Source organism: Symsagittifera roscoffensis, chromosome 10 (genome assembly GCF_963678635.1).
Source record: "Symsagittifera roscoffensis chromosome 10, txSymRosc1.1, whole genome shotgun sequence".
NCBI lineage: Eukaryota > Metazoa > Xenacoelomorpha > Acoela > Convolutidae > Symsagittifera > Symsagittifera roscoffensis.
Window position 1 is genome coordinate 30,107,457 of NC_087071.1, and position 72,089 is coordinate 30,179,545.

At 39.5% G+C, this 72,089-nt stretch overlaps 2 protein-coding genes across 2 annotated transcripts; both read right to left on the reverse strand.

Moving 5' to 3' along the window:
- Positions 1-4,088: 4,088 nt before the first annotated feature.
- LOC134855614 (6-phosphogluconate dehydrogenase, decarboxylating-like) lies at positions 4,089-47,282 on the reverse strand. The gene is made up of 13 exons (XM_063872157.1): positions 47,266-47,282; positions 27,595-27,830; positions 26,801-26,972; positions 25,694-25,824; positions 23,262-23,391; positions 16,080-16,224; positions 15,669-15,790; positions 11,533-11,753; positions 10,925-11,049; positions 9,441-9,522; positions 8,270-8,325; positions 7,803-7,923; positions 4,089-4,635 (listed from the first exon to the last, which is right to left on the reverse strand). Exons 2-12 carry the CDS (start codon positions 27,758-27,760, stop codon positions 7,804-7,806), a joined length of 1,470 nt encoding a protein of 489 aa, XP_063728227.1. The 5' UTR covers positions 27,761-27,830; positions 47,266-47,282; the 3' UTR covers positions 4,089-4,635; position 7,803.
- Positions 42,152-49,299, reverse strand: LOC134855615 (D-arabitol-phosphate dehydrogenase-like). The gene is made up of 3 exons (XM_063872158.1): positions 48,855-49,299; positions 48,127-48,375; positions 42,152-43,541 (listed from the first exon to the last, which is right to left on the reverse strand). The coding sequence occupies exons 1-3, from the start codon at positions 49,269-49,271 to the stop codon at positions 43,149-43,151; spliced, it is 1,059 nt and encodes a 352-aa protein (XP_063728228.1). The 5' UTR covers positions 49,272-49,299; the 3' UTR covers positions 42,152-43,148.
- Positions 49,300-72,089: the final 22,790 nt, after the last annotated feature.

Genomic DNA, 72,089 nt, shown 5'->3' on the forward strand with positions numbered 1-72,089 from the left:
AAAATCGATCTATGGGGGATATCACCATACCAGCAACTGTTGCCTCCTTTCAGTACAATTTCCGGACGGGTTTCGAAACGCCGCCTCTCGGCTGAGAGTCGAGCGCCATGCGTTTTCCTCTACTCGGACCCCAAGAATTTTTGTTCTACTTCAATTTTATAGTAACAAGTTAGGTACAAGTCTTAGAAATGGTTGCAGCAAAATTAATGGGCACTTTTGGCTTTCATCAGTGTTCTCGTTTTTCAAGATCTTTAGCCACTTCAACTTATTAGCTCTTTCAATCTTTCTATAAAATCAAATTTTTGTCATAGATTTTAGACATCTTTCTATAAAATCAAAGTTTTTGTCATAGATTTTAGACGTTTATTTTTCAGTCTCCTGTAGACACGGAAAATGGAAATGTCAAAATTTCCAAGCCAATTTCGTCATTTTGAAGTTTTCAATGTTCCATAATTTTTCTTTGTTTTTACCTTCAGTTGGCTGAACGAAATTTTTCATTCTTATTTTGGTCAAATTTATTATTAATTTTTGCCTAAATAGAGGTGGCGGCCGCCGCACTTGACGAATTTTCCTTTCTTCGAGATTCAGCAATAAAACATGCGTTTTTGAAGGAAATCGTTCACCGCAGGCAACAGTTAAGCTACGCTGCCAAAATCTTGTGCTTTCCTATATACCATATAGTTTGGTCGCATATAATAGGTATATAACGTCATTTTACATGTAAAGAAACCAATACCCCCAAACTTTAGAAGGGAAAACATGCACCGACTAAAACTTAATTCCATTCCCGTTTCCACAACGTTCAGTGGGAATACTCAATAATATACCGAAGTTTTACATGAGGACTATTAGGTATAAAATTATACATGGTGACAATTAGGAATATTACATAGTGAACATTAGGTATAAAATTATACATGGTGACAATTAGGATTATTACATGGTGACCATTGCTGATCATTTAATACATGGTGACCATTATGATTTATACCTAATGGTCTTCCATGTATGACAACCCCCCCCCCCCCCCCGACCCTAACGCACTATATGCATACTACTGACTCATCAGGTTTTTGTTACATCATCTGGTATCTCAATAAATAGTGATTGTTTTAAACAGACATGAACTTCGAAGTTGCTCAACGTTGAAAAATACGTTTATAAATCTATGCTTGAGCTGTACTTCATACGATACGTACAACTCAACAAGGTCTTGTTAAATAGTGATTTTTTGATAAGACATGAACTTGGAAGTTGCTCAACGTTGAAAAATACGTTTATAAAACTATGCTTGTTCGAAATTGAACGTATCGTATGAAGTACAACTCAACAAAGTCTTGTTAAATAGTGATTTTTTGATAAGACATGAACTTGGAAGTTGCTCAACGTTGAAAAATACGTTAATAAAACTATGCTTGTTCGAAATTGTACGTATGGTATGAAGTACAACTCATCAAGGTCTTGTTATATTATCGAAGTTATTTTATTGAACTTGGAACATGCTCAACATTAAAAAATCCGTTTAGAAAACTATGCTTGTTCGAAATTGTACGTATCGCATGAAGTACAACTCAACAAGGACTTGTTAAATAGTGACTTTTTGATAAGACCTGAACTTGGAAGTTGCTCAACGTTGAAAAATACGTTTATAAAACCAGGCATGTTCGAAATTGTTCGTATTGTATGAAGTACAACTCATCATTATCTTGTTATATTAACTTCTGTACCATTATCGAAGGATATTTGCTCAAAAACATGAATTAATTGAAGTATGACTTATCAACATCACATTACATCATCTGCTATCTCAATAGATTTCTGACCATAAAAATAAGCATTGTTCAGTTTCGCTTAATCCAGAGCGACGAACTTGAACGATGAGTGCAGCCACCCAGTCATGTTGTTATCTTTCAAGTAAGCGAAAGCTATGTATGCTCTGTTCGGCGGATAGCTTACAAATCCTAAGACGTTTACGAACCTTAAAAAACCAAGAATACATAGTCTGTCTTATGAGTACCATATTTCAACATTTGCACCCGAGTGGCTCTGTCAATATTCTAGTAACCACCAAAAAAATTATGAAATGTCAAAAAACACTATCGAAATAGTTTTAATTCTAATTTCCTATTGTATCAATGCATGCATGAGAAAAGATTGGGCTGCGCTGTTTTTCTGTACAATGTTTTCTCAAATCAGAGCGGAAGTTAGCTTTTAATGGGACAATACATAACCACTATTTCACCGTTGGAGGCCCAACAGATTAAATGAGAAGCGGGTTCAACTGAGAAGCGGGGTTGGGGGTGGGGGACTTTGTTTGAAAATCAAAATCGTGTTCAAATTTTCTTCATAATTTTTAATATGACTCATGAAGGCCATCTTATTACATCATCAGATATCTCAAAAACTGTAATTTTTTGGCCATAAAATGAACATGAAAACTGTTTAACATCGAAAAGTTTGAATACAACTGGGCGTTGTTCGCTTTTTAGCTCTATGGTATGACTCATCAAATTTTTGTTACATCATCTAGTATCTCACTAAATAGTGATTTTTTGAACATACATGAACTTGAAAGTTGCTCAACGTTAAAAAAGACGTTTAAAAAGCTATGCTTGTTCGAAATTGTTCGTATCGTATGAAGTACAACTCATCAAGGTCTTGTTATATCATCTACTTTCTCAATATTGAGTGATTTTTGCTCAAAAACATAAAATTTGATCAGCATCGAAAGTAGCTTTTCAAAAACTATTTTTTTTAAAAATCATGTGGAGTATGACTTATCAAGATCAAACTACATCATCTGCTATCTCAATAGATTTCTGACCATAAAAATAAGCAGTGTTCAGTTTCGCTTAATCCAGAGCGGTGAACGATTGAACGATGAGTGCAGCGGCCCAGTCATGTTGTTATCTTGCAAGTAAGCGAAAGCTATGTATGCTCTGCTCGGCGGATAGCTTACAAATCCTAAGACGTTTGCGACCCTTAAAAAACCAAGAATGACAGGCTAGGTTGAAAAACTTATAGAATTGAGTATCTGACGTCAGCCAGTCATCAGTTGAGACTCGTTTAGCGTTCTGTCACTTAGTGATTTCCGAGCAAATGATACATAGATGTTTTAATTGCGCTTTTGTGTGGGTCACTTAAAAGTATCTTACTAATCGGGAAAAAATGACATTAAGACAGAGACATTAAGAATATGACCGATAGCTCAACTGGGAAAAACTGAATGAGTTAAAACTTTGAGTCAATATAATTTTTTATGTGACCCACGCCAATTATGAGTCTATATAATTGCTAAGTGTTGCAAGCCAATTATGACGCAATAGCAGTACCAGTCAATTTGAAAAAAGAAATTTACCAACTGGCATGTCTCAATTTATAGAGCGGACGCATTTTAACTAGTCTACGAAAAAGTTCATTAAAAAAATTCGACCTTGCGCAGGTTCGAAGCCTCTAATTTTTTTGCGGGTCGCCGTTCCTACCTCTACGCTAGAGATCAAAGATACCTTGAAGCTAACGTGCTAATTCTAATATAATAGTCTATGTTAATATCCTCAGCATTAACTGTACTTAGTAGCTGGTTTTTGATCTTATGCACATACTGCAATAAAAGAACACTTTCAAACACTAATATTTTCGACTTTGAACTATCTTTTCTGCAACCTAAGTCGAAAATATTAGTGTTTGAAAGTGTTATTTTATTGCAGTATGTGCATACTTGTGTAAACAAAAAATTTCTGTACGAGATCTTGCCTACAAGACTATTCTGCCAGTTGTTGTTTTCTTAAAGCATATTTTTGGCGTAAGAGAAAATGTTTTCAGTTCGCATGTTATAAATTTGAGCTAGCTTTTTCGAAAAACCGCTTTTAACCATCAATGAAAACAGCGGCAAAATCTTTATTTCAATCAGTTGACGCCTATGTTTTCGTAAAAAAATCAGGAGTTTTGGCTCTCACAAAAGCTCGGTTGTGACTGCACGCTCATCAGAAATTATGCGCTTGTTGGTTACAAGAACTTTCCATGAAAAAAAAATCATACGAGCAAACAAATTTAAACTTCATTTTGATCCTTTACACTTAATCAAAACATCAGCTGAAAATTATTTTATTGTTATGGGAAAACAAATATATTCTGGAAATATAAACTGTCTATATAGCAAACTTAATTATCGTTGGAAATCAGCAAAACATTTGCCTCTCAGTACAGTAGCAAACAATTCACATCCAATTATTAAACAATTCATCAACGATTACTCGGTCAATGCTGATACAAAAAGGCAGCAAAAGTTTGTTTATTGTGAACCAAAAACTTATATGAAATCAAGATTTTCTTCTGAGAAAAACGAAAAGAAACAAAACCGATCGTTAGGACGAGTTTGTGAATTTTCCATTGAAATATTTTAAGTCTTTAACCAACTTTTATAGTTTGGGTCATTTTTTGTTTTTAGAAGCCCATTACTCTTTGAGAAAGATCAGAACAAAAAAGTTCAGAAACCTGATAGAACTTTCGTTGCCTGTCATATTACAATTTTCTATGTTTATTCCGTAATAAGATTAGTCGTGACAAGTCAAAACTTCATTCATCGTTCAAATGATCCCTCAATCTTCATCACGTGATTTCTGTTCCACCGCTCTCCTAAAACAATTACAAAATTGAGACTCGTTCAAACAAGCAAAGAACTGATTAGGTCTGATTATTGAAAGCATAGCCAACATTCGAACTTCACTAGTAGAAATACTTGGCGTTAAAACTCTTTGAATTTCAAAAACAATATATGACTGACACATTTTTTTTGAAAAAAACCGATTTGAAAAAATTGAATCAATAGATAAATTCGCTGTTATTCCGCTGGGAAATGTTAGAAAACAAAATCCACTTTTTTAAACTACAATCGTTCAGATTAATGGCGCCATTTCCGCCTTTTTAATTGGAGAGCAAATATACTTGAATTGAACTGCAAAATGAAATCAAAAATATCAAATTTGGCGTGCAGAAAATCATCAGGCCATAAATTAAGTTTGCCATAAGCGTCATCACTACGTCCAGGACAATTAAGTTGAATTAAGTTAAGATAAAAGTTAAGTTTAAAACGGTGATGGATTTGTGCCTACAAGAAAAAGGGACCTTATGGCCTGGTTGGTCTGCCATGCCATCCAATGACGTTTTATCTTTTTTCTGACACCGAAAGTTGAAGGAAATAACAAAACCCCGTCTTTTGCAACTCAGGTGAGTGATATAAGAGATAAAAATTTGGAAAAAAAATCAAAGAAAAGTCTCGTATAATTTTCAGTTTGAGGAAAAGAAGACGAACAACTTATTGAAAACACGATCAGCACACACTCGCTGTGTTAAATAAGCATTCAGGAAAATTAATTGAGAAGCAACTAAGGCGATAATACTTGAGTAAACGCGCGTTGAGCAGAAAAATTAACTGCCGTTATGAAATTAACTGCTGAAATTCTAAAAATTTTACCGCTCCGAAAACGTGACAGCGACAACTCGCAACAAAAGACAAAAAATAAAGAACGCGACAATTCTGTTGGCAAGCTCGCATCACGTTGAGTACTTCTCGGGTTGTCTTTTAAGGCGAGCTGTCTTTCAACGCGAATAGTCCATCAATTCGAGTATTTTATTGCCAGATGTTGCATTACTTCCGGAAACACAACAAAAGGATTAAATTCGATTTTCAACTTCATACGACGCAAAATTAGGTCAATTAGCCGATAAAACATAAACCAGAACCATTTAGGCCCAAAATAGCTTTTAGGCGAAACAAAACAAAGAAGGAATTATATCAAATCAGAGTCAGTCAACTGACAAAAAAAACATAGCCAACTGACAGTTGGAAAAGAGTAATGAACGCAAAGAAACAAAACATATTGACTCTTGTTTTTTTGAAAAAAATGTCAACATTCGAAATTCGAAGAAAATAGATGACCTTAAACCTCTCTCAATTTATAAAACAATTTATCATTGAAAACTTTTAGATATATATAATCCAATGTGAGAAAACTTTATCAAAAAAAGAAATTTCTATTCCGCTGGAAAATCTGAAAATTAAATTCCAATTTCGAATCTAGAAGTCGATCAAGTTTTTCGTGAATTTCCACTTTAGCTGTTCGATAGTGGAATTTGCCTTCCTTTTACACAAAGGCAAAGCTGCGCTTCGCAAACACTTGCAAGAACACGACCACCAAGCACCTCTATCAAGTTAACTAGGAAGTAGAACATAGCCTCGAATTAGCAAAAACTCGGCTACCTGTAGGATTCGAATCTGCGACCTACAGCAATCATGAGATTTTGAGTATCACGCACTAGCCCCTCAAGCTTAACAACCGACAAACACTAGTCACGATTAAAGCAGCTAAATATGCTAACAAATTGTCAATGCGATTCAGCACCCAATACAAATAGACTCACTTTTGCAATTAATTTTGAATGAAAACAAACTGAAGGCATCCACACTAACTTTGCATGTATCAAATCGCAAAGCATAAAGCCACATTATGTATAAATTATACATTTCAATATATTGAGTTGAAAAAATTTCTGAATCAAGTTTTTATTATTGTGGTGCTGTTTGAAACGAAAAGCTTTTTTCGGTTCATTTGATGAATCAAAAATGCATCAACTATGTTAATTTATTAGTATTCGAATGTCTAAGCACATTCTATCAAAAAGCTGTAAAGGTGCCCCACCATTATTGGGGTAGCCACACCATAGAAGTGCCGCACCAATATTTGCGACTTAGGTTCGAAAAAAAGAAGGTTCGTACTAATACACTAGCTTCGCAAATATAAACAATGGAAATGCGCTGAGCTTTTTCCTGAAAAAAAAACTAACAAAAAACCCAAGACCTATATAACAGTCTTCACTACGTTCATTACTCTTCATCAAAAACGCTTTCAATGACATCGGAAACTGCTTCTAGCGAAATACAATTCAATGAGCAAGTAAGCCAAGAAAATAATCAGAACATCCAGAGGTCGAATTTTTTTTGAAACTGAATAGTTTCAGATTCGAAAACAAAACAGATTGCAGTGTCGGAGAAGTTAAGAAATTTGAAGTTATTGTTAAACAAGCTATCAAATTATACATTGGATTAAATAGCACTTTTATAGCACTTTTTTTGCGACTCGTGTTGGAAAACAAGTTGCATCGCACTAAATTCTACGCTCCGCTTGCGCTAAAAACATAGCCAACCGACAGTTGGAAGTGTCAAAGTTAGCAAAAAACAGAAAAAACGGACTTTTCTTCCAAAAAATTGTTAAAATTTCGAGCTTTTTAGTAAAAGGATATGCCTTTCAAGCGCTTCAAAACTCAAGAAAAATTTATGATTGACACTTTTTTATGACATTAACCTAATTTCAGAAACCTGGTTCATTAGATAATTATTTATTCTGCTTGGAAATCTATAAAATTAAAATTCACTTTCAAGACCTTCACTGCTCGATAGTGGAAAGTACCCTCTTTTTAACAATAGAACTGAACGTTTCACCACCATCAATGACACTTAATTAGGTACAAGATGTGAGAAATAATTAACTAACATCCTTATTTTCGAGCTGTGCTGGTAACTCTAGAGTTTTTGCACGCATATACTTTTACGGAAACAAAAAAAAGAAAAATAATAGCTAGCTAGCTTGCTTGCTCGCTCGCTCTCTCTCTCTCTCTACGGGGTTCGTATGATTAATGTCGCGTGAATTTATAAACTGCTTACAACTTGATTTGATTGTACATGAACTATTAATTAATTGAAAAGACATACAGAACCAACAACAAATGTAAAAATTTAATTTTGCCTTAAACATTGTAGGTAGACGCAGATGTAGTTCCCCCATGTCCCGTCCAGTTAGTGTGATGAAATTGTCCTCTGGAGTCTAGAAGTTCGTAAGTGTGCGCACCAAAGTAGTCCCGCTGAGCCTACAGCAATAAGATTTTTTTTTAAAAAACGAATTAAATATTTTGTTTCATATTCAGCCATCTAGTTTTAGAATGTGATCTATAGTATAATCATTTGTAATTGCATATTCAGTCCAATTTTCTTGAAAAAAATTTCTAATTGAAAAACTCAAATTCAATAAAAACCATGTACTCTGCTCTGCCAATAGCACTAAAATTTATCATTTGTTTATTCAAAATGAAGGAACAGTACTTTTTTGTCACATTTCTTACATCAATTTCTAATAATCTGAAACTTTCTTGTGTACTAGCCCCAACAGATTATGTACCATAGTTATTCGGATACCTGAATACAATTATGACAGACCTGTAGGAGATTGGCGGGTAGTTTGTCACACCTGTATCCGTCGTAGAAAGCCAAAGCTAAAAAAATTAAATACTGAGCCGGAAAATGTTAAATGTAAGGGTTTTTCAGAGCATGCTTCTTCATGGTGAATAGTTTTACGCATCTCCTTGGCGATAAGATTCTTATAAAAAGCAAAACTTCTTCGTTTCTTGGCCATATATTTTTTCTTTGATTTTATATCATCGCAATCTATTCAATTTCAAAACAAACATCAGATACCAGCTCAACTCAGCGGCGCGGTCAGTGAAGAGAAGATAACGCAATAACCTGCATTTATGGGATATCTTATTTTTAAAAGGATTTTGAATCTCACGCACTAACCACTCAGCCAGGGACACTTAATAATCGCAAACACTAGCCACCAATAAAGCAGAGAACAGATGCTATAAAAATTCCCAAGCTTCAAATCGTGATTATAGCAAAAGTGCCACCAAACGAGCACTTTTGTTTACGAGTTAGGTTCATTAAAAAAAGAAGGTTCGTAATAATACACTACGGTCGCTAGTGCAAAAAATGTGAACAAATAAAGGATTGGCGATCTATCAGAATCAAAAACAAATTTGAGAAGGAATCGGAACTAGGGATTTGCCTATACCAGTAAGTAAAATTTACTCACTAATAAATTAGTAGTAAGTCACCACTTTACTAACTAGATGTTTAGTTGAAAAAAAATACAAGTATCAAAATATCTTTGAAACAGGAAAATTTTAATTCAATTCAAAGATCATCAAGGTCAATGTCAGTGTAGTCAATGTGGTCCTGGAGGTCCATAAGTGCAGCGATACGCTGAGTTATGACTCGAAAGCTAGACTCCAATCGGGCAAAAAGACTTATAGTTAGACAACAAGCAGCAACTCCGATAATTGCGCGAAAAAAATACTAGTTACTCAAATTTTACTTACTAGTAACCTACTAGTAAACTAACAAGTAAGTAAGATAACTACTAAGTGGTGATTGCCACCCTAATCAGAACTCTACGGAACAGAGGGAACAAAAAGCAGAAAATAACCCACACCACCAAATTAAGCAAGAGAGCCTCGGAAATCAACCGGACCCCCGCTTGGAAAAGCTCAGAGTTTCGACTATCTATTTGAAGTAGTAACACATCCAAGATTAAAGACAAAGTCAATACCTGATGAGAATGCAGGCATGGGTACTCCATTCATAATTCCGGTGCAGCACACCTCCCTCCAACTCAATTGACTCCTGGCAACCTAAACAGAAATATTATTTAGGCTATTTGACATCTTATCGGCTGCGACAGATTTAGTCCCATGACAGATCTGGTCCTATTTTAATTTCAACAGATTTCGTACCATTTCAAAGCGTACACAGATTTTGTCCTACAAATTTGGATATGGGATGATAGGATTTTGGATATGGGACGAAATCTGTTAATTAAATAAATAGGACAAAATCTGCCTATCATCTTATCATTTTAGTTGAATATTTGATTGTGGTTTCTGTGATTCGCATAGGATCTATGAAATGCTGCACTGCCTGTCTAAGCATAGTCCGAAATATTTTACTATACATGGCAACTGTGTATGAATACAACAACGCCATATCTCGCGATTCGGTGAAACACTAGTTACAAAACTAACAGAGGCCAAGCTGCGCTTCGCAATCACTAACGAGAAAACGTGACATGACGACTGTCTGTGGCCCAACAAAAAGCGGAAAACTTGATACCTATAAGAAAACTTGTAGCGGAAAACATATAAATCGTAATTTGTAAAAAAAAATTTGATTGAAAAATCTTTCACAATTTTCAAAGAAAAACTTGAATTTCAAGAAAAGTTGAAGTTCAAGAAACTTTTTATATTTCAAGAAATGCTCATGATTGACTTCTGTCTTCGAGTGATCCCACTAAGAAAAAACTGGATCATTCCGCCAAAAATTCAGAAAATTAAAGACCATTTTTGAATCCAGAATTTTATTTTTGCCGCTCGATAGTGAAGTTTGCCTGAAATAAAAATCATCAAAACCTCGCTATAGCTCGCTATTTGGTGAGTAAGACTGGCTGGAGAAGATTCTACTTCTCTTGTTCTCCACACCCTTGTCAAAATAAAGTCTGAGGTGTCTTAAAAATGCGAGAGGCGAAACTACACTAGGCAAACCTTTCGGAAAAAGATGAATTTAAAATTGCAAAAAACGGAAACAAGGCTTCGCATTAAAAAAAGACTGGGCCTAGAGTTCGAATCAATCAACCGCTGGCATCTAAAATTTGAATTAATCGGCTCCCTCTATCACACTCTATCTTCCCAACACATCACAGATAAAGAAGTTATAGTTACAGCAGATGAAATTGAAAACACAAACAATTAGACACTTTCTTGGACACTTTTTGCATTTCGGACTGTTTTTGCCGGGACATAAATCTCTGAGACACAAATGTCCTGACACGGAGAATATTGAACTCAAGTAATAATAACAGCGTTTGCTTTAGTAACAACGGTAACACATTCGAAAGAGAATATTTCCAAACTGACTCAGTTTAGCACAACTTTTTGCAGCATATTTCAATTTATATAGAATTAACGAAATCCTGTATCAGATATAATTAAAGATGTTAATTTGAAAAAGCTTGTTGCAACATGTGGCTACTGATCTCACCTCCTGGTTGAAGAAGTCGTCGAGGAGTAGATTGTCTAGCGTGGGGTTGGTGGTGAATGCCTTTTTGATCCTACCCAGAAACACACTGCGGATGATGCAGCCTCCTCGCCACATCAGAGAGATACCTGTGATGTAATGAGCAGACTACAGCATAATTGCATTTGTTATTACATAATTCAGTGAGTTTAACTGGCTGGAGAAACTAATTCGGTATCTAGTTATAAATATAGAAGCAGTGAAACTCGCATAAATGACATATGCTGGTTTGGAAACACCCGGAATTTTACTAATTTAACATAAGGAGATATTATGATAAGATTTGTAGGCATAAGCTTTGCAATAAATATAAAATTTAGAGACATTGACCAAAAACATTCCGGCTGCTCAGTTCGCTTGAAAGATCTACCGTTCCATCTTAAACTAAAAACACAATTTCGATTACCGTTACCATACAAGGTTAAAAAAATTTATTTTAAATTTCTTTATTCAAACAATGACTTTTTCTTTCGATTGTTTGAATAACTGGCTTGATTTCTTTGGTTTACAAGAATTATACAGATAACCAACGCGCTAAATGAAAGCAAAAAGAAAGTCAAAGAACAGCAAACCTCCCATGTTTAGCGTCCATCCATACTCCTGACTAGTAGCTCGCATCAACATGAATCCCTGAGCATACGAAATGATCTTGGAAGCATACAGTGCCAACTTAATCGAATCTATCAGTTTCTTGTGATGTTCCAAGGGGTTGGCTACATTCTCTGATTTCGGTTTTGGTCCTTGGAGTAGCAAACTGGCTTTGACTCTTTCGTCTTTAAACGAACTTAGACACCTGAAAGATGCATTGCAACTATTTGTCAGGTGAAGCGGCACTTCACAATAAAAATGCCAACAAGCAGTAATAAAAACGTCAGAACATAGCCAACTGACATTAGGAAAAAAGTAATAAACACAAGGAAACGAAAAAAAAACTGACTTGTTTTTTAGAAAAAAAATCAAGTTTCGAATTTTACAGAAAAACATGTATGCCCTCTACGCTCTTTGAATTTTGAAAACGATTTATAATTGGTGCCGTTTGATAAAAACTAATCCAATTTGAGAAAACTGGATCAAAACGTAAACTTTTTGAATCCTCTGGAAAATCTGATAGTTAAATTCCACTTTCGAAACTAGAAGTCGATAACGTTTTTTCTTGACCTTTATATTTCGCTGTTCGATCGCTGTATTTGCTTTCCTTTTAACAGAGGAAATGAACTGAATTTAAAAAGAAATCAAAAGTCAAACCGCGAAAAAAATCAAACTGAGCTTCAACAAATTTTTTAAATTTTCCTGGAAAGAAAAGCAAAAAATCACCATAACCTATAAAAGAGTACTCACTACGTTCATTACTCTTAAACCGAAAAACAAATAATGAAAAATAATACTAATGAGTAATGAAAAAAATGCCATCTATGAGAGGCGAACCTCAAGTCTTCAGACATAGTACTCAAATCGACTTTCCTACACAACTGTGCCCTTGAATTTTACAGAATTATACCACTAGCCACTGATAAATTGGAGAATACGTGCTATCAAACTGTAAAGACTATGCCAAAACATGACCAATTTTATTATATCTTGCAAAAAACTTAAGCTTCATAATATCACACAATGCTCGCATGTGTAAAAAGGTAGAATGTTTAATATAACACAGCTGGCAAGCTCGAGTGCATCAAATTTTTAATACTAACTTGAATTACAAAAAAAAAATCTAAAGAGATTCTAACAAAATTATAAGCACCGGCGAAGCTGCGATTCGCAAACACTAGCGAGAAAAAGAACAAAAAAGCTGCTCTATTAAGTGAAAGAATAAGAAAAATAAGCCTAAAATTAGTGAAACTTTTTATACACGACGGATTCGAGCAAGCAACCTCGAGATTAAGAGTCTCACGTCCTTCCCATTTGACCACAGACGATTAACAAACGTCAAACACTAGCCACAAACAAAGCAGAGAACAGGTGCTAAGTGTAATAGTTACAGATTGTGATTACAGATAAAGTGCTACAAAATGAGCTCTTAGTTGAGAGTTAGATTGAAAAACAGTAGGTCCATCCTAATACACCATGCTAGCTAGAGTATAAAAGCCAACAGAGAGTTGGAAAAGAATCAATGAACAAAGTAAACAGAAAAAGATATATTAAATTGTTTTTTGAAAAGCCTTTCTTTCAAATTTCCACGGAACAAAAAAAACAGATTTAAAGCTCTTTGAATTGGATAATTTAAAAAAAAAACGCCTTAGAAAAGTTTATGATTATTACAAATTGGAAAATATAGCGATTTTCACAACTAGAAGTAGATCACGCTTTTTTGACCTTCACACTTTCGCTGTTCGATAGTTGAGTTTGCTTTCCTTTTAACAGAGGAAATGAACTGAATTTGCACAGAATCAAAAGTCAAACCGTGAAAACTCAAATTGAACCTGAAGAAGACTTTTCCTGGCAAAAAAAAAACGAAAAAAAAAAACTCGCCATCTATAGAAGAGTCTGAACTAAGTTCACCGACTCTTAAAAACGTTGTTTCAAACACAACTGTCAACCGATCACCTTTTTAGGCACACCGCTGGTCTCCACGTACCAAGTTTAAAGTTTTGCTTAAAAAACTTGCTGAAAAAATTAGCCTGGTCAAATTTTAACATTTTTTCTCAAAAAAAATACAAAAACACCATCACTTATACAGAGTCTTCATTGCGTTCATTGAACCTTAAAAATAAGCATTTTTTGTAACAACTCACTCTCAAATCAGAGGTTTGCCGATTCAGGCCATCCATGATCTTTACCTACTGCATTACAAAAAGAAAAAATAATAGAAGTCCAAAAATTGCATGCGCTAAATCAGCAAGTTTTCGTCTAGGTCGTTTCCCTTGTTAATAGTCTAGAAATAAAAAACCCAATATGAGCAAATAAGAGATTAGCTGGTATACTACATCAAACCAAAAATAAAAAGACAGTTGAAATCACAGAATGAACTCGAAAAGCAGAAAAAAACTAACAAAATGCTAAAGCATAGACACCAGACAGTTGGAAACGAGTCAACACAAAACAAAAAAAAATCACTCGTTTTTTTGAAAAGAAATTTAAATGTTCGAATTTCAAACGAAAAATATATGGCCTGAAAGATCTTTGAATTTGAAGACAAACTATATTTGGCAATTTTACCACTTTTTTGATAAAATTAACTCAATTGGAGAAAACCAATTACTAGGAAAATTTTTTAATCCGCAGGGAAATCTCATAATTAAATTCCATTTCGAAACTAGAAATCGATCACGGTGTTTCGCGCCATTTCAGCTTCCATAATTGAAGACTGCATTTTGCCTGCCATCTAGCAAATGAACTTTAATTGAACTCCAAAAGTGCATATATACCTAAGGGCTTTCATATTTGCATTTATCATTATGAACTCTATTTTTTATTTGAGAACTTGAGTATTTGAGAACTTTTCCGAAAAACCGAAAAAAATCATCACGATCTCTGTAAGAGTATGATCAAAATCCAAGAAAAATGTATCACATTAAACAAAGCTTTTTACTGAAAATATACTTTTTTTTTCAGTCACACTTTTGACAAATAGGCGAAGCTGCGACTTCTCAAACACGAGCGAGAAAGCGGTAAAGATTCAGGAGCTTTAAAATGCACAAAACTCAAATTTTGCATGTAAGAATTTAGAATGAAAAATTCTAAAGGCAACCACACTAACTTAACTAGTAATAAATTAGAATGCATTGAGCCAATTTGTGTATAAATTATGCATTTCAAAAATCATGCGAAGGATATCGATTTGGAAAATTGGCGAAATGGGATTTCAATTATTCTACTGTGGTATGAAGCAAATAGCTCTTTTCGCTTCAATTGATAGATTGAAAAAGCATCAACTGTCTAGCATAAATAAAATATCAACTGTCTAGCAAAAAAGCATAAATAAAATGTCAAAGCACTTGGCATTATGTTGTTAATGCAGCCTACGGATTCAAAAATTGCCAACAAAGAAGCACTTTTATTTTCGAATTAGGTTGGAAAAAAATACATCTCGTGTAAAAAAAGCTACGCTCGTGCAATGAAACAAACCAAAATTTAGAAAACTGGATCAACAGTTTTTATATTATTCCACTGGTAAATCTGTTAACTTAAATGACAGAAATCATTTGTCTCGACATTGACACTTTTGTTATTGGATATCGTAATTTGCATTATTTGGTTTAAAAAATCTTCAAGTGATCAAAACACAAACCGGCAAAACTGAGCGTGAAAAACAGTTGAATTCAAGCGACCTAAATAAGAAAAAATTCACCCCGTTCTCACTTTATAAACTGCTCATAACCTTAGCTAAATTAACACGAAGTCGAAGATGCACTTCACAAACACGAGCATAAAACGGCACTGGGATCCTTTTACACTCCCAGAAAATACAAAAATAGGCTTCAAAAAGAGAAGAAGCAAACTACGAGATTCGAAACTCGGATTTCCGGATTAAAAGTATGCAAAATGTTGTTGACGAAACCAAATGTCCTAGCTGCCTCATATAACTGACATGTCATCTTCTGAACATTCCAGTCGTTCCAACACAGCTGATAAATCACATACAAAAACGCATGCTTCATTGAGCACAACATAAAGCACTTATTCGTGCGAGTTATGCCGGAAAAAACTTAAGGTGTATCAGAACATACGCATTTGCTTGTTGACATCGAAAAAAGTACGTCCTGGGTACCTTGCAAAAACTGCTTCTACGATTAATGTGATCGGGATTCCCATATCTAGTCCAGTTTTTCCGGTCCACTTTCCAGTTCCTTTTTGACTGGCTGAATCCAGAATTTTATCTACTAAATGAACCTAAACATAATACAAGTAGGTTTATGAACGGTCATGAAAATTGCATGCAGATTGGTTTCAATGGCTTCTCTAACTTTCACTTCTGACTATAATCATAAAATGTCTAAGAGCAATTTCCATTACTGCTTTTTAAAAATATTTCCGGCAATAAAACTTTGGCAACTCTACGAAATAATCACAAAGCTTTTGAGGCTCAATTCTAAACTTAGATTAAACTAATATACAGCTCGATCGTTTTCTGATAATACCCTTAAATCAATTTGTAAAAATCAGTGCTATGACATCTTACATTGTCTGTGTCTCTAAACTTCATAATATCTCGACTGATTTCGATGAGAAATGACTCCAGTTCACTCTTGTTCCACTCATCAAAAACTGCACTGATTTCATCATTAGACAGTCCACACACTGACTTCAACAGGTGATAAGCCTCGCTGAAGAAGACGTTAAATGAACCAACACACCAAGTGATTCAGTTAAACTATTAAAGCCTGTTAAACTATTTGTTAACCCGATTTGATATATTCCGATTTCAAAACGATTGCTAATCGCAAGCGTAAAAACTACCTTAAACGCAACAGGGCAAAGCCGAATTATCCATCGCAACTAAATATTATTAGTAGCTTTCTAAACACGATTCGATCACTTACTATCTAACAACTTCGGTGCATATACAATACAGTCCCATACAAAACACTCCGACACAAAACAGTCCAAAAATCCTGAGACGAACAAAAAACACTGACAACAAAATAACAAAAAACAGTCCAGTTTAAGGTAGCCGGTAGCAATGACCGGCTCTAAATTTCTAATTTTCGTATAGAGTCCTTCCCTCTGTTGGCAACCTTGCAACACGTTGGCTCGACTGCGGCGGTCACTAATCTAGTGTTTATGTTGTTTGAACAAAAGAAAACATGTTGAGACAAACCCGGGGCCACCAAGATGGCCATGTGGACTCTGTAAGAAATCGGTGACCCGGAGAGGCTATTCAATGCAATGTGTGGACTGCAGGCAATGGTTCCACAGAGAATGCCTCGACATGAGCGTCAAAGAAATAAACGCACACAACAACTTCAGGTGGCACTGTGGCTGTGAACAGGAGCAAAGGCCTGCTTCAAGGAGGAGGGAGCGTGCCCCAACCCGGAGAGAACAAAGAAGACCGGAGGAAGAACAGGCACAGAACAACCACCGAAGAAACACGGGAATAGTCATCTGTCAAGTTAACGTGGATGGCTGGAGAGGTCGAGCAACTGTACTGCATAAATATTTGGAAGACCAGAAAGTGGACGTGGCGCTGTTACAGGAAACGAAGATGCTTGAGACGACACCGAGTGTAAAGATGGAGGGATCACAGACAAGAGAGAACCGTCCACAGGGTGGGTAACCAGCAACCCCAAGGAGGCGTGGCTATCCTCACCCGGGAAAGTCTCGATGTCCAAAGACTAGACAAGCTGAGCCTCCCCAACCATGCAGCTCTGGAGTCGATCGGCGTTGAAGTCAAGACGAAGAAAGGAAGAGTGAAGATCTGGAACATGTATCGGCCCCCGGCTCGTGGAGGAAACTCCGACAGCAGGGAATCAGAGCTTTACCTTTCCGGGTGGCCGAGCGGAAAAGATGTCATCATAGGAGGAGATGTAAACGCACATGGTGTCTGGGACCACAGTGGAGAGACAGACCAAAGGGGCGAAGAAATCAACGACTGGATGGCATCTAAAAACATGGTAGCTCTCAACGATGGAGCACCTACCAGGAACAGAGGCTTGCAGGCGACGGCTCCGGATATGACGATAGCGCATGCTAGCCGTCTACACCTGATAAAATGGGAGATCGGAGATAATCTCGGATCGGACCACCTCCCGTTGCTGGTGAAGTTTGCGACTGCAGAGCCGGTTAAGAAGAAAGCGGAACGCAGAAACTTTAACTAAAAACGGGCGGACTGTGAAGGTTTTGCCGAAAAAGTGGACGACCTGGTGGAAGAAACATGGAAAGAAGAAGGATCTCTCGAAAAGTGGTACAAAGACTTCGTCGACATTGTCATGAAAGCGGCGAAAGCAAAAATTCGTATGACCTCTAGCAGAAAACGACAAATACCGTGGTGGAACGAAGAGTGCAATATGGCGAAAGAAAGAATGAAGGAGAGCTTCGACGAGTGGAAAAGAACTAAAGAAGAAAGGACCTGGACAGCCTATGAGACAGCGAAAAGGAACTTGAGTCGGGCAGTTGCAGAAGGAAAGCGTGACTCGTGGAGATCATTCGCGTCGACACTGGACGCCCACACCTCAGGTACAAAGATCTGGAATACCATCAAAGGCATCGACGGAAGGAGCAAACAACCGCTTCCAGTCAACCAGATCTTATCGGGAAACTGCACTGCACGCTCCAACAAGGAGAAAGCAGATCTCGCAATGAAGACGTATGCCCAAGTCAGCAGAGTACAAGTGGACAGAGTCAAGTCCAAAGCAGCGTACACAGAGGTTCGAGAACACCTTAAGAAAGAACCCGAGAAATGCGACGACACCGGCATCGAGTTTTCGCCGAGCGAGCTGTACAAAGTGCTTAGCAAGACCAAGAATAGTGCAGCAGGAGAGGACAGAGTCACGCCTCAGATGCTGAAACACCTCTCGTACTCCGGCCAGGAACTCCTGCTGAAGATTTTGAACAGGAGCTGGGTGGAAAGCCGTGTCCCAGCCAAGTGGAAACAGGCAGTGATCGTGCCCATCAGGAAACCGAAAAAGCCAGCGGATGCGATAAAGAGCTATAGGCCGGTTTCCCTCCTCAGCTGCGTTTCCAAGGCGCTTGAAGCTTAGGTGACAAACAGGCTAAAGAAGTGGGTGAGAACAAACAACATCATTCCGGTGGAACAATCAGGTTTCCAACAGCGCAGGACCACTCAAGACGTACTGGCGAACATCACCCAGTCGGCGATGGATAACCTGCAGGCCAAGAAGAGGACTATCGTAGCGGCGGTGGACTTCAGAGCGGCTTTTGATAGAGTCTGGCGGGGAGGTCTCCTCAGAGACATGGCGCGCCTAAACCTTCACCCGGTTGCTGTGAAGTGGCTTCAGTCCTTTCTGAGGGACAGACGGGCGGTTGTGCGATGGGAAGATAAAACCAGCAGATGCCGTAGCCTGAAAGAAGGAGTACCCCAGGGCAGTCCCCTGTCGCCTTTGCTTTTCTGCATAGCAACGGCAGGTCTACCCGGCGCTATCAAGGCAATGGCTCCTAGCGCTGAGGTAGACCAGTTCGCCGACGACCTCACTGTTTGCACAGAAGACACGACAGTAGAGGGAGCGGCCAAAAAATGCAGCCAGCTCTCAATGCGATCGAGATATGGGCCAAGGAGAACGAAGTGGAGATTGCAACAGACAAAACGGAGGGGGAGGTGATTAGCTTGGACCCCAGAGAAACAGCGGGGAAGGCAGTCCCTGAGCTGATGATGGACAACACAAGAATCAGATCGGAGAAACAAGCGACAATTCTTGGAGTTTCCATAGACTCCCAGCTGACCTTCACGAGTCACTGCCAGAACATGGCGAAGAAAATCTCGAAGAGGACACAAGTACTTTCCGCGTTGGCGGGGAAGAACTGGGGAATCGTGGCGAACAATCTCCGCAGTGTGTACTGCAGTTATGTCCGACCGGGAGGACTCTACGCTTCGGAAATTTGGGGCCCGTTTCTAGCCAGGACCAACATCAACAGGCTAGAAGTTGTCAACAACAGGGCAGCGGCAATAATAACGGGTACCCCACGCGGATCCCCAGCAAGCGCGATCAAGTGCGAAGCCATGATTCAGAACATTGACCTGATCATTGCGGACGGAGCAGCCATGCAGATGGTAAAGTACCTTGAGCTACCAGAAGACCATCATCTGCGTAAACTGGCAGAGAGAGAAGTCACCCCGAGACTGAAGGCCAAAGCGGAGAACTCCTTCAGACCCGACTGGCGCAGGGTAACAAGAAACAGGGTAAACGAGCTGCCACAGGGTATGGATCCAAGAGAAGCGATCCTGAGAGGAAAAGATGCAAAGAACGAAGAAAGGTACCAGACGGAAACACCACCAAACTCAACCCACCGACAAGCTTGCAACGGAGAACATCTACCACGCTCAGTAAACAGAACGCGCGCAGAAGAGATGTTTCTGTACAGACTGAGAGTAAACAGAGAAACATCACTCAAGGACACCAAGTACAGATTCCGGCTATCACAGAATCCTATATGCGTGCACTGCGATGAGGAAGAACCAGAAACAACGGAACACTACCTACTGAAGTGCACAAATTGGGACCGCGCCAGAAAACAGCACCTGGGAAGAAACCCAACCTTGACGCTTTTGCAGACCAACCACATTAACATCATCTTATTCGCAACAAGCACTGGACATTTCAAGTCCCCCGATTATCAAGAGGGCTCCTAAACTCACACACACACACACACACACACACACACACAAAATAACAAAAAACAGTCCAGTTTAAGGTAGCCGGTAGCAATAACCTGCTCTAAATTTCTAATTTTCGTATAGAGTCCTTCCCTCTGTTGGCAACCTTGCAACACGTTGGCTCGACTGCGGCGGTCACTAATCTAGTGTTTATGTTGTTTGAACAAAAGAAAACATTCGTCCTACCGATTTTGAAAAAAGAATTATCACATGGGACTGTTTTGTATCGGACTGTTTTTCGTTAATTTCCATACTTTCCCGGACTGTTTTGGATCGGACTGTTTTTTTAAATAATTTCCATACTTTTCCGGACTATTATATACAGAAACCAAAATTTCGAGCAGCAAATTCAACATCTTTCCATTTTCAATAACTTCCCTTTTACAACAAGTTCTCTTGTGGATGCGAAAATGGTTGCTAGTTGCTGTTCTAAACTTTGATAAAATTAACTTAACTTATTATACGCTTGTCTCGCATATCAAAGATACTAGCGTGTAACGCACCTTCGGTGCTTCAAACAGATTGACAAACGTATATATATAATTTATGAAAAAACAACGAAATGAATGCAGAAGGGCTTTCTAACAGCGCTTTTTATTTCAAAAATTGAACAATAGCTCTTTTAAAAGTTAAATGTTGAAATCTCCAGAACTACTGGGTTTCAGATCTTCGTATTTTCAACTCAGAAACCAAACCCTAAAACGGCCGTTAGCAAGCAACTGCACCACATTTAACGATTTCATTGGCGAAATCTTAGAACTCATAAATGAGACTCTTGTTCAACTAGTTCATTAAAACGTCTTAACTAGGAGAGTGAAATGCGTTCATCAATCACAATTTGAGCCTGCAAAAATTTCCAGTGAAGACCTTGGCAACACCCTAACATAGTGTTAAGAATTTCAAACTTAAAATTTTAAGATTAATTTTTGAGAAAGTTTTAAAAATATTGAAGAAACGTCGTCTCGGAAAGTTAACGCAATTGAGCGGCCGCAACTGAAGGGAAGAGTCGAATTACTACCCCTGAGAGTACCCCCGACAAATCCCAAAGACCAGGTTGGGAATTTCAACTTCTGTGAAATTTTGTAAATCTAAGTTTTGTGAAAACTTCAATTCTTAAAATTAAAAATCTTTAAAGAACGCCACATATCTGAAACTACAAGCATTTGAACATTCATATTTGGTGACAAGACTTGCAACGGCTGGGAATACCCTGACAGTGTCTCAGTATGGAGATTTGAATTTCAATTTTCTTGATTTTTTTCTACATCTTGTTTTTTTTTTTGAAAAATCGTAAAAAACGTCATATCTCGAAAACTACAAAGAATTAAGCAGTCATATTTAGAGGCAAAATCGTCAACCTCTGAGAGTATCCTCACAATACCCAACTACAGGATTGAGACTATCGTATTTTTTTGAAATTTTGAAATCTTTTGAAACATTTTGAAAAAATCATAAGACTACAGAAAACTACAAGGATTTGAGCAGTCATATTTAAAGGCAAGATTCGCAACTACTGAGAGTAATCTGACAGCACCCAACTAGGGTTGAGAATATCAAATTTTGTAAAACTTAAGTTTTCTTAAAATTTTCGAAAAATCCTAAAAATCGTCGTATCTCGTCAACTAAAATGTTTTGGTTTTCATAATTGGACGCCAAATTTGCAACAGCTTGAGAAACTTGACAACATCCAACTTTAGGCTAGCTAATTTCCAACTTGGTGAAATTAACACTAAACTCAAACTGGAAAATCGAAAAAAAAATCTTAACTATTGCAATATACGATATAGCTTAGACGTGAAAAATTCTTTCGTTAAACATGCAAAAATAATATGTTGAAAAAGCCTACACATGGCGAGGCAGTGAAGCACGCATTTAAATAAATAATAGATAGATTGCACTTTCTTTACTCGAGCTTAATTTTAAATAACATTCGAGTGCGTGTTGTTAGTTCGTCCGACGTCTCATGGTGTTATTGAAAACAGGGATTGCAAAGTGTTTTCAAGAATTTATTCACCTGGTTTCGATGGTAGAATTTAGCCAAGTGAAAAATTTTTTGCAAAATTATAATCAAAATACAATGAACTTAAATCACGCGACTGATCAATATTATTTTCAAGCAACAAATGAACGTTAAAATTTTCACAGATTATGCTGAATGTCAAGGTTCAGTATGGTACACCCTTTAAACGAACACCCTTCAAGCTTTAATTATTACACCTAACATCGTTTCTTAAAAGGAAAATTCAGTGCCTGACGGCATGAAATATGGAAAAATAAATCATTCTTCACTTTCTCTGCTTAATCAAGCCAGAAAAAAGCCTAAATCAGATTCATTGTTATATTAAAAGCTCCATTGGCCCACTCCGTGCAATCAGGGATGGATTAAGACCTTATCCCTTTATTAGATTTCCTGTCTTCCACCTCATGATTGTATGTGGTCTTTATTTTAGAGAATCTGCAGCTCGATTAAAACCAATATAAGATTTCCATGCAAGTTTACCTATTGACTTTCTGAGTTGAAGTAAGTTTAGAATACTACTCGCTTTTTACCGCAAACAAAACAAGAATTTCAATCCACCTTTAAAATTTCAAAGAATTCATAATGAACTTATCTTTGGACCACAGATTTTTTTGAAGCAACTAGAGCTGCTGGTTAAAAGGAACCTATCTCATACACTTTTTAGAAATGACAAATTTCACCTATATGATAACAAAGAATCATCAAAGTTATAATTAAAACAAGCGCAATTATAACCAAATCCGCAACTTTTTTTCGAAGCAAAACGTAACTGGTAACAGGCAAAATAACCTATCAAATTGGACTTTTTCGGAATTATGCACTTCTTTCATAAGTTAACCAAGAGTCATCACAATTAACACTAGTTAGCGGTTTTATCTTGATCTAGTGAGTTCGTGCGCTGCAGTTTACAAAGTGAGCTCTTGTACGATAGCCATAGCTTAGTTGACCTTAAATAACTTGCCTCCAGGGTAGGCTTTTTAACCAAATGCCAATATAATATAATTACCACTGACCTGATGAGCTGCATGTCTCCATATTCTATTCCGTTGTGTACCATTTTCACAAAGTGCCCCGCCCCCTCCGACCCCACCCAGTCGCAACAGGGCTCCCCCTCACTCTTGGCCGCAATAGACTGGAAGATGTCTGCAAAAGAAACGGAGAAAGTAGAATTAAACATAGCCACGATACAAAAACATAGCCGAGCAGATCGCACAGTGAACATGAACAAATCGAACAGCGCTCGAAAAAATCCAACTGACAGCTGCAAAAGCGTTACCTATTTCAAGGAAATATATAGAAAATTGACTCTTCCAATTTTTGAATTACAGGAAACAAACTAATTCACATTAAAATGCTTTGGATTTCAACAATACTTCATTATTTGACATTTTGTAAATAAAACTACCTAATTTGAAAAAAAAGGATAAACATAATGGATGGTCTGCTGGGAATTCTAAATGAAGAAAAACCAACTCAAGTTAAATCAAAGTGAAGTTCATTTTCAAGCCAATTCAATTTTTGCAATTGGAGAGCATAACTTCTATATGATAAATGAATTAGAATATGGACTCAAAACTGATCAAAATTAAAGAAACCGACAGTTCATCACAATTACAAGAAAAATACAGTCCATATACAGATAGCCAGGTTCAATCCGCTCTGCATCCATGCTCTAGTCCACAGTAAACTAGAGAACATATATAAGTTGATCTTGAACGGCCGGTTAAAGTTACCTCAAAAAGTCGAATCAACGCATTCTCTTCCAGTTGGAACGAGCAGAACTTAACCTTCCTCGACCAAGTGAGATTAAATGCCGCGAATAAGAAATTTATCATCCTCAAGGCCATGTTGGAAACAACAAACCAAGTGGAAGTTCCCAGCACGCTAGAGGGCATATAAATATAGAAAGATAGCAGCCAATATCAGAAGAATTGTGCCTTGCCCGTCATCACTCCTGCTAGCACACATTGGCCTGGCACTGGAGGCTCTATACTCCATTTATTCATTCAATCAAACCTATAGTATGTTTCGATATCAATAACACTTAGCGGTGAGTTGATCGTTTGAACATTTCATATAAAAGCACATGCATTAACCACTGAACTATAACAATTTTGCCATTTTTTTTCAATAAAAATGATTGACGCCTTTTTGATAAACCAAATTGCAGAGAACAGGATCAATAGGCAATTTGTTGGAAAAACTTTGTTGGAAAATCAAATTCCATTATCAAAACTAAAAGTCGATCACGTTTATCGTCAACTTTGCACTTTTGCTAATCAATAGTGGAGTTTGCTTTCTTTTAAACAAAGGAAATGAACGGAACTTAAGAGAAAAGTCAAATTTGAGCCTGAACAAACTTAAATACATTTCCTGAAAAAATTTAAAAACTCATCACAACCTAAATAAGAGTCTGAACTACGTTCTTCGAATTTTACTAATCGAATTTTACTAATCAAATTTTAAGAAAATCAACTCGTGCTCTGAACTCATTCCACTATTTTATCTGTTCTGGTGTACTAGCGCATGACTCGCACCTAAGGTGCTTCAAATAGATTGTTGAACGTCAAAAGAGCTTTCTCAAGTACATTAAAAAAACATTTAATGCAACCGTAATTTTAAACTGGGCCTATCCATTAGGACTTATTATCTCAATAGGGTTGACAATTTCAAGTTCTGTTAGTTTTAATCAAACAAAATTTTTCAAAAAAAAAACAAAAACATAGAAAACGCCATATCTCGATAATCGAAAACATTTAAGCATTCACATTTGGAGGGACAAATTGCAACCCCATAGTGTACCTGGAGAGTACCCCGCCGTGGGGTTAAGCATTTCACCCTCGGCTAGATTTTCTTCAAGTTAAAAACCATTAAAACGTCATATTTCGGAAACCAGATGGATTTGAGCAGTATTAGTTTTGAGAGTTTCAATTTTCTCAAACAAAATATCAATTTTCAATTTTCTCAAACAAAATATTTCAATAGAACATTTTCAATTTTCTCAAACAAAATATCAAATTAAAAACGAAAAGCTTTTAAAAGATTGCATTGCGAAAGAAGACAAAAAACTGTACAGCTAAAGCATTCACGCTTCAACAGACGTATAAATTAAAACAATAGATGATCTTGGAAACAAAAAAATGTACAATTGGCATTTTATTAACCAAGTTACTATAGGGACTTCATAAACATGTGTCAGGTGAAACGCCAATTAAATAACGGTCAGAAATGTGTAGAGTAGAATGGCATAGATTAGGTTGGAATGAAGTAAAATGTCAAAGAACCAATTTCAGACAAGCTATTTGGAACTATAAACATAGTTCTAGAAGCTAAACACATCGCTTTAGGAAGAGTTAACAGAAATTACTTAATTTTTTCAAAAAAAAATTGGCAGGCAGAAGACTAAAAAGCCGTTACAAAGTATTAATGACTGGTGTTTGCTTACCTTTGATGTGTGGCCATGCTTCTGGGTTTCCGCCCGGCATCAGACTGGGTCCATATCTGGCTCCATCCTCTCCGCCCGAAACACCAGTTCCAACGTATAGAAAGCCCTTGGCCGCTAACTCCTTACAGCGCCTAAAACAATACTTCAAGGTAGGGATGCATCTAAAATTTTATCGAGATGAGGCGGATGCTCAGGTGAATTTCATGAGGTGAAGTTCATGTATTTTCGCCTAGATTAGTTATAATGCGCAACCCCTCTCTTGTTAAATTCTCAGGAGTTGATCTTTTCACGCGAATTAAATTTATACTATCAATTCATTTATGAAGTAGTAGAGCAGTATTAACAAACAGAGGCTAAGCAGAGCTTCGCACCACTTGCGATACAAAACAAATATTATTAAAAAACATAGAAGCTAGTCATATACACTTTCATATGTCTCAATAGAAGTTCATTCCAGGCAAACATGCCAGACACTTGAATATTAAATCAGCAACAGCGGAACAAGTTTTACGAAAAAAAAACAAAGCCGACAATCTTTGAGCAGACACAAGTTAAGCCAAAAAAAATGTGATTTTGTAAAAAGTTCAGTCCCTCCTTAAACAATTAAGCCAACAAGCCAAGAAAATTGCTTATAACAAGGCAACTCATATCAATGGATAGTACCGCAATTGCAGCCAATCGGTCAGGTTGCGGAGTAAAGAAATCTCTAGACAAAATCACATGCGGAGAACCAATCTCAAGAGATACAGGGAAAGTAGGGATTTGCTACTCTGATCTACTGATTTCAGGTAGCGTTGTTAATCCAATCACAAATCCTCTCAGTTATTTTCTGTTATACGACGAAAAAATCTCAAATTGTTAATTGAGCGTCTGTTTTCATTGAATCTCCATTTTGATCAGTTTTTCTCTTTCCAACCAGAAAAAGATCAGTTTTTGGGCTGCAAAACAGAAGGCCCATTTCGAAGCCCGTCCCACTTTGAGGAGGCGGATGACACTGGGACCCCTGCAACCATTACCGAAGAGGGATTCGAACCCCCGATTTTCGTGTTAACGTAAGCCTGCCCACTCGGCCACGGCCGCTCTCTCAGAAAAAAACCATCCTCTCACCTGGTTGAGTCGTTGAAATCGGAGTTGCCTCCGTCTATGATGATGTCTCCTGGTTCCATCAGAGCTGTGAGGTTATTGATGAAATCATCCACGGCTGAGCCCGCCTTCACTAGCAACATCACTCGCCTCGGTCTCTTCAGCTTAGACACCATATCCGCAAGTGAAGTGGCGCCTGAAATATTTGATTACAACAATAAATTCGTTTTCAAGAAGGGAACATACTCAATTATTATTTACACAATTCTTAACAATAAAAAAATCCCATCTTGGAAGAACACCAAAAAGGCCGGTTAGCTGTCTATCGAGTGGTGTCTTCATGAGAAAACAACATTTTAATTCTGTAGGGCAAAACTTGATTTTCCCTCCACATCCTATCCACATATGAAATGACACCTGAAGCAGGGCATATTTGACAGTTGGATCCCAAAAGTCAAGTTATGTTTTTTAAAAACTGAGGAAATTGAACCATTCCGAAGCAGCAATCACGTCTGCTCACTATAAATTTTCAAAAGCAGTATGTTTTTATATATTTTTCATCCGTGAGGCGAGGATTCGTAACAGGTAACAATTCGTTAGAAGCGACAATTTGGAACATCGTAGCAGTGGCTTAACACTTATTCGCGGTCACTATACCTCTTGTGCCGAATGTAAGCGCAGCGGAGCAAGCTACCACAACTTACCAATGCCTTGTAACGACTGTCGCTTGTTACGACTTGTCGCTTGTTACGAATTGCCGTCCCGTCATTTTCATCAATCAAATTTCTCGATTTTTAAGATATAAACTAAACTCCTACCAATGATATTAGTTCCCTTCGCCTCATTCTGCAGAAACTCATCTACTTTCGAGACAGTCCTGTTGAATGCACAGACTGTGAAGCCATGATCGTTCATGTTCATGATCAGATTCTTGCCCATAACTGCCAACCCAATCAGGGCTATATCTGCTGTGGCTGTTGTCATAGTTTTGGAGGTATTAAGACACGAGGCAGGCTCAAAACAAATGCAAAACAGAGACACGCAAATAAACTCTGAAAAAAAAACAGAACACTTAAAAACGAGTATTAATAAATTCCAAAACGAATCAAGATATCAATACGGCTCTTAACATGCATTTACAAAAAAAAAACAAGAAACAAATCTTAGGAAGCCAACCAGCGAATCATAGTCAGCATGACGATTCGTTTCCGCAACTTGTTACCACATCACTATTTTTCTTGTTACATTATCAAGCAACTTGTTACATCATCAAGCAACTTGTTACCTCATCACTATTTTTTCGAAGAACAGATTTGGAAAAAAAAGGAAATTATCTGAATTTGAATTGATTCATGTGGGAGTTATGAATTCATACATTTTATCTATTTTCCAGATTTTATCACAGCTTTTTTTCATTGTAAAAAAGAGCCAGATCAGAGCTTCTTCACACTTGCGATACAACAAAAACATTACAATACAAGATAGTGACGAGAAAAAAGGAAGTCGTAACTTTTTTAAAATAAAAGGCTACTTAAATAAAAAAGTTAAGAAAATTGCTTTACAAAAGTCAAACATTCACACCATTGTCTCAGATAAAATTCAACAACAACCTAAAAACCTAAATACAGCATTGCAAACTAAAAAAGAATGAAAGGAAATCCAATACATCAAAAAACAGTCAACCGAAGATTGGAAAATCTAACGAAGCGAAGCTGTGCTTCGCGCCACTTGCGATACAAAACAAGAAAACCGGTACGTCGGAAAAAATCGATTAAAAAATTAAAATGTAAAAAATTAGATCTAGCAACATGATTCAGGCTAGTTTTGAAATCAAAAACATGCCAAGACAATAGAAGTTGAAATAAGCATCAGAAGAAAAATACCAAGCGGTAACAAAGCCGAAAATACCTTAGAAGAAACCCTATATACCTAGAAAAAAATCAACACGACAAGAAAACAGTTAACAAGCCCCCCTCGCCCTCAAAACAAGAAAAAACACATTAATTTTTTTGTTCATCCAATGAAACGATATGAGGCCACTAAACCGATATAAAACAGGCCGAAAGCTATTAAGCCGTAAAAAAATAAAAAAGCCTAAGCAAATCCGAAAAAATTATTATTTTCCCCTAAGCCTTAAAACACGCCCGCAAACATAATTTTTTCGCTCGTCGAAAGACGCATTATGAGGCCATTAGACCAATACAATATTGGTCGAAAGCAGTCAAGCCGAAAAAAGGAAGAAAAAAAACAAAACAAAAGACGAATAAAAGGTTGTCATGAAAATTTGAACAATAACTTCTATTAAGAATTATGCAATCGGTGCAATCCCGAGGTGAACCTAAGAAATACGTTTTACTAAACGACTCAAAATTAGGTCACTGAGTCGATAAAATATATAAGCCCAAATCATTTGGGTAGCAACAAGTTTAAAGCGAAAAAAAAACAAAGAAAACACGAATTCAAGAAACTACAAACAGCACAGTAAATCAAAACACTAAGAGCAACTATAAGGAAAAATGCGTATAGCAAGCAAAAAAAATCTACGATGCGGCAACTAAGCCGACAAAACATAAGCAGACGAATATTAAGCCCACTATTTTTTGTAACGGAATATTTCCAGTTTGAAAAAAAAACAGGTCCTGTCAGATTCGAATCTAGAACTTTTGCGGTCCCGGTCGTATTTGCAAACTCCACGCCAAGTGTCCCGGAGATGCAAAGAAAATTGAATTAATTATGAACATAACCTAAAACTACCAAAAAAAAGTCCAGCACTCGATTGCAATACCCTTGCTTATCGCAAGGGTAAAGAGCAAGGAAACCGAGAAGATTAATAGACAATTTAAGAACAATTTTCAATTTTCGCAGCAATAAATTAATCAAGTTAAATCGCTTTGAAATTCAAGAACTGCTAATACTTTGAATTTTTTCAAAACCCATCCCATTTTAAGAAAACAGGATGAAACCCGTTATTGCGTCGAACCCCGTTGAGCTAAAAATAAAACTTGTCATTACATCAAAAAAATTGATAGAACGCAAATATCCAAATTCGGAAGGAGTTGAAAATAATCTGAAATATTTTTAGGGAATCAGAAATTTTATGTTGTGAACTCCTTCAAGTATCTTGGGGTTGTGGTAAATAATAAGCTCTGTTTCAAGCAACACAGAACATGTTTGTAAAAAATTAGCTAAATTTAAGGGAACTCTTTGTAAAGCAAGAAATGTTTTTTCTAGGACATTTCTTCTTAGATTTTATCAAGTTTCTGCAAAACCTTCAATATCATACGGCATCTTAGTTTATGGATGTGCGTCCAGGACAAATTCAAACAAAATTATTTTAATGCAAAAGCGAATTCTTAGAACTATTTCTTTATGCGCAAATTTGATCACATTATGGAAAAGTTTTCAGAACATAATATTGATACCGTTTTTGACTTGTTTCTTGATACTGTTTTTAAAGAAGTTAATTATCAAATACTTGGTAAATCGTCAGTATAGTTTTTGGATTTTAACCAACTAAATAACTGTAGACAAACACGTGCCCGTAGCTTGAGAATGTTACGTTCAAAATATGTTAGATCAAACAGCTTATTACAATCGGTTATCGTTAAAGTGCTGATAGTCTTTCTCCAGAGAACTTGAAAGATATGTCAAAATCTCAATTGAACTCATATTTACAAAACACTAAACGTAATTTTGTCACAGATAGTTTTGAACTCCTTCACCTGATATTTGACAAGTGATCTAACTTCTAACTTTTCTTTCTCCTCAACTTATTCTGTAAAAGTCTACCTTATGGGACGTCTCCTCGAGGGGCCTTCGGACCCGTGAGCTCGATCCATGTGAGTATCTTATGACTGATGCTTGTTAGTTATATGTGCCCATTAAATAATTCAAATTTCAAATCCACAGTAGCCTACTATTAGGATAAATACTTGTTCAGCCTAAGCAATCGATAAAAAGAAAAATACAGTTTAAAAAGAAGTGGTTACATCTGCACGTGTCACTTGAAAGGACGGGCGTTCGAGGCCCACCATGATCCGTGCTCGTTGATTGATGGTGAGGCAACATTACCCAGCCCAGAAAAGCGATCGAAAAATGCATTAAATTGTGTTTGTTAAATTGTGGTTGTTCTCCGTATTGAACTGAACATCGTATGTTGGCCAGACCCTTTCCATGGAGGATAAATCGTCTTAATGCAGCATTGCTAGCACTCTCGGCCAACTAAAACTTGAACGGCCAATGATTACCATCCACTTTTCGATTTATTTCAAAGCATATATCGATAATAACATGCAAACATGATTTCACTTCAACACCATTGTAGTATAACTTATCAAATAGCTGATGTCACTCTTAATCTCATGTTAACAAATTTGGAAGGTGCTTTATCTTCAGACACGCAGCAATTGAATTAAAGTATGCTTGACTGTCACAGCTGGTAATTTGACCACTATGAATATTAACTAACTAACGTGCTTGTCTAACACGCCTATACCATGTAAATCTTATTTATCTATTGTAAGTATTATCCTTGACACAGTGATATGAACAAGAACCAGTATGTTTGAAAGCATGAAAATAAGAGGAAATCAACTAGGCATCTTTGCACACCAGACTATGATGACGACAGCAAGCAGGCAATTTTAACACTCCATCTCATTTAACGTCATTCCGATTCCCTTTTCTATGAAATTGATGAAAATGCACTTTTTAGTAATTTCCTTTTACGCATAGCCACACTCGTAGAAGCGGTTTTACTTCACCTCAATTTAATTAAAAATGTTACCAGAAAATGAGTCAAACTTGACACTCGATTTTAGATCAGGGCATCAACTTAGTTAAGCACGCAAATACTGATATGTCTTAAGTACATCCACAAAATTATAAGCGGCAATTGAGTGCATGGGTCGTTTCTGCTATACGCCCAAAATTATGGAATTGTTAATTAATCTTCGTTTTTTTTTAAATTCAATTTGCTAAATTTTTGTACTTTCTGAAATTGTTTTTTTTTTCTGTCATGTTGAGTGAAATAAGTTCTTCTTCTTTGTTTTTAATTGAAAATAAAGATTATCTTTTGCTGGTAAAAATTTAGACCAATCAGATTCGAGCATTAGAACCCAATTTTCAAAACGACTTATAAACAAGTTTTGGGCCGTATAACCAAAAAGACCCGAGTGGCTATGCGGATCTGAACTCTTTAGTTACCAATTTCTCCTTTCTAATTATATCTTTCGTAAATTTTATCGGAAATCTGTTCCAACCCACCGTTATAAAAATAAAAACGGATTTGCAGCAAAAATAACACAAATTTGATCGCAGAGCGTCAGCCGTATTCAAACATGATATTTTGAACAGAGCAGAAATGAATTAGACTTTGAAAGTATCACAGCAGGTATTTAGAACACTTTAAGTACAGTAAATAACTAACTAATTTTATTCAACGACTGGTTAAGCTACGTCATCAAGAGTACCATTTGAACGTCCCATGTGTCAATTCAGTATATAATATCCTTGACACAGCAGCATATAGAATTTCTACAATTGCAGTTCGGGTTATATTTGACCTTTTTGGTAAAAAGGAAGTTCTTGGTTTGAAAAAAAAAAGGAGTGAGGATGCATTTTCATCAGTTTAACAGCAGAGTATTTTTTGACTTTCAATTGAAATTGAGTTGAAATTGAGTCTTTGAACTACCTATCGGAAAAAACTTTTAACAGACTGCGAGAGATTGAATTTTAAAAAATGATGCCGGTAATAAGCAGTTAATTTCTCTCACAATGCATAAAATTTAATTTCAGACACTCCATATATCAACTAAATGTCACATTTAATTTTTATTCTTACCAACCGCTAAGATATGCGTGAAACAAAGCTGCTAGAAGCCTTTTAATTTCTACTCAATCAAAGTATTCTCTCTAGATAGGGAATATAATTTAATATAACATGACACTTGTCGATTTTTCCCGCATGAAGGACAAAACTTTAACCAACATGAAAAGTAAACTGCTCCAATCGCTGCCAAAAAACCTATGGCTGAAATTATGCTTAAACACAGAGGGGATACAGATCTTCGCACCAATTGCGATTCAGAAATGAATGACTACAATTACGTGCAGATGATTAGACATATCAAAAGCAAAAACAGGCAAAATCGCCGACACACAATGAGACGAAAGCATTTTTTATATCAAAAAAATGTCAAAAATTGCGGGAAACTGCGCTTCTCAAACACTAGCCAGAACACGACAAAAAGTGTCGTCGGCTCTAAATAAGCAATAAGAAAAAGTAGAAATAGGCCTCGAATTAGTAAAACAAAACGACTAGGTCGCGGATTCGATCTGCGACCTACGGCAACCTAAAGAATATGAATGTCGCGCACTAACCACTCAGCCACGTACGCTTAAATAATCAAACACTAGCCTCAGATAAAGCAAAGAACAGATGCTATGAAATTTCCAATGCTACAGATCGTGATTATAGCAAACGCGCCACCAAATAATGAATACTTTGCCACCAAATAATGAACACTTTAAAATGTGAGTGAGGTTAGAAAAAGAAGTTTCGTACTAATACAGTATCGCTCGCAAGCTTGCTTGTGTAATCAAGAAAACAAGTCGTGAAAAACAATTACTAGCATTAAAATAACGTTGAAAAAACGACGTAAGTCGACAATAGCTGAAAAAAATACACACACACCTGCAACTTCTTATTTCAGAAAATCGACCTCACTTACTATTACACATGCAAGCTTGGAATGTGTAAGAAAAGAGCATCATCAAACATATTTTTCAAACTATGAAGAAATACCTGACAAGGCTTCGAATAAATATATTTCTGTGCAGACAGCTGAGACATTTTTAAGAATTGTGCTCCAGTTAGTCAAAAATTTTAAGACCATGTTTTCAATTTCTCGACTCTTTTCACTTGAAATTTCTTTGTTCTTTTCCATGAAATCAGCTATTTCGTGATCCACGTAGCCTTGAACAAACTTCAAAGTAAACAAAAACAAGGCTTTCGCTGCATCATGGTAATCGTTCGTAAGTTTCCGAATATTCTGCTCAAAATTTTGCTGCAATAAATCGTCCCAAATTTCAGGCTCAGCGACTGTAATGTAAACCAAACGAACAAGCGAAACTGATAGACCATCAGCATAAAGATACGGTTTGGAAAAAGTGTCCGCATTTTTGGCGACACAATTGCGCAGATTGTTTTTGTCTTCATCACTATATTGCGATATATGCAAAAGTTGATCCAACGTCAATTCCATAAAATCATTAGGATTTATTTCTGGTACGAAACCATACTGTAACAAAAAATAACCATTCGAGTGATTTCCGTAACAAATGAAGGCTTGATTGCCTCTAATTTGACTTTTCTCAGATTCAAAAATGATTTCAGATTCTTTTAATTTCAGAGACACTTTGTAGCGTGAATCGTGATTGAAGAAATCAGCATACGGAACAAGCGCATAATCTATATCATCTTCAATATTTTCAGATTTTGATCTCGAGTCATCGAAATTACCTGGCCATTTAATGCATCTTGTATGTACAACAGCAAACGCCCATGAAAATTCATCCCAAGAAAAGTCGAAAATAGAGCAGATTCTGGCAACATCAAAATCGTTTTTCAATCGCTTTTGCATAGTTTGACATTCACTTTGCAAACAATCGGGTAAAATTTGAACAACATTCTCAGACATCAATAATGGCAAGGTAGGGAACTCTTTTGGCAGAATTTTTACCCAACTTTTGAATTGTTCAGATGGAAACTTCTTCAAATACAGAACATACATAGCAAGCATTACAATAAAACGTGGCTTTCCTGTCATCAAGTTTTGAAACTTTTCATCTTTGCTAAGAGTTTCATAATTGAGACATAATTTTCGGTCGCATTTGAAAATAATTCCATGCTCCGAAAAATCTCGAAGTATAACTAAACCCTTTCCTTGGTTAGGTAAAGATTTAAGCTCTAGTCCGCTCCCTTCCAAAGACATTACACAACGTTTACCTGAAATAAAGACGAAGCAAACTCATTTAATTCTCATTATGTATGAAAAAGAAAAACAAATCTTCGTTAATTTCTCAACACATATGGAAACGAAAGTTTTTTATTCGTTTCCATAAAAATTCTAGCAATTTTACTGCAAAACACACTGAGAGGAAAACCAGCGATCTCTCGAGTGCTGCCTGGCCTAGCTAAACTGAGTTTCCAAAATATTAAGGAAAACTACCAACCTTCGGGTTAAGAATGGACGATCAAAGAGAAAATGAGTATGTGTTGCCTTCGGCAGTGCTCCAAATTTCATCCAGTTTAGAAAAAAAAGCAATATCTTTAACCTTCTCCTAATCCAAACAGTCACAGAGAGAGAAAACGATATCTTATTGCTAAGCAAGTAGCACAGAACGTTCCGAGCACATTCATAGAATTCAAAAAAGTACTACAAATAGCCTGACTTATTTCAAATAGTTTAGGTCACATATTGATAGAACCAGATAGCTGCCCTCAATTGAATTGGAGTTAATTGTGAGCGGGACTATCTCCCCGCTAACGCATTGATAGAACGAAAAGTACCTGCTTTAATTCATCCAAATTGGCAGTTTTCAACTCCAATAACTTCTCCGAGAACGATCGCCGGTGAAACACTTTTTAAAAATTTAGACACATTCCTTCAATCAATATCTTTCAGATGATTGAAACAATTCGTAAAAACCGCTAGTTAAACATTCAAATTACCTCTGAAAAAAGCGAGACCCAACACTAATATTCTGGCACTTTCTTCAAAACCTCGAACAATTACAGTTACATTTGATTTAGGAGGCTTTTCGCGTATTCGCTGACGCATTAAGAATTAGATAACGACAGCTGTCGAACATTTTTCAGCCTGATTCCTATTTCAAGAAGAAGCTGATTAGTAAATACTTGTTGCAGATTTTCGTAACTTTAACTAACCTATTTCATATTTAAAATTGGCTTCACTATCTCGCAGTGTTTAAGCCTTTTCTATTTATAATTTTTGCATGTTTAGCGAAACAATTTTTTAAGTTTGAAGCTAAATCGTATATTGCACTGCTTAAGTATTATCGATTTTCCAGTTTGACACCAGTATTCTTCTCACAGAAATTGAAATAAGCAATTCGATAATGGGACGCTATCAAGGTTCTCCCAGGGGTTGCAAGTTTGTCCTCCAAATATGATTACCCAAATCTTCTTAGTTTACCAAATCTTCAAAAAACTTTCCGAGATTTGATATTCCCGGCCTTATAGCGAGGGGAACTCAGGGCGATCTCAAGCGTTGCAAACGTTGTCTTCAAATGTGACTGCACAAATCATTTTAGTTTCTGAGGTATGACTTTCGGTAAAATTTTTCAGAAAAAAGTTAGAGAAAAGTGACATTTGGTAAAATTTCAAGACATTTGAAATCCCCAACACTGTTCTTGAGTGCTGTCAGGGGATGCAAACCTTTCCTTCAAGCTTGCTGAAATCCTTTCAGTTTCCGAGACGACGTTTTTTCAAAAGTTTCCAGAAAACTGAAGTAAAACAACATATATCAGAAAACTGGAATTTCACAACCCTATTGCTGGATACTGCCAGGGTAGTCTCAGAAGTTGCAAAGCTTTCCTTCAAGTGTGATTGCTGAAAACCTTTTAGTTTCCGAGTTATGACGTTTTTTCAAAAATTGATCCAAAGTTAATGGCAAAAAAAAACATTTGTCATTTTAATACTGTGTTGACTTAGGCAGGGGCGGATCTAGGATTTTCTCGAGGGGGAGGCGGATTTTCAAAAAAAAAAATCGAAAATGTTGTCGACCTTTTCTGAGCTCTCCCAAATCACCGAAAAGACCCTATTTTGACCAAAGTTTCTGCGCCGCAGTCAGAAAAATTGTAGAAAAAACAGGCCAAAAAAGGCGTTTTTAGAGACTTTTCGGAAGATTTTGACCAAAAGCCGATAGCACCTTTAGAAAAATGGACATCTCAAAACACTACAAAGAGGGACCCTTTGGGTCGGCAGGGGGTCGAATCCCTGAGGGGGGAGGCGTAAGCCCCCCACCCTGCACAGAGGTGATGTTGAACTTCGCAAAATGTGACGATGTTTTGGAACAGCTCAAACAAAAATACCAGCTTCAAGCAAGAATGACTGGATAAACAAGCCAATTTGCATAAAAAATTCAAGCAGAAACGGCTCTTAACACGAAGGTCTTGGGTTCGAATTCCACTTAGATCCCGATCGAGGGCTTTTCAAAGCCATTCGTCTCCTCAAAGTGGAACGACTGGGGCAAAATTAAGGATAGTCCTTATTCTGGATGGCTCTGCCTGGCAATTTGCGAGGCCGGGGGCTAACGTCAACTAAATTTTAAAAACTTATTGAATTTAGCTTGTGCTGTTGAAAAAACCGTGGAATAGAACCAGTGCAATGAAATCTTCACCTGGTGAAAAAGATGGTGAAAGCCATCAACTGACAGCACGCGACTAGTATTTTTTCATGTTTCATCTCAAACGGTGCTGGAATAGATGGGCGATAATCTAGATAATCTTAATTCACCGGGACAACTTAGCCAAGTCAAAAGCTGTTCTCGGACATGTTTTCAGTCATTTTTACTCATCCTACACCTGAAACAGCTGATCCATGTGTATCACAGCAAAATCTCACCAGAATTTCGATATGAACTAGGTCAGTAGATGTCAACCGAACGATTCAAATCAAAACAAAAACCCGAATAAAACTGCATTAGAAAACAGCATCGTCAGCAAGTCTTCAATGGCTTTGGAAGAAAAACTTTAATTTAAAGCTCTGCGAATAATTATAAATGACATCAGCAGACAACATAATTTGAAATGATTAAGATGCGAACTCCTAAAGTACAACCGCTAAAAAAACTATTTAAAGAAGCAACAACTTTTCCCTGAAAACCCAAAAAACGGCTACACAAAAAAGTGTCTTCACTTCGTTCATCGCCACTGAACTAAATCGTTCACAGAGCTTCCTCGCAGTTTGCTTTGCTAATTTGTAGACATTAAATTAAGCACACCACGCCAAATAAAATTACACACTTGCATTTTATATCAATGAAAATAGTGATTCGTGGAAATGTTTTCAAGAATTGGAGTTTTGAAAAAGGACAGTTAAAAAAGAATAGCCGGCTACCAGGTAAACAGTATAGAATTTTTCGATCAGAAAAACATTTGAACAGACAGTTGGAGAAAAATACAATTAAAAATTTGCAGATAATCACATTTTTGCAATAAGATTTATCGGTCAACCTCATCTGACGTTTATGTGCGATGCTTGATTTAATGTGGAAAAACACCCAAATCCAAAATCTGAAAAACAGATGAAAATTTACTTTAAGATGATATTTTTCTGAAGCAAAGAACTGTGCAACTACAAATATTAAACTCGTGTTATATTAACTCCCGCTGTTTTTTCGTCACGCTTATTCCCTCAAAGGAAAACTACAACAGTCAGGGGCTTCGAAACGTTTAAGTTTAAAGATAGTGGGTATCACCTAAACATATCCAAGATTTGGATAAAAAGACGACATTAAAAAATATCATAGCTAGCTCCGAAGACTACTGCAGATAGGCACATGAAATATTTATTTGTTCATCTGTTTGACTTCATAAGGTTGATTTGGTCACAAACGCAATTGACGGTCATAATTACCTGATAAGCTTAACGTCACTTTTAACTAGCTAAAACTTGTCAGGGACATTTGAAAGCCGGGTATATTAGTTTAATCTTTATCTCTAAACTGAAATATTTGCCCAGTTGAATATAATACTCGTTATTATACCAATCATATTGAGCTTCGTTACTTGTATGACATCTAAGAATAAATACAACATGAGCTAGTTTCGATCTGTTGACCTTTGAATACTTAACCCAACAACCAGTGCCGCTGATTGACATAATACAGATTTGAACGAAGATTGCAACAAGATTGTTTTCGAATGGCGAACGGCAGTGCTAAAAACAAATTAACCGAATCGAGGAAAAAAAACTTTTTCTTATCGATCACCAGTATGGTTTACTGATTATAAATAATAGATACGACTTCTGAATATGTTAAATAAATAATGTGAGCTACAGAGCATAATTTGGAGAAAACATACTTAAAAATGAAACAAACTCAACTGACAGTTAAAAAATTAAAAATCAAAGAAACAAAGAAAAAGCATTTCAGAAACAAATTTTTCTATCAATTTTCTTAGAAACAATTTCCCTTTAAGAGCCTTTGTATGACTGATATCAATCCTCAATCAGAAAGCTAGAGTTAGTTTAAGATGCATTATTTGTGAACCATTGCTGCACCACTTTCACTGTCGTAGACAGGACTGATTTGAGCACCTTTTTGAAAGACACGGAAGCGTGAAAAATCAGTTTATTTAACTTGCTAAAGAAAACGACCTCGTTTATTACCACTTTTCCAACAGAGCATACAGACAAGACAATTTATGAACTCAGTGAGCTCAAGCAGGCCCCAAAAAGACATTTTTCAATTTTGGAGTTTGAAAGGAAACATATATCAAATTGAATATCTTTGAATTTCACGAACCTTTTATGATTGGCCTTTTCGGCTCTTTTTCCTTCCCCCCCCCCCACCTCACACAAACATGAATTTTATGGTCTAACGAGTGGCTTTACAAGGTTAATTATGAAGACCAACTATGTTTGTTATGGTCTAATTAGTCTGCATGTCATTTTTCATGACAATAGGACAAAGTGAACAGTAATTCCAAAATGAAAAATTTGCAGGTGGGGGGGGGGGGGAAGGAAAAAGAGCCGCCTTTTCTTGTAAAACCAATTTGGGTAAACTGGATGAATAAAAAAAATTTACTGGAAAATTTCATTGGAACAATGACTTGTTCTACAACACAAAGATAAGCTACGATTGAGTACTAACAGCTACACAAAAGTCAATAAAATAAAATGAAACTTGAGCAGATTTTCCGTAGAAAATTTGAACATGAAGGATAACATTAATAAATACATTCATTATTTAAGTATTAGTTACTTTCTATTTTATAGCTGAGTCAAGATTCTGAGTCAAAATCCAACCAGCTTGAAATATTTGGTAAGCCTGTCTGGAGGAAGTTAAATGAGGGAATAGCCAACAGCTTGGCTTTTTGAGTCCAACAATTAGACGGCTAATTAACACCGTGGAATTAAACGTTCAAGCTGATGAAAGCTCAAAATTGCAACTTCTTTGTGCGGCGGCATTTGATTGTTTCAAGAATGACTCGATGTTTCCAGGATGATTCAAATTATGTTCACAAGAATTGTTTTATTGCAACAAAGTCGATAGGCAGTGGAAAAAGTGTCAAAGACAACCGAAGGGTTTTTCTATTTCGAAGAAAAAATATATCGGGTTGAAGCTCTTTTATGATTGATAATTTTGGAAAGTTATACCATTTAGAGAACACGGGATCAAAATGTAATTTTCATTCTGCTGAGAACTAAAGACCATTTATGAAACGAAGTCATTCACGTTTTTCGCGACCTTTTAGTTTTGCTGTTCCATTGTGGAGTTTGCTTTCCTTTTAACAAAGACTGGAATTCTATTTGAAATTAAATATCAAAACGCAAAAATTCAACTTCAGCTCGAAAAAATTGAAAACTTCTTATAGAAAAACAAAGAAAAATTCAAAGACTATTTCCTAGAAAAATGTAGAAACAATCAATGTCTTCATTATCACTGAAGGCAAGAAAAAATATACAAAAAGCAGAAAAACAGGACCAATATAAGACAAAAAAAACTCGTTCATTAACAATTGACGCGTCAAAAGATGACAGAACATATCGCGCGACAAAACAACACCCTAGCATTTTAGGATCAAATATTTCGTGGACCAAACGAACATTAATGTTTTTCTTGAATCACCCGACCAGAAATCAACGCTTATTGCTTATGAAGAAAAAATCACCCGGCTCTGAAAAAACTAGAACTTCAATTTCGAATCCAGAGTACCACTATAATCATTGAATTTCAAAAACAATTTATTAAAGGCACTTTATTGATAAACTTATCCAATTTGAGACACAGAGGCAAAGCTGAGCACCGCACCACTTGCGATAGAGCAATTACAGAGTAAATACAGCATGACGCTCAAGAACAAGCAAAGGTGACTTCGAAAAAAATCTAGAAAAACGTTAGAAAAAAAATCGAAAGTCATTTTTATCTCTAAATAAATTAAGTGATTTTAAAAGCTCCCAATGATTTAAAAGACGAGCCAAAGAATTGGCCCAAGGGTTTTATTGACTTCATAAAAAAAATCGGAACATTGTAGGAAACAAAATATTTGGTAAATAAGCCAACAGAATTAAAGCCGGCAGCCAATAAGCTGAAACTCAACCGAAATATTTCTGCAAAAGAACTTGTCAAAAAAAACATGTACTGCCCAAATGGTATCACCGAGTGCCAAATAAGTATATACACTTTCAGCACTAAACTGAGGGCTTAATTGACAACAAAGTCGAAAAAACATCAGCCAAAAAATTATATAGAAATTATAATATTATACAGCAAACTTGATCAAAAAATATTAAACTAGTTTTGGAGAAAACACAGGCCCAGACAAATGAATGCAAAATTAGCGTCCAAAAACTTACCAAGCAAAAACAAGGCCAAAAATATCTGAGCAGAAATATTAAATTAACGCTAACCAAGCCGAACTTTTTTTAATTGAAACTAATAAAAAAATTTGTAAATTCCCTCTCGCTCAAAACACAGACGCACACAGAAAACTTTTAGGTCATCAAACGGCGCAATACGAGGCCACTAGGCGATATAACATCGGGCGAAAACTATTTTAAGCTGAAAAAAGGACAAAAAAAACTAAATTACAACCAACATAAAAAGCAAATTTCGAAAAGGACGGGTATTTAAAAATTTAGTAAAATCAAAAACGCTTATTTGCTACAGTCTGGAGTAGGATTTGCAACGAGGAAAAAGAGGTAAAAGAGTCATGCGAACAAAATGATTTACAGGAAAAAAAAGTCTAATATCCGATTGCAACACCTTCCTTTTCCCAAAGGTAAAAACTGATTTATTAGGTAAAGTTGTTATTCCGCTGTTTGACAGCTGAGTTTGCGTTCCTTTTAACAAGAAATGAACTGAACAAAAAGAAATCAAAAACAAACCGCAAAAAAATCAAATTTGAGCGTGAAAAAATTTTAAGAATTTTTCTGAAGAAAAATCATCACGACCTATATGAGTCTGAACTACGTTCTTAATCAGCCGATAAAAACTTAACCATCCCAAAAAACACATATCTTCATTAAGCACTTAGTACATTGATTTCAACAAGCTAAACAGTTCTTAGCAGACTTTTCACTGTATTTGCGACTTCAATCTTGATACAGAGTAAAACGAAAAGTGTTAAGTGAAGAATTCAATTTACTTTGTGTTACATAATTGTCAATAAATTGCATTGGTATAACAATAGCAATCGAAATACTATTCATGCATATTAAGTGCAGTTTGCAACTGTGACATATTACTTTCAGTTAGGTCTTGATTCTTTTTTGAAAAAATAACAGTCATTGAAAACAATTTTCAGTTCATGAAAACAATTAGTAGAAACATTTTTTCTGTACTAGACAAGCTAAAAAATGAATCAACACAGCTTAAAAAACAAACAGTTAAAGTTCGTATATAAGTTTGTTAAAACTAGGTATTACGGCAATTTTTCTTTTATTACAGCACTTGGCAGCATTGCGCAGAACTTCAATTTATTGCAATACTGGTTAGCTCAATTGGTGTTATCAAAATAAGGATACTACAAAAATTTAGACAATATTCATAAGCACTAGTTACACAACTACAAACTAAATTTTTTTTTCCATTTTTTGAAAATGAAGAGTCTTGATTTTTAACAGCAGTAAGGAGGAACCTTCCTTATCGAGAGAGAACTTGTTCATTAGAAATGTGTTCTTTTTGTTTGATGTTTCTAAAATCTCAGCCGTTTGAAACTTTTGAATCAAAATAAAAACAGCTATCAACACTTCCTTTACAGATAATTAGGCTTAGTTATCACTTGAATTGGTTACTAAAAATTGCCGATAAACAAAGATTAAAATGACGGTCAATAAGTGCTTAAGTGTAGAATCTGAAGTCCTATATGCAACATTAATTTGCTATACAACTATTTTGTCGAAAAAATCGAGATCAACCTTGCAAATTCCTTTAATTTTTATTCCGAATAGATATAAAAATTCAAGTCATTCAGATGGAAAAACCCCTAAATTAGGGCACTGACAATTTTGAAAAACTTTCTTTCGAACACAAGATAAATTTTGTTTTATGGAAGTTGCTAGTTTGATCTACAATTTCGAAGCAGCCTCAGCAGCTTTATTCAATTCAGCATTTTCAGCTTACTTGGTCAGGTCAAACATCGCTTTAGCAATGGTTCCTTTCTTCAGCTTGTCAAACGCATCCTGGTATTCGCTCAGAGGGAACGTCTTTATATCCAGGAAGTCCAGATCCAGAAGCTTCTTCTGAGAGAGATCCGCAATTGCTTCCAGGGCCGGATTGAGGGATCCAGGGTTAGTCAGCGCTCCCGTGATTTCAACTTCCTTCATGAGAATATCATGCAGGTGCAATTTGCACTCAGCTTCTTTCTTCACAACTCCAAAAAGGACAAGTTTGCCCTTCTTTCTCAGGTTTTCGAAGCCAGCTTGGATTGCAGGAGGGGCGCCGGTGAAGTCAAACGCACGGTCGTAGCCGTAAGTCGGATCCGTGCCGGCAGCTTCTTTCTCCTTGCCGATCTTGAAACAATGAACGATTTAATTTTTGTTTTCGAGGCGTAAGCAAAAATCCAAATGAAACTTGTACGGAACCAAGCTAGTCGAAAAAGCGAATAAAATATTACAATGACGTACCTAACTGAAATGTATCACCTCTGTAAATCAAATTTACAAAACAGAGGCGAAGCGGTAAGAATCTGGAAAACAAAAAAGGAAGTTGTAGGAAACCGCCATACAAACAAACAAATGACGAGCTGACGGGAAAAGAAAACCAAAAGGAAACCATTTTTCAAACTCTGATTTAAAATTATCGGTTAAAGCTTCGAAATTTTCTAAAAAAAATAAACACAGAACAAAAACTTCATCCTTTCTTAGAAAGTTTGAATTGAAATTAGTTCGAGCTAGAACACTAGCTGAAAATATCACGCAGTTTTGGTTCCTACCTTTTTAGCTCCAGGAGAAATTAATGCCGTACAATTTAGCCCCGTGACATTTAATACCTAAGCAACCTACAACCACGACAATTCAACGCCATTTCTATAACTTAACGTCATTTTAATCCATAATAAAAAAAAAACTTGCTTCAGTAGCGACGTCGGTAGTAACAAAGATCAAACCGTCAAATCTTTGCCATTTCAAGCAAAAAAATGTACGCTAATTTTGAATTGGACCAGTCAAAAAACAAAAAGAGAAAAAAAATGTAGGCTTTCCAGTCTTTCCTATTGCTAAAAAGATTGAAACTAAAAATGAGTAAACTCAAGGGCATGATAATTAAATTGAAGTGATCTGAATGAAAAAGTCGGAATTCTTAGACATTTAGAGCTGGTACCCCAGACAAGATAAAATATTATGCACTATCTCATAGCAATGATCGTTCAATTTTCGATTCGAACCTCATCAAAAAACCGATCTTGTTCAGCTTTTTAGAATTGTTGGCACAAACACGCAATTGCCAGCCACTAGTCCAAACCTAGCATCCCGTCACAAGGGCTCTATAGTGCAAAAAATAAGTAAAAATAAGCCTCGAATTATTTCGGCTACGTGTCGGAATCGATCCTGCGACCTAGATACTATGAGTTTCACACACTAGCCATGGACGCTAAGCAGTTAACAAACACTAGACAAACAAAACAGAACAGATGCTATGAAGTTTACAATGCTACAGATAGTGTTAAAAGCATTAGCCAAATGAATGAACATTTTAACGAACACTTTTCCGTGTGAATTAGCTTAGAAAAAAAAAGAAGAATCTTACAAATATACTAACGCTCGGAAGTGTAAAAACATGCAAATTTAAATTCGACAAGAAATAAAAAACCAAACAAAACTTTAGTGGGTTTTTTAACAAAAATTTAGGGTAGCTCCAAAGAATGACAAATCATGTCCTAAAAAGTAGACTCAAACAAAAACAAATCAAAATGGACAATACGAATTATACTTTGAACCACTTTGTACGAAAACCTTGTAATTAGTACGAAAACTTTGTAATTAAATTGCGAGAAATATTGAGTTGCAAAATTTCTGAAATCGAAATAGTATTATTATGCTGATATTTGAAACAAATAGCTTTTTTCGGTTCATTTGGACAATGAGAACTGCATCAACTGTGTTGCCTTATAACCAATCGAATGTCAAATAAGAAAACTTAAAATCAGAACATGAATAGTCAGAAAGTCACGGTACATTTTAACGCATGTCAGACAACATGCATGTAGCCACAGAAAGAAAAAAAACAAATAGGCATCGTTATTGTAAGTATATATAAAAAATTCATTATACATCTGCAAAAACAAGGGATGTGTTTCAACGTAATAAAAAATAAATTTATGCAAATAAAATTGATATATCGGATGACTCAGGGGGTTGAGTTGAAAGATGCTGAGTACTCTAACCACATGTTCCAGTGAGGTCGGGATAGCCGCGTCATCACAGCCTTCCCTCCTCGAGCATTGCATTTATTGACGAGTCAGTTGAATAAAAATTTGATTTTAGAGATCTCGACCGTCTGATACATAAAATTGTGTTTCATAGGAGTGCAAAACTTATTTTGGTTGTGATAAAGATGATTGCATCTGCGTAGGAGTCGTATCTCTTGGTGCTTTATTTGGAGGCAATTCCTATTATAACTTTGGTGACAGAAGGTTCCGTTCCATCAGTACATTCAGAAATTAATGGGTTGGAGGTGGCATTCTCGACTTTGACGATTCTTTATTCATATTTGAGTTTATTCAGATTTTCATGATAACCATATGAATATTTTATAGTTTTCGAAAAATTTTGAATACACGATTGAATACTTCAACATCAAAATATGTCTTTTTAAATCAGGGCTCCCATAGACCGTTTGCTTCGATGCCTAATTTTGCCTCATCTTCAGTGATCATTGATTTTTTACCGTAGGACTAACCTGGTAACGGCTGATGGCTGGGTTCAATTTCAACGCCATAACATACGACGTTTAGTAAATCTATCTCGTATCTCCTTGTGGCTGATGATGATGTAGCCTCCTTTAGGACAGTGAAAAGAATTTGCGATTGTGAACTGTTCGCCACATGCACATGCCATTGGGATATTTTTAGATTCCTTCCGTATCTGTGTGATATACCATCTCTGAATTCAGATTTCGTCAAATTAAAGTTGAAATAATTCAGTGGGAGTGCATTGAGCCAACTCGATGAGCCTTTGTCCGAGGCTAAATTAAGAGTTTTAATTTCCTTGACAGTTAATTTGCTTTTCAATTGCTCTTCAATTTCAACATCTTCAATTTTTCGTTTTTCATATCACCTATCAATTTTTTTTGTATACTCGTACCTAATTCTATATATTCGTTCACTGAAACTGAATCGCTAACAGCTTGAGATCTCAAGTAATCATATTCATATTCACGATCATCAGTGACAGCAGATTCAGGCAGGCCGCCTTCTCTAATTAGAAAGGAAAATATTTTTTTTAGCAGATTCACTAAAGCTGCGTTTTTTTATTGAGTAGCATTTTACTTCATGATATCCAGAAGCTGCGCTACGCTGTGTAAGGATCATCAGCAGCTTTTTAAGCATTTCAATGCTTCCTACTGCGTTTCCATCATCAGCATACCATTTTATGAGTAACTGATTCAGGAGATACGAGTCTGATCAGTGGTAAGATTGATACCCCATACATCGTGATTGCTAAAAGACATCCTTGCGTTGAGCCTTCTTGGGACATTAAACACAATAAAGAAGCATGAGGGTTAGTATGAGCTGTCTATGGCGTAAGATATTGCGGGCACAGTTTTTCGATTTTTTTACAGTGCGAGGTTGCGATTTAAAAGCCTTTTTGCATCTATTATAAAAGCAGTGCTTGTGATTGTCCCTTAATGACAGTTTTTTTGACTGAAAAAAATGTGTATGCGATACCAGATTTTTGACCTAAGCAGAGCTGAGTATTTCCGCCAAGAAGCCTGAGATCTTTTTGTAAGCATCGTATAAGGCAGAATCCGATTACCCGCCACCAATTGGTCGTACTCCGGTGTTTTTGTCAAGCACTATAAGGCGACATGCGTATAGCTGTCTAAGAAGTCAAGTTTCTTGGTGGCGATTCCGATTGGTAATTTTGCAATGCTTTTGCAGAGGCAACAAGAAGATGCTTTAAAGCTCATTTCATTGCGGCTTTGCGTATTTTAAGGTCATTAAGTTTGTCGAAATTTGCCTGATTTTCTGAAAACCCCGGGGGGACAAATGCTGTACCGGCGCACCACACAAAATCCATTTAATAAGTTTATCATAACAATTAGGCAAAATGTCAAACCACATGCTTAGAAAAAACTGTAAAGGTGCTCCAAGAATGGCACCAATATTTGCGACTTAGATTAGAAAAAAGAATAGACGTTATAACACGACCTCACTAAAGTTCGCAAGTTTAATTAGACTTAAAAAGTCAAACCACCAAAACTCAGATTTGAGCGTGATGAAAGTTTTACTTTCCAGAAAAATCATCAGGACAAATAACATTGCAACCACTACGTTCAGGGACATAAGAAAAGTGTTTGCCCTCAAGTACATATAATAGTTTAAAAAATCTGTGCGTCTTTCATGCGTTTGAAAACAGTGATCAACCGTGTACAATCCCCCTCAAAGTAACCTACCGTAGAATCTCCCCCCTAGCCACGTATTAATTTTGAAAATTGATTTCGTATAAAAAATTCATTTCAAACAAAAGCGCAGAATAGATTGCTTGATACTATTCATTAACCAAATTATTATTGAGTTATTTAAGAATTATTTTTTCGATTACTTCGATCAATTTAGTTTGCCCTCAAATCTGACGTATGACAAACCAGTATTTTATCCCCCTCTAAATCGATTAGGGGGGCAATAGTACGGTTGATCCAAAAACAGATACGAAAATTCAGATTATGGCATTTTTGGAAAGGAAATTCAGGCAACAGCAATTTTTTCAAACAGAACTGTTTTTAATAGTAATCTACAGTATCAAAATTGCATTGAACCCATTTTAATTTTAATTAATATAGTATCTCTATCCATATGAACAAGATTGGCTCTTTCTATAAGAAGATTATGTTTTTATCATAACTTTGTATATGAAGCAGAAGGCGACACACACTTACATCAGCGGGATGCACAGCTCTGACTCCAGGCAACTTCATTTTCTGAACCGTCTCCCTTCTATGATCACTCAACTCCATCACAGTTATGTTTCTGATCTTCTTCGAGGCCAGTAGAATAGTAGCAAGCAGTCCAATGATGCCTGCTCCCATGACTAGGATATCCTGGTCTTCCTTGATCGGGGAACCTTGATCAATCGCGTGCATGATGCAAGAATAGGGCTCAACCAGGATCGCATCTTCCAATGTTACCTAAATTGTAAACTTTTTAGCTTGCGAGCAATCAAGATAGAAATTACTATACACAAACAAGCACTTCAGAAGAACACAAAATTAAAGTAGAACCGATTGCTCAAAACCCATTGCTGCCAACAATCTTCTCCTTATCTTGTTTATACATTCTTGCCTCTAATATCTCAGAAGCCTTCACACAACAGAAAAGGTAATTTCCCTGGATTACCATGAATTGACTCAAACTGATAGCTTAAAAAAGGATAGCTCGTTGCTGTGCAAGCAGCACAGAACATTCCGACCATGTCATTGGCTAATGTAGTTCGAGCCACGACTGAAAGGGCTTCAATTTGATATATCACTCGACTCATTCCGATTCTTATTTGTGGTAACTCATTTTGCGTGGATAACAAAAAAAACTAGAACACTCAAAAACAAAAGTACTCCATTTCTTCAATGGTCGAAACAATAAAGCAATGGTTATCAATTAAAATACTAACTTTAGGAGGCAGCACATAGCAACTCTTTCCTGGCGCAATAGTATACGGCGCAAACGCTCCATCTCTTCGCATTCCAAGAGATGCATCCAGTGCCTGCTTCATGCAGAAATGAGGACAATCTCGGTGGCAATAATAGCAATCTCCACACGCACCGTGAGGATTGACAACCACAACATCTCCCACTTTGCACTCTGTCACTTCCGAGCCAACTTCAGCAACCTTCCCGACACATTCGTGGCCCATTATAACACCCTGGTTAGCGCCGAAACTTCCCTCAAGAATATGAAGATCGGTTCCGCACACTCCAGCGCGAAGAACCTCAATGAGGACTTCGGAGCTTTTGGTCAGCTGTGGTTTGACAAAATCTACTTTCTCCAGTTCATTTCCCTTCAGTTTCAAGCACTTACCACCAGACATTTTAAAGACCTATAAAACAATTTAAAATACACTAGTGGACAAAAAATAAGCGCAAACTCAAGATTTGCCACTCTAAAATACTTGTTTCCAATGTCCATGTTGAAAATTTCCTTCGAAATTCAGAAAAGCTTTTACATAGACCAAGAGCAAATGATCAGAAATACCCTCTATCATACTATAAATATTTGGTATCAACGACTTACCAAGCACATAGTCATTACTTGGTAAGTTGTGATAACCAAGCACAGTCATTGCTTTTAGCCTAATTGTTGTGATAAACTTATTAAATAGATTTGTTATGTTTGATGTTTGTGGAGCGCCCTCTGAGGGATTTTAGAGACAGGTCTGTCAAGTGGCTTTCTGTGGGGAGGTGCGAAACTGGAACTGGCTTGAAGAGTCTGGTGGTGCACCGCTGGACCTACTGAACTCGGGTGAGATTGTTCCTTGTTTTTGATTTTTGTAATTCGATTTTAAAATTTAACTTATGTAACATTCGCCCGGAAGATACATATCGACGGATAACAAAACTAAGTCTTAAGACGACTGGCTAGCGTCTAAACAGAGCTTTGCATGTTTTTCACCGTCTCTACCAAGCCAGTACTTTTCGGTGGTCTTTCCTACATCAGGCTGACAAAAACGTTACTGTTCTCCGGCTTCGACCAGAACGCTCAAATTAACTGAATTACATGCAAAATTAGTGAGCTCATGGCTGGGTCTCAGTATCCCCAGACCACGAGGTCACTCCTAAAAACAGGGCTACTACTTATTATATTACTATTGTTTTTGTTCAGTAGATAAAAATCATCATCTCCATCGAAGATGGATCAACCCTTTCCCCCAACTCCTAGCTTCTCATCCTTATCAAAATGAATCCAGTTGTTAATTAAATTCAATTCAGGACATGACAGGATGCTAAAATTCAATACAAGTTCATAAAAGTTCCCGTCCCGAGACCCTTCCGGATTCTTGAATCCGGCGAATCAAGCTCCTTAACCTCAGGTTCACGCTAACTCGGAGGGCTGGTCTTTACCCTTCACCGTTGTTCGCAACGGCCTTGCAACTATTGTAGCAGCACAATAGTTGCAACTCGGAACGTTCTCTGCTATTCTGTAGTTCGTTGTCGTTTTCCAATCTCGATTTTCGTACTGTTCGCAATCGCAGATAAAGTTGTTCTGTTCTTTCTTCTATTTTAGCTAAAATGGCCGTCTCTGACGTTTCTCAGAAATATGACGTCATAATTCGAATTTTTAAAAATTAGAATTCCAGAATCTTCTAGCCTTCACCGTTTGGCTAATCGTTCAATTAACGTCCTTATCCGTTCTAAATCGCCAATTCGGAAGGCTTGCTGCTAAAATACCGAATTCTGCAGAGACTGCATTTTGGCCATTCTGGTCGAATGTCACATACTCCCCGGACAGTCCGGTCAATGTCCTCATTGAATCACGCAATGTTCTAAGTGGTTACAGTGTCATCGAACAGAATTTACAAAATGCACGAAATTACTTTTACCTACGTCACATCGACTCACTGCAGAATATAAATGGCATCATACTACATCACTATAGCCTTCAAATTCTTTCATTAATCTGCACATTGAGGATATGACTTAAGATAAAACATATTTTCTGACTTCCAGTGTCAATATCCCGATTGAAACTTTTTCTCCTGGATTTAAAAGGTGTTGGCTTGCAGGACAGTCCTGCCAACCAACAAGCTAAAATTATCCTACTATGCTCCTTCCCTTCGGAAATCTTGCTTGTTTATTGTCCTGAATATTAAAACTAAGAAACTTTGTGGTTAGAAAGAACAATGCAACAACCTCCCTCCTCAAGAAGTTACTCAAGTTTTTCATGTCACCACAAAGTTATCAGTCTTCCTAAGTGATTAAAAACAATCATGCAGGCTGGAATATTTAAATATACTCTTCCCTCAAGCCTTTCTAAATAAATAATAAGTGAGTGTCTCTAAAGCCACTTCAACTAAAACCAAAATGCAAATTTATAAATGCAACAATTTCCAAACTCAACTTAAATGTTTCAGTCTTCAATTACAACTTGGTTGCTTGGTTTCTCACTTGAGTTTTTCACACACATAAAACAATTCTGAGTTTTAACTTTTCTTCATTATCCCTTTGTTCTCTTCTTTTTTCGTCGTTTAGAAGTTCTAAAACTTCTAAATTCTTCTAATTTTCTTTCTTGTTGCCTCTTGTTTTCTCGACCATTCATCAATGCTCCATTTCCTCCTCCTGTGACGCTGACTCTGCACTCTCGGTCTCCGTGTCTTGTAGCACGTCATTGGCTATCCTGACGCTGTTGGAAGCCGTCCTCCAACACTTCTGCTCTTCCACCCTCTGTTTACAGCAAGGTAGGGGATCCACGTTTGATTCTCTGTTTCTACAGAAGCTGTTGTGGAGACACAACGCCACGTTTCTTTCCAAATCTTCTTTCAGCATCTCTGCCTTCTCATTTCCACTACGCTCGCTCGTCCTGGAAATTCTTTTCACAGCGGTGGTCACTGCATTCCGATGGGTCACGAAAGCTCGCTTGAAAGCTCCTGCCCCAATGTCCAGCTGATATTCACTGTACACTCTGCCATGTTTCGACATATGCTTTTTCGCATACTCGTACAACCATGCAGTCATGTTAGCTCTGAACCATGGCATCAATCGTTTTCTTGCCCATATCTTCTTCACTTCCATCGGAATGTTTAGAACTTTGCACATTGTCTCAAAAAGATCTAAATCTTTTAGACAATCTAATTTCTGCAATTGTTCTCTCGTCGGTGCCTCCTGTCTATTATTTTCTCTCACATGAGCTTCCAGCCATCGTATCGCCATCATAACTCCCACTATCACTATTGTCATGGGCTGTGATGAATCTGGTAAACCCATGGAGAGCAGCTCTCCAGAGTCCCAGATCAACACCAGATTACTACGCTTGGGATACCACCAGGTCTGCAGCAAGCAGTGGCAAGGAAACTCGTCATGTGTCAACATGATGCTCCTCCAATTCCGTTTTCCCGAAGCTTCCAGCAATGGCTCCACTTCCATCATCACTCGGTGGATTTCATCATTCTCATCTACTGCATTGTAATCTGTGACAGTTGATCCTCTCTGTTTCTGTTTTTCAAAGTCACTGAAGTTCCCGCTCACATATCCCATGAACTTCTTTCCTAGTATTGACTCCAACTCCTCTTTGGTTCTTTCTGGAACTGCTGAGAAATACTTACACAGTAACTCGTAAGACTTTTCAGACATTCTTGCCAACCTCACGCACTTCGGCACTGAAAAGGCTTGATCCACAATCGTTCTTGTACTCTTCACATCCACAGCTACGAAATGTACAGGATACTTGCTCTTGCACATTGGAGCCAACATTGAACCCACCAAATATCGTGCTCCTGATGGTCTACAATAAGTTTCGCTGTGTCTGATGTTCATCTCCGTTTCGATTGCTTCCCTCCATTTTCCTATATACTTCTGCTCAGTCTGCAGAACTCCTGGGAATACTTCTACGCTGATGGCTGTGACCATCTCATGTTTCTGTTCTAGATTCAATAGTGACTCTAAAGAACCAAACATGCTGTAGAATCCTAGTGCTGTCACCAGATTCACATCGGTTCCTCCATGGCAATCTGCTATCAGTTCCGTTTCCGTTTTTGCTTTCATCACTACATTTCCAAACAATACCGTCAACTGCTTGTGTTGTTTCTCCAGGGTTTTCACACAGTCTAGACTTCCACAAACGTGACCCTCTAGTCCACAGACTTCCGCCAGACAGCTACCAGGTTTGACCCAGTCTTCTGGTCCCCAGCCAGGCAACTCCACTCCATCTTCTCCGTTGCTCTTAGAGGCTGTTGTCATCACATTATATATGATGTTGAGGTCACGCAGGTTACAGTCCACATTCAGTTCCCGCTGTATGTCCTGTGTCGCCCGTAATATTGAGTCAGCGTTGGGACTAGGACACCACGATGGCTTCATCAATTCCCACACTGCCATCAAGCTCGTTCTCAGTAATTCATCTGAGAATCCCAACCCAAATTCCACTCTCTTGTCGGATTTTGGTACTGAAGGTGCAGTCACCTCTTCTTCCAAGACCAATCCCAATTTGGCCTGTGGATTGTTAACGCTCTTAGTCGTCACAATTCTGGACGTCCAGAATCTTAGTAACACCGCCTGCTCATAATCAAAGAAGCAATCACGTATGTCTTCACTCAGGAAAGGATTGTACGCTATCCCTATAATCCCGGATACATAGCTATACGACTTCTTCTTGATCGGTCCACAGTATTCACTGGATTTCGGCAATGCTCCCATAGATTCTTTAGTGAGCCTCAACTCCTTGTTTGAGAATCTCCTGATCTCGTCTATCTTTTTCATGGGTTCCAATTCCTCAGGTTCTTTCATGTTCACCCTCATCGGTTTACTTTGCTGCATATCCAGCATTGCTAGCAAGAACATGGCTTTCGTTCGCTCATCGCCTTCCTTCAACATTTTAACACAAGTGCTTAATGCAGGTACTGAAATCTGCTCTATCAGGAATCGAATGAAACAGAGAGCGTCTCTCCGCTTTGCACACGCTACTGCTGCTCCCTCCTGGACTATCAGATCCCTCAGATTCGTCATAAGGAAAACTTTTTCCTCCTTTGATCTCTTCCTTTCTCCCGAATCATATTCTTCGCGAGTCAGTCCCATCATGCACCAGGCGAGCCTGAGTTGTAATTCTGTCCTTACGTAAGGTACTGCCACGAGAGCATGTATTCTTGGCGTAGTCCTCATTTCCTCTTCGAAATACCTCAATACTACTGCTTTCCATGGAAGGCTCACCAACTGCTCGATCGTCTCCGCCTGTACGTCAGACGACGCCAAAGTTCCGTACGCCTTCTGCTTGAGGGTGGTGCCTTGCAACATTGTTTCCAGATAACCCTCCATGGCTTTTTCCTCTTCCAGGGCCATTACATGCCCTCTAGCCGAGTTTCGGTATTCCAACATCTCCATGTATCCACCGGTGGGTTCATCTATCGACACTGTCTCAGACACTGTCAGTCTGTTGTATTCCACTGGTGTTAGTTGTCCTGCAACACTTCCCTTTCCATGATTCATTGGAGATGGCTTGAAGTCCCTCATTTTACTCTCTCCACATTGACTGAGTATTTCCATTTCTAAAGTCGCTCCAGTCAGAGTGCGGTCACTCCTTTTGGATTTATAACCGGTTGACTTTAACCCCGCCATGAGAATGGGTGGCACCATCGCTATATCAGTTAATATTCTATCTGTGCCAGACAATTGGTAATCACCTTGCCCCAAATCCATGACTTCCTCAACTCGTTTTCTTTTCGCTGAGTTACCAGCTTTCATCGATATTTCCGAATCCACTTTCGTCTTTCCAATCCTCCTCGGCATCACTCTGCTGCCTAACTTCATTTTCATCGCATTGATTTTGTCAATCACCATTTTCGATCGCATCGTTCCTCTCCTGGTCCTTGACAGGTACACCACCTCTCCTTCATTGTCCTGCGGTGTTATCTTGATGGGAGAATTCGCTTCACTCTCATCAGTGGCTGAGTCGATCAATAACTCACTCAGTCTCCCTTCACACTCATCAAGCTTGTCAAGCACTTCTCTCGTCAAGGGTTGATTGAGACCTGTTTTGAGAATGGACTGGGTCCCATAGCTCTGAATCACAGTCCAGACTTCTTCCATGAACGCCACTCTGTCCAGCTTACATCCCGTCCTACTCTCGTGGTCTCGGTGATGTACTTCCCATTCTTCTTCGGGTAGCGTTCCCAAGAAAGGTACTCTGGCTGAGGCCTCTATTCTTCTCCTCCGAGGTGATTCCATGAGGATTCTCTGATCGTTATTTCTTGTATTGCCAGGAGAGCTGCTCTCCGGCAAATTCCGTTTCATCTCCTCAAAGGCTGACGGAGGTTCCAGTGTCGAGATGCCTTCATCCGCTGGCTCAGTCGTTTCCAACGTGTCTGCATTATTCTCAAGATCACTGAAGATATTGAAATCCAGGCTGGATGTTCCTCCTGTCGATGCCCTGTCGTCTTCCCCACCAGCTTGATCTTGTTGCATGGGTTCTTCCGTCTGACGGTTTCCACCCTGTCCGTCATCTCCTTCTGACTTGTCCCCATTCGAGTTCGATGGTCCTTGTTTGTCATCATCAGCTTCTTCCTGGAATCTCGGTATGAGCAATGTACCGGCTGATTTATCTTCCTCTTCTCCATGGACCACTTTAGTTTCTTCGCAGCCGAAGGGTGCTAGGAAAATTCTCGTCTGCAATATTCCCGCAACTTTCATCTCTTTTCTCACACTAGTCAGGATTACTGAGGCTTCAGGCAATTCAGTCCTGCCTCTCATCCTCATTGGAGCTGAGCCTAGTCGTCTCCATTCCTCATCAAATCCTTCAGGCTTGGGAGTAGCGGCGTTGCTTATTCGCCTTCTCGTCGCTTGATCCGTGTACGCAAATCGTGTGTACTGTAACACAGCGGCATTTCTCCCCACGAAGTATGGATCCATCGTCGCCGAGAAATTCCCTACTCTCCTTTCATTGGTTTCGAATGCTCTCAACCTAGGAGTTTGTACTACGGAGACTGCTCCGAGCAACATCCTTCTTATCAGAGGGAATTCAGGGATTGCTTCGGGTAGCTTCTTGTAATCGCCCCAGTCCTTCGTCTCTTCTCTCACCTTGTGATACGCTGCTGTGAGATGAGGCACTCTGGTCATTTCGCCATTCGTTTTGTCATAGGGCCTCAGATTCCAAAGCTTTGGAAACACCTCGATGTGCCCTCTTTCTACTTCTCCCATGCGGTCACAGAAGTGATCGTCAAAATTGATGACTGTCATCTCTGGCTCCGATATTTTCGCAAATAACAGATCTTCACTCATGAGCTCTCGCAATGCGTGCTGCTCACACCAGTTCAGTGTACTACCGTCCACTGCCGATATGAGGTTCAGGTGCAACACCGACCTCCTATATGCTTCCACTTTAACGTCAGGGAACGCAAAGGTGACTGCTGGTCCATAGATCACTGTCACGAACTCCGTGACTCCTCTGATCAGTGCCAAGGGATCGATTCTCATAGCTAAGCTCAAATCTGTTAACAGCGGCATGCCTCCAACATGTCGTCTAACATCTTCCTCTCTTTCAATTGTCTCGTCTTCTCCGGTTCCAAAGCGATTTTGCTGCAAGAGATACTGGATAAGAGTGTGTCTCAGGTCTCTTATTTTGTTCCACGAGTCTGTGGATTTCTTCATATCCAGATTCCTCACTCTCTCTTTCATCTGCTCTGGACAACGTGCCAGTTTCATCAGCCCTTCCAAGTTTCCGTGGGTTATTGCGATCAATGTCAAAAGTCCATCTAGTCGCAGGTTCTGTATTCCATCCGTAAGCAGTATCACCGGTCCTTTCACGAAATTCTCCGCTCCAAATGTCACAAACAGGGCTATTAATTCCACTATCGATACTTTCACTACCACTTGGAGGAATTCCTTTATCAAGTAGTGCGAGACTTTCGGGTAGACTTTTGCCAAGAAGGACGCGGTCCATCCGGCTCCCAACCCTTCTAGCATGCTGTCTGTCCTTTCAAATCCCTCCTGTCCTTTCACTTCCTGGGTCCAGAAGGTTTCCAGAGTAATCTGACACATTCTTTTCACGAACTCAGCTGTCTTTTCTCCGGCATTTTCCGCCAGGTTCACCTCCTTCAACAAGTAGGCGTATATCTTAGTGATCATTACTGGGCCTTGCTGAAAAGCATCTGCACCCAATGCCGCTACTCTCGGATTCAGGTGTAGCCATTGGTTTGCTTCCGGCTTGGTTCTCAGCACCATCGCTTCCAGATGAGCTCTCGTCTCCAGTGAATTCTTTCTTCTCGTGTCTTCACTCGCCACTTCCATTGCTCGGAACCACAAGTCGTTGGACATTGCCGTAATCACTCGATGGTCGTCATCTATTCCTGGTTTCAGTTTGAGTTGCCGACTGAAGTTGGACAGTTCCAACCCCAGCACTTCGTCCAACACCAACATGTGTAGCGCGTGGTCCTTGAACCCTCTCATCGCGTTTGAGATATCTGACCATACTGCAGGCAGTTCAGCCTTAAGTGGCCTCAGGTTCTCCATTTCTATCATGCGATTCGGGGCTGATATGATCACATCATATTTTCCCTCCGAAAGTAAGGCTACCATTGCATACACAAATTTCAGTCCATCCGGGAGATATGCATATCCCGGAGACAACGCAAATACCACTCTCAACGTCACTTTATTGAATGATCCCTCCTTTGTCGCGTCTACCACTTCACCCATTGACTCCAGGATGTCTTTTATCGCGGGCCATACTGCGTTTTCTGCTGTTGCAGGATCTCTGAGCCTGCTCAGAAAACCTCTACTGTGTAGATGGTCATTGATGCCAGCAAACACAATCGTTATCGGGTTCATTTCTGTCTGCCTTTGTACCCCTATAGCCAATGACACTGATTGCAATAGGTCTAGGTCAACTGCGGCCAGCATTATGACGTCCGGCCAAAACAAAGACTTAGAGGTGTACACGAACTCTGAATTCGCTACTACCATGATCTTGGCCTTTCTCATTTCTGCTTTGTCGTAGGCGGCGAAGATGCTCTCATCTTTCTTTATTGCTGTCAATCCGCCATATCTCTGGGCATCACCATCTTGGTTCACTTGTTTTGGGTATACTCTCTCCTTCACATGACTAGGTGGTGTCGTCAGTTGCTTGAATATCTTCACGTGTTGTCCAATTGGCGCTCTCGCCGTCAGGAATCTTCCTGGCCTTTCCTCACGATTCCTCTCCTCATGGTTCAATCTGACATCCTGCAACGGTCTTGCATTCACAGGTCCCATTGTGTTATTGGAGGGCAGTCCTTCCAAGTCAGCAAATCTTAAGGCTGTCGTGGAGCTGAAATTTATGCTAGCGGCTATCAACCAGTCTACGCCGGTTATTGAATATAATCTGCTGACGGATAGCGTCGCTCCATTTAGCATCCTCCTTGCATCTTCGATGAAGCTTACTTTCTGCAGGTCCAGCTTCATCAGTTCTTCTTTGTATATGTGCCAGGGAGACGGCATGGGTCTAGACCATAACAATGAGCCTCTGTTCGGTCTCTCTTCTCGACTGCTACTCGTTGTCTCCGATCTAGTGTCTGATCTGGACGTGCCTGCTATTCCTTCGTTTGGTTGGTTGACGGGTCCTATCCTTCTCCTAGGATGAATTGTCCTCCTCGTCGGTGCTTCTCCCAACCGATCCTGCACGTCAGTTCTTCGACCTGATTCGCTGGAGCTTTGTTGCCGGTAATTTATTGCGGCTGGGACTGTACCCAAACGCGTTTCCAGGTTAGGAGGCACAAAGGTAGTGATCACCGTATCATTCACCGTTCCCTCTTCCTTCAATACTCCTGTATCAGAGAGTTCTGCTTCTAACTCGTCCAACCGTTCTTGGAAGACTCGATTCAACCAAGCTTGTCCCTCGATTGTGTCAAAGTGGATGCCATCCGAAGTCAGTCTGGCTTGCTCCATGGCTCTCAATTCGTGTTCAATGTCCATAAGGATCATTCTTCCGGCATTTCGGTTTGCTAGGTTTCTTATGATGTTGTTCCATCTCATGACTCCCTCGTTGTGCCTTCTTCCTGATGCTGTCAGGTTTCTTGCGTTCATTGGCACCGTGCAAACGGTCAGTACCGCGCAACTGAACTTCTGCCAGAGAGTGGTGAACAAACACACCATCATAGATTCCCACTGTGCTTCCTGCTCGTCTGATCCTCTGGAGATATCATTCGTCCCAACTAATATCATCACACTGGGTATCCTCCCGGGATTCATCAGCTCCACCATCCGGTATAATTGGGCAATTGTCGCGCCTCCAAAGGCCATCACCGTGGTGACCCATGAGGTCCTCAAATTCGTTAGCACTCGGACTAAGCTGTCTCCCAATATCAGGTGAGATGTCCCGAGTGGTGGTTGCTGCAGGTTCACAGCCGGGCTCCGGGTAGCTCGATTGAAGCAGGCTCTCGGATCTGTCTCCGGAACTCCCGTGAAATTATACTTTAATTGATTATTCTTCTGCACGTCCATTACACGAGACACTTTCTTCGCTGGCATCTTCCTTACTTTTCTCTCTGTGATCTTCGAACTCCCCCTGAGTGGCGTCACGTCACTTATCCCTTGTCTGATTATTGTCTGGGAGAGTTGTACTCTGCCCGTATCGTCAATCGTTCCATAGGGTGCAGTCACCCCGGAACCTGGTGCATTCTTGTTAGCGACCAATCGTCCAGCGGTCTCTATCAGTTTTCTCACTGTCTGTTCTACGACGGGATCACCCAAGGTGTCACTAGGATCCGGGATTGTTACTCGGTTCGTCTCTGCTGGAAGCCGTGTCTCCGTTGTTTGACTCATTTCTCGAGGTGTCAAGAGCTCCATCGGGGACTGCCCACGAGGAATATCCCTTGCAGGTATCACTTTCTCAATGGACGTCGTCAACGCCACCTGCTCCGATCGCTCTTTGTATTCCTGCCTTAAGCGTTCGATCTCTTGACCCTGCTTTTTGTTGCAGTCTTCAAACAACTTTCTCCACATGTCCCGGTCTTCCTCCATCGCCAGCATGGTCTTCGTCATATCGTCTAACTCCTTCTTCGTACTTCTCAACTGATCGTTCATCTCGTCCAGATCTTGTATGGTTTGGTTCGTCTGAACCTTCTGTGTTACTTTCGCCCCTTTTGGTGGCACAGCTACTCTCAGTGGTGAACCAGACGAGGTCGCCTCGCTGTTCATCTCCCGATGCATTCTCGTCAGCCCAGGTTTGGGCTTAGAGGGCATTGGCATCTCACCTGGTTGGTAAGTCCTAGAACTTCCCAACCCAGGCTCATTCGCCAAGTCACTCCCTGAGAGAGCCTCGTTTCTCCACCTCATTACTCTCATGTTCGGGCGGTCTAGTACTCCTCTCTCTCCATATGCTGCCATCAACAGGACTTCCGTGGGGCGGTCCCCACGGTTGTCGTGCCCCAAGATGTTAATCAGGGCGGTCAGCAACATGACCACCTCTGGGTCCTCCAGAGCGAAGTCTCGTTCGATCAGCCGACGATAGATCGCATCTACCATCGGTCCTACATATGCCTCTGCCAGGTCCATCAATTCATCCAGGTTGAAATTGTCCATACTGTTCTTTCCAAGTTTGATTTGATTTCGATTTCAAGTTTTGACTCAAGTGAGCAATTAAATGATCAATCAGGATCTAGAAAAGAAATCACGAATGTCACACTTGTCAATTTCACCCTAACATACATCGTTAAAATTTGCTTAAAGACAGTTCAGATAAAAAGATATTTATCCTAAAATTTATTAAAATCAATTGGTTTCTAAAATTTTGGAATTCGACCTAAGATTGGACAGTCCAAACTTTGGATCTATTCCCAAGATTGTCATTTAGTTGTTCATGGTCACTAACCCCTACTTACCCATGATCTTAATAACCTAACACACAACATAACATAACGCACCTCTCACATATTACACACAACTTAGTCTTTGGCCTAACACCCTCTCGCACATCACTCAGCCTATACTTAAGTAATATTTCTTATGTAGATATACTTGTATGTTCGTATCAGAGAATATCACGTGTACAAGCGCGTACAATTCACGAGGATGCAGTCTTCCTCTATTTGGATCGTACACTGGAAGCGAAAGCTCCTTCACGTCCATTTCCACAAGGAAGTCCCTCAGCCTCGTCAAAGACAAGACTAGATTTTCTGGGTCCACGTGCTGCTTCTCTGTCGCCCTCGTTACCAAGAAGCATAAGTACTTTCCCGGTATCTGCGACACCGCCGGGGGTAAGGCTGTTACGCCCCCTATCCCTGGTCTTTGCTTCCAAAGGAATTCCACGTTTTTATATTCCCTCTTAAAATCTGCCGCTAGCGCCGTCCTAAAACTCATGTCTGCGGTGATAGCTACCGCACATGTTCTGTTTGTGAGTATGAAATCACTGTCTGTTAGTATTATGTTACTAGAATATTCATTTGGTAAATTAAAATATGACTCAACTACCCTGCCTATGTCAGGTTTCTTAGGTTCTTCACCTGTTTCTGCTTCTAAGTTTCCTGTTTCTCTTGCTATTCTCAATTTTTTTATTATCAAGTTTTCAGTGTGGGTAAGTCCTACCCCCACTCCCCGGACAAAAATATCCATCGGCGTCCCCGTCGATCGCATACCGGGTATTAAGTCAAGATTAGAAGCTGGAATGAGAAGTTGTCCTTCCTGAGCAGCCCAGGAAGGATCATCTCGTTCGGTCTTAATGTATTTAGCGCTTTCGCGGTCTACGTCTTGAATCGTAACGCTGGTCTTTTCAGGGTCTGATGTCATTTCGTTCAGCCACTCTAAGACGCGCAGGTTCGTCAGGTCTTGTTCATTTGACTGCTGTTGCTCATCGTCGAACTCCACCTCGGGTTTCGACCAGTCGTCAACCCACTCGTCGTTGTGATCATTGACTATGTCAATGTCCTGTGACACTGTTATTTCTTCTAAACCCACTACTTCCTCCACTATTTTCTTTAGATCTATCCTATCCACTACAAAGTCGTCACCGTAAGGATTGTATTTCTTTCTTAGTCTCGTCCCGTCTTTCTGACGAGTCTGCATCGTGAACGGAAGATCTGGTTCCATGTTCTTGGGAACCTCTGTCTGTTCGGAATCCTGCCAATCTTCCTCTGCGTAGGGCAAGGTTTCATCGTCCGCTTCGATCTGTTCGTTTGGATCCAGGTCCAATGGTGTATCCGTACCTTCCTCTACGACTTCGTTTCCATCGTTCTTCTCCCTGGTGCCTTTTTCATTGACCTCACAAGCAGGATCCATCATTAGATAATCCCCTTCTTCCATGTCTGCAGGTATACACCAGTCTTCTGTCGATGGATTGTGTGGCTTGATGTTCTCGTAGTGGGCGGCTCGGCCAGTACTCAGTCTATAAAAGCGTCCCTCTTGGTGCACCTCTGTAATCATGAAGGGTCCCCTCCACTTCTTCAGAAGCTTTTTTGTCCCTTTCGGTGGTATAACGTTCTGAAATACCCATACGTAGTCTCCCACCGAGTAAGCCTTTGCACCAGCTGCTTTCTTGTCGAATCTTTTCCTCTGCCTTGCCTGTGCCTGCTGAGTGTTTCGTCTACACAAGTCGTTCAACTCCTGTTGGCGTCTGATCACATCCCTCACGTAGACCTGTGGGGATGTTTTCTTTCCCTCATACTCTGGGTAGAAGAATGTCAAGGGCAAAGACTTCTCGTGTCCCGTCAGCATCATGTGTGGACTGACTCCAGTGGTGGAGTGTTGCGTGCTATTATAAGCTCCCATCACCTGTGGAAGGTATCTGTCCCAATCGGTCATATACCTGGAACAGTATACTCTCAGCATCGATACTAACGTCCTATTCTGTCTTTCTACTAAGCCATTCGTCTGAGGGTGGTATGTCGTGGAGTGAGCCTGAGCGACTTGTGACCGTCTCACAAGCTCTTTAGTAAGCTCGCCTACGAAAGCCGTTCCATTGTCCGATTGAAACGTCATTGGACATCCGTGTCTTGCTATCCACGTATTGATCAGGTGGTCGCATGTCTCTTCCGCCGAGGCAGTTATGCAGGGCACGGCCTCTGCATACTTCGTGAAGTGATCTATCATGACCAAGACTTGGTTGTAACCGCTGTCTGTCATGCATATCTTCTGGTGATCTATCTGCACCACCTCGTTGAATTCAGACGACTCAATTGATTGTAAAGGAAATCGCAACTTCCTAGGATCCTTGACCTGTTGGCATGACAGACATGCTGTCACCCATTTCTCGCATGCCTTTTTCATCCCAGGCCACTCAAAGCGCTTCAGGATCCTCTGATACACTTTGTCGATCCCTTGATGGCCCATCTGATCATGCGACCTGAATAATAGTTCTGTCTGATAGAGTTGCGGCAACACTATCGCGTTATATTTGTATAAGACCTTGTCTTCTTCTCTTCTCCTGCAAGCCACGATCCCGTCCTTGTTCAGATATAATCTCCCCTCCTTCTGCATGAAGTATTGTCTCAGGATCCTATAGCTGTCTTCTTCCAGGTCACCTTTGTCAGGTGCACCGTTTTCTATCCACCTTTTTAGGTTGCTTGTCATGCGATCATTTCTCTGCGCCCTTAGAAGGTCCGAGAGTCTGTATCTCGCCTTCAAGTACGTCTTCATGACTCTCATCTGACTGTTCAGCTCGTTGGGCTGATGTGTGTCTTCTTCCATCTTAACGCACCAAATCTTCGCCAACGGTTGTGTTTCTTGTTGAAACGGCTGAAGATCAGTCCTGACTACCTCTTTCTGCGGCAACAGGCTTATCGAACGTTTCGATACCGCTATCGTTTCTAAGTCATCCGCTGCGTTGTCAAAGACTCCCTCGCTTGGCATTAGGTAGCGATCACTGTCAGGATCCTGGTACACCTCTCTGTCCAGGTTTCTCGCCCGAGTTTCCACTAGTAGCGCGTGTATCGCCAGTTCTGACAGTTCTGATCCCGAGGTCGAATCCCTGTCTGAATAGGTGTTCATTCTCGAGCTTTCTGACTTATCATCCGTCGAAGGTGTTGTGCTGGAGACTGCACGCTCCTCCAGATCATGTCCGTATTTCCTTCGCATCCATCTGAACTCCCCGGACAAAACTTTGTTCTCTAGGTCCTGTTTCTCATCAGGAATTTTCTCGTCTATCTCGGACTCCCCGGACAAATTTCCTTGTCCCGGGTGTTGATCTTGTGATCGCTGGTTTTTCTCCTTATCCTTCTCCCCGGACAAATAGTCTTGCAGCAGATTTTGTTTTACAACTCCACCCTCTTTATCCCGGTCTACAAAGGTGACAGTTTTCTTTTGCTTGCCGCTCTCCCGTCCTTTCTGTCCGTAGGAAGTACTGGTTAAAATCTCTTGGGGTATTGAGGATACTAGTTGCTGAACTATTGTCCTACAATCCCTCTTGTTCTCTTCGTGCTGTTGTCTGGACGGCATGATCTTCACTTTCTTACTGACTGTTAGCGATGCCACTGCTGCTGTCCACTCGGGGTCATCTCTGGTCACTTCTCTTTCTAACAATCCACCCAGCATCCGCATTACTTGTGGTGTGACTTGCACCGTTTTATCCAATAATGAGAGGCTGTTTATATTCATGCGAGAGAGTTCTTGCTGGACCAGGTTCGAGCGCAGCAACAAATCTAAGGGAACCGGATCCTCCTTGGATAGGATCTTTATCTCGGCTGCTTTCTCTACATGTAACTCAGGATGCCCTGGAATTGGATGTCCAGACTTATCCAACCATCTCGTTAAGGGAAGCGCTTCATAAGTTTCTTTGTCCAGAAACGAGAATCCCTCCTTTACTTCCGCCTGATTGGCCTGCTTCTGCTCCAATCTTTCATAGAATTCAGTTTTCTTACTGAGGCTGTCAGCATTCTGGTGTTTATCACGCATCCTATGTTCGATTATCATATGGTAGCCATCCAATCTTACTATCCATCTACCAATATAACTCTGATCCATCGAGTAGGTCTTCAACCAGGATAACGCTCTGTTGTCCACGCGTAACTTGAAGGGAGCGCTCCCCAAGTATGCACGGTACTTCTCCACAAAGGTAACTACTGCAAACATTTCTGCTTTTGGTGCGCCATATTTCATCTCTGTGTCACTCAAGACTTTGCTGCCGTATGCAATGGGACGGAGGACTTTTCTCCCCGGACAAATCTGCTGCAAGACTATTTCTCCCCGGACAAATAGTCTTGCAGCAGATTTTGTTTTACAACTCCACCCTCTTTATCCCGGTCTACAAAGGTGACAGTTTTCTTTTGCTTGCCGCTCTCCCGTCCTTTCTGTCCGTAGGAAGTACTGGTTAAAATCTCTTGGGGTATTGAGGATACTAGTTGCTGAACTATTGTCCTACAATCCCTCTTGTTCTCTTCGTGCTGTTGTCTGGACGGCATGATCTTCACTTTCTTACTGACTGTTAGCGATGCCACTGCTGCTGTCCACTCGGGGTCATCTCTGGTCACTTCTCTTTCTAACAATCCACCCAGCATCCGCATTACTTGTGGTGTGACTTGCACCGTTTTATCCAATAATGAGAGGCTGTTTATATTCATGCGAGAGAGTTCTTGCTGGACCAGGTTCGAGCGCAGCAACAAATCTAAGGGAACCGGATCCTCCTTGGATAGGATCTTTATCTCGGCTGCTTTCTCTACATGTAACTCAGGATGCCCTGGAATTGGATGTCCAGACTTATCCAACCATCTCGTTAAGGGAAGCGCTTCATAAGTTTCTTTGTCCAGAAACGAGAATCCCTCCTTTACTTCCGCCTGATTGGCCTGCTTCTGCTCCAATCTTTCATAGAATTCAGTTTTCTTACTGAGGCTGTCAGCATTCTGGTGTTTATCACGCATCCTATGTTCGATTATCATATGGTAGCCATCCAATCTTACTATCCATCTACCAATATAACTCTGATCCATCGAGTAGGTCTTCAACCAGGATAACGCTCTGTTGTCCACGCGTAACTTGAAGGGAGCGCTCCCCAAGTATGCACGGTACTTCTCCACGAAGGTAACTACTGCAAACATTTCTGCTTTTGGTGCGCCATATTTCATCTCTGTGTCACTCAAGACTTTGCTGCCGTATGCAATGGGACGGAGGACTGTTCTTCCGTTCCATTCTTGCTCTTGATGCAATATTCCTGAGATGGCCACCACCGATGCGTCTGTGTCAAGAACATACATGCCCTTTTCTGTAGGCATGCCCAGCACTGGCGCTTCGCACAGTTCCCGCTTTATGTTCTCGAAAGCAACTTGTGCCTCATCGTTCCATTCGAACTTTTTCCCTTTGTTGCGCATCAGCTTCTGCATCGGGTACACCTTGTCCGCGTATCCTTTTATGAATTCTCGGTAGTAATTGGCAAACCCTAGGAAGCTCATGAGCTGTGTGTCCGTTCTAGGAGCTTTCCATGTCAGCACAGCCTCTACTGCTTCTGGATCTGGCCTCACACCATGCCGGTCCACCATTCTTCCCAGGTACTTGATCGAATCCCTAAGGATTTCACATTTCGATGGTTTGCATTTCAAGCCTGCTCTTTTCATACATCCGAAGACCTCATCGAGTCGATCAATGTGATCCTCCAGGGTTGGTGTCGCTATGACTACGTCATCCACGTAGCACATCAAGAGATTCCCGTACTTTTTGGTCACTCCTGTCAAAGCCTGAGCCATCAGCCTTTGAAAGGTTGCTGTTGCATTGCACAAGCCGAAGGGCATCCTCTTCCACTGGTACAACCCCAATTCGCACGCGAATCCGGTTTTCTCCCTGTCCTTCTTTCGCAGAGGAACCTGCCAGAAGGCAGAACCCAAGTCCAATGTGGTGAAGAACTTTGCATCACCAAGTTTGGATAGGCTCTCGTCTATTCGCGGTATCGGGTACGCATCTTTAATCGTTACCGCGTTCAAGTAACGAAAGTCGCAACAAAATCTAAGCTGCCCCCCTTTCTTTTTCGCCATTACTACTCCGCAAGCCCATGGTGATTTCGAGGGTTCTATCATGTCGTATTCAAGCAACATTTCTATTTCCGCTCGGCACGCTTCCGATTTATGTGGCGTCATTCGCCTTGCGCCTTCCCTATGGGGAACGGCGCCCTCTTCTAGTTCGATTTCGTGTTCGACGAAATTACAGCAACCGATGTCCGCCTTATGTTTTGAAAATACCTCGGCGTTCCGATTTAGGAGGTCCCGCAATTTTTCAAAATCTCCCTCACCTATTTTTCCTTTTAAATGTTCTATTTCTGGCAAAACCGGTTTGTCAGAATCTAGTTCATATGACGAGGGGCGTTCCGGAAAATTCGAGCAGCTTGATAAGCCGTCGTCCGTTTCGGATTTCATTGAAAACAATTTATGAATAGATTTTAATTCATTAATTCTCTTTAAGATCTTATCCTTATTTGCATGATAAGGACAGTCTTCCACACTATATTTCTTCAAGTTTTGTGTCTCTTCATAGTCGGTCCTCATCGGCAATGCGTAACCAAGCTTCTTTCCACGCTGGATTGAAACCGTGGTGTCCAGTGTGTTCAACAACACACTGACACACAGTCCGTTTCGCGTTACCGAGAAGCTCCGGCCTAAAATCACCGAACTCTGACTATTTGGATTCGGTACTAAGCAAACCTGTTTGCTATCACTTAACGAATTTAAATTTCTCATTCTAAAAATTGCTACTACAGCTTGTCCTGGTTGTAACTTTACTTTTCTATCCAAAAAAACTGGTACCTTATTTTCATCTGTTATTATCCTATTAATGGGTCTCTTAACATACTTTCGGTCCGGGTTTCTAATCCGTATTAGACCGTTGTTCAAGTCAATCATCACGTCAAAGTTCCTGACAAAATCTCTGCCCAAGATGAATTGGTCGGCGTCGTCCAGATTCTCTACCACCAGGAAGCTCATCCAGAGGTTCCGTCCTCCCATGTGAAGGACCGTCACCGGTGTTCTTCCGGCTACGTAGATAGCTCCTCGATTTGCAGCGGCTAGTCGGAGATTCGTAGGAATCAAGTCTTCCCGCGTGAAGCCCATTCTCTCCCAGGTTTTTATCGGCATCACACTCACCACCGCGCCTGTGTCCAGAAGCCCTGTGACTCCGATTTTTGTTCCGTTGGTGTCAAGCAGGTGTGCTGTCACATCTGCTTCATATCCAATATGTACCGCGTCTTGTTCCATCATGGCGTCATGGCCTATCCTGCGGACTTTGAGTTCCTCTTCACCCAAATAGATCTGCCCCATTTGGTCATCATCTGTTGTTATGTAAGTCCTGGTGTAGATGCTGATTCCATCCACGTTCAGCATTATTTGATACGGCCCATAGACCTCCAAGTAGCGTCCATGAAGTTTCTTCATGCGAGGGCCACCCGTCGTTAGTAGTGCTCGCACAGCTCTCGACTCAGTGCGTGGCTCCACCTGCCTCAGATAATCTGCATATGTGTCCAAATGCATTAAAGTGAACTCTGATGGTTCACTCAAATTTCTTATTACCTGGTGTCCAGCCACTGAGATTATCGACTGTATCTTCTTTCCCTGCGGCGCCATGCCGAACCTCTTACCGGAGATCACTTTAAGTTTCATATCTAAACTGCTTGGTGTTTTCGTCTCCTCGAACTCCGTTGCTTCGAAGGTATTCAGTTGCTCCTGAAGCTTTTCATTTTCCAGTTCAAGTTTCACTTTTTGTTCGATTTCTTTCGTCACCAGTTCCTGTTGTACTCTATTTAGAGCATCCTTTGCGGCTGCCTTGTAATCGATCTTGAAGTCATCGGCCGCAGTTGCTGGTTCCGGTTCACATGCTTCTCCTGTTACCGCTTGCATTTTCTTTGCCGCCAGCTCTTGAGGTTTGTCCTTCCTGCGTGCCTCTGCTTCGTTTAAAAGTCGAGCCTTGCTTGCTTTCACTCCTGATAAAGCTTCTTCATGCCTTGGATGCTTGATGTCTGCCACTGCATCCCAGAATTGTGGACAGTCTGATTTAAAATGACCTTCCAAGTTGCAAAAGAAACACCTCGGGCCGAATTTCGCAATTACTCCTCTCATGAAATCCTCATGTTCCAACTCTGACGCATCTTCGTCCTCGAGGCTAAAGCCTATTGCTTTCATGCCTTGTTTATAAGCTGGGCATGCTGACACATGATGGTCTGTTGAACTACAATTAGCACAAGAGCGTCTCTTGTCCATATCGTCCCTCGGTTTGTACCAATTGTTCCCTTGGTTCGCTGGTCCGTTGTTAAAATTGCCATAATTGTTCTTGTAATATCCAGATCTCGAAGGAGGTTTCAACAAAAGATACTCTTTTGATTTGAGCCTCAACTCCTCCGGTGTTGGCGCATTAGTTGATAGTGGTGTGTAATGTGTTGCTAGCATCGTACGAAGTTCATCATTTTTCACACCATCGATGAATTTTGAGGCTACGGCCAGGTTCATCCTTCGGTTTGACTCATCCGGTTGGCTGCGTCTTCTCAGCATTTCCAAATCATCGAGAAACTTGTCTATTGTTTCATCTTCTCGTTGCCTCCGTTTCTCGAAGCGCATCATCGCCTGGTGCCCCTGCACCCCTGATCCGAAACGGTTTAACAAGATTTCGAAGATTTTCTCAGCAGTGTCACGTTGATACTGTTTCTTAGCCATGACACAGTTCAGGGCTGTCCCTTCTAAGTTGCTGGTGAGCGCGCTGCATTCCTGTCTCTCCGACAAGTCCTCTTCCTCGAAATGCAGCTTCATTACCTCTATCCAGGTATCAATACAGCCATCAGATTCGTCCTTGTAGCATCTTGGCTTCTTAAAGACTCTTCTGGACTTTTCACTGCGTTCATTGGTTCTAGATAACCGCGTCAGGAATGTCTCCAAAGACCTGTTCAGGGGTTCAAATGCTGTGGCCATTGCCGTAGCATCCCTTGAGTGTCCCGCTTGAGTGTCCTCACACCTTGTCGAAGGCTCTGTGTGCGGTGCATCCCTGCAATCCGAATCACCATGAGCGTTTCCCGCTTGGCCCATGTGACTCCTCCTCGGGCTTGTATGCCCCATGTTGCCAGAATCGCTTCTCCCAGTCGCATGTGTGCTTTGCGTTGGTCGTTCGTTCGAGGTTTGTCTGTTCCCCGTTGAACTCGCTCTACTGTTCGGGCCCCATGCTGTATTACTCCTTGTGGCATAGCCTGATGAACTGCCCCTGCCTCTAGTGGATCCATATGTCTTCCTCCTTTCATTGAAGTTCACCCTCGGTTCCCTGCTGGGACCTCCCGAGTTCGGCTCTCCTTCTTTTGGTCCACTCTTGCTGCTTAGTAGCCCGTCCAACCTATCCATGATAGCCTGCGTTCGCCTCTCCATCATCGCGTCTATCTTTGTGTCAAGAGACCCAAGAGACTGCTCTTGCTGAATTCTTAACTTCTCCATGTCGGCTCTTAAGCGTAACTCCCTCTGTTCCGCTTCTCTTGTCATTCGCGACAAGTTCCTCGTCATATGTTCGTCCGTTCTTTCTCTCAAGCGTTTTTCGCTTCTGTCAACTTCTTGTCTGTTGCGGTTTATTTCTTCCCGCAGACTTTCTCTTTCGATGTGAACTGCTCTTTCTAGTTCACTCATCCTTATCGACATCTGTTCATTTTGTTCTCCTAAACTGCCCACTATGTTGTTTAAGGCTTCCTCTAGTGCTGCCCCGTTATCCATGAGTGGCGTCACTAGTGGTGGTGTAACTCTGTCGGTCCCAGGTAGCTTCGTGCTGGTCGAGATCCGGGCCTTGACTCTCTGTCTTGACGTCTTTTCATTATCTATTTCAGGATCCGCTAACGCGTTGCCAAGCCCTCTCTTTCTACTCTCTTCAGGTTGTGGCTCCGAACTTGTCCTAATCGCGAAGTCCTTCGACTGGCCCGGTGTGTTTGCCTCTTTGCTTATCGTTGTCACTACACCAAATTTATCCATGGTTCCAGTCTCTCTTCCGACGTGTGCCTCACTCTCATGGATTGAACTATTGAGGCTGACTTGAGATCCAAAGTCCCCTTGCTCCTCTTCATCCTCTTCCTCCTGGGACTCCCCTTCGTTTCCTGCTCCTCCTCCCATGCTGAATGGAAAGATGTTTCCGAAGGTGTTCTTCATTCTTTCTGAGAATGATGATGACGTTGTTTGTTTCCCCATTCCGCCTGCCATCATAGTGTTGTCTGTCGGAGATCTTCTAGTCGCCGTTACTTCAGTTGAGATGTCGGACAGTTCCGACATCTCCTCGCGATCCAATGTCCCGGTGGAAGTGGCGAAATCATGGCCTTGTTCTACCGGAGTAGACTCACTCGCCAGCCTTCTGCCTCTCCCTTCCAGTCCATTTACTCCCTGGTTGTCGTTCATGGTATGGTCCGTATTGACCTCCACTTCTAACAGTTCTCTTCGCTCTTCTGAGGTCTTTTGACTTCTCGTTTCAACCATTCTGCCTGAAACCGTCCCCTCTTTATCGGACCGGGTTCGCTTGATCCAATCCACAAAAGGATCGGTCATGGTTTTTCTTTGCTTTTCAGGTATGAATTTCCTAGAGCTATTACCTCGTTTTGGTATCCTTGACTTGTCTAAACTCATTCTTTATTTGTAACTTTCCTATGCCTACTCTTGACTCAATTGCTAGAGACCTTATAGTTTTATTAACAATAATAATGACACAACACAATAAATTTCACCAGATCCTATTAAATAGTGACCACGAATCCCTGTATGTTGTCAGAGTACAGTTTGTATAAAATTTATTCACACTAGCCGATTATCGGTCCAAAGATCTGGAAACTAGCACAATATGATGTTATCAGTCAATTTAAAAGATAGTGTAGTCACTACCCAATCAAGCACAGTTTAGGTTGATTTAAAATCAAAAACAAAAAATATATATTGACACAATATGAATGTATATATATAAAAAAAAACGTATGTGTCTTGTACTCTTAGTCGGTCGCAGTACAATAGTCGAACCTGTCTTTTAAAGAAAAAGCTTTCCCTGCTTGGTGCTGCACCAAACAGACAGAACTTTGAAGGCAGTTATTTTCTCAAGTGGGCGTCTATTGCACCCACCGAGTATTGTGTTACCTATCTGCCTTCGGACTGCCCGAGCTAGACCTACTAAAATCCTCAGGGCAGTCACTTTTCCCAAAAACGTATTATGTTTCAATCCACACCAATGAGTCACGCTCTTTTTAATTTAGACTTAGTGTCGCGAATATCCGAGTTCGGACCTGTTTTGTGTTAGTCTGGTTCTTTTTGAGAGGCAAGTTACCAGTGCAG

Excerpts from the sequence above, each read along its gene's own strand:
- LOC134855614 (XM_063872157.1), bottom strand. The coding sequence starts at position 27,760 with ATGACAACAGCCACAGCAGATATAGCCCTGATTGGGTTGGCAGTTATG. Across the intron at positions 8,326-9,440 it reads CATGCCTGCATTCTCATCAG|CTTTGGCTTTCTACGACGGA; the intron begins GTATTGACTTTG and ends TAATTTTTTTAG. Across the intron at positions 7,924-8,269 it reads TACCCGCCAATCTCCTACAG|GCTCAGCGGGACTACTTTGG; the intron begins GTCTGTCATAAT and ends TTATTGCTGTAG.
- LOC134855615 (XM_063872158.1), bottom strand. The coding sequence starts at position 49,271 with ATGTCTGGTGGTAAGTGCTTGAAACTGAAGGGAAATGAACTGGAGAAA. Across the intron at positions 48,376-48,854 it reads GCTATGTGCTGCCTCCTAAA|GTAACATTGGAAGATGCGAT; the intron begins GTTAGTATTTTA and ends TTTACAATTTAG. Across the intron at positions 43,542-48,126 it reads GAGCTGTGCATCCCGCTGAT|ATCGGCAAGGAGAAAGAAGC; the intron begins GTAAGTGTGTGT and ends CATTGTTTCAAG.